The following is a 72,089-nucleotide window of genomic DNA, read 5'->3' on the forward strand; positions in this document are numbered from 1 at the left end:
AATCAAGAAACAAGAAACCTATTTAGAATAGGATTCAAGAAACAAGAATTGGAAATAATCTTCAAACTTGAGCTTCTTGGACTTTTCATTTTCTTGAATTTCAGTCTTGTGTTTCTTGTTTTTCTTGAATTTCTTGATATTATTCATCTTTCATCACTATGTGTACCGAATGTGGCAGAATTGCACCGTCGAATTCTAGAAGAAGCCCATTATTATCGGTATTCTATTCACCCATGTGCAACAAAGATGTATCATGATCTCAAGTTGATATATTGGTGGGACGGCATGAAGAGAGACATAGCAGAATTTGTAGCCCAATGTCCAAATTGCCAACAAGTAAAGATCGAACATCAAAAGTCAGGAGGATTATTGCAAGCAATAGAAATCCCTACTTGGAAGTAGGAAGTGATCAACATGGATTTTATTGTGGGATTACCCCGTTCCCGAGGCAAGTATGAATCTATATGGGTAATTGTGGACAGATTAACAAAAATAGCTCATTTTCTTCCAGTCAGGACCATATACTCGGCTGAAGATTATGCAAGGTTGTATATCAAGGAGATTGTACGACTCCATGGTATTCCACTATCCATCATCACAGATAGAGGAGCACAATTTATAGCCAAGTTCTGGAAGTCTTTTCAAGAGGGTCTAGGTACCCAAGTGAAGTTTAGTACGACATTTCATCCGCAGACCGATGGACAGGCGGAACGTACTATTCAGACTTTGGAAGATATGCTACGGGCATGTACACTAGATTTTGGTGGTAATTGGGATGATAACTTGCCTCTAATCGAATTTGCATATAACAATAGCTACCATTCCAGTATCCAAATGGCTCCATATGAAGCCTTATATGGAAAAAAGTGCAGGTCTTCAATTAGATGGTTTGAAATCGGAGAAGTACAATTAATAGGTCCTAAGTTGATCCAACAAGCAGTGGAAAAGGTCAAGGTGATCCAAGATCGATTGTTGACAGCCTAAAGTCGCCAAAAATCTTATGCGGCAATGCTCCGTAAGTGTATTGGAGATCCTACGAGGATTGTTCCGATTGATGATGTCCAAGTGACAGAAAAGCTAGCATATGAAGAAGTGCCTATTGCAATCTAAGACAGGCAAATACGGAGACTTCGAAATAAGGAAGTAGCTTCAGTCAAAGTGTTGTGGCGAAACAACAACCGAGAAGAAATGACGTGGGAAGCAGAGGAGAGTATGAAATCCAAGTACCCACGCTTATTTCAACCCCCAGGAGAGATTCAAGATGAAACACCAACATTATGAGGTATGTATGCTTACTTTTCATGTTTTTGGTCGTGTGTGGCCAATTTATAGTGCTATTGTGTTGTGGCCCTGTGAGGCAATGTTATTATGGGCTGTTGTGACAGGATGGTAGTGCCATATTATAGGGGAAACTCTGGCGAAATTTTCATAGAATTCCCAAGTGTTTAACATTCGAGGACGAATGTTCCAAAAGGGGGGAAGAATGTTACACCTCAGAACTTTGGGTTGCTGAGCAGTGAATGGACTAACATAAGTTAAGGTGTACATGATGTCCCTACAAGTAAGAAGGGATGCTTAATGATTCTAATTAAGATTCCAAAGAAGTTAGAGGCAAGGGAGAAAAGTTCGTCAAATGAAACTTCACTGCAGTTCTACGAAGGGGGGGTTCGACGGTCGTTCTTTGTACCGTCGGACGGGTCGACACTTCGACGATTGTGCCGTAGAATTGAGTTAGCGCAAAGACCATCCGACGGAGCAGATCGACGCTCCGTCGATCAGTTCGACGGACCGTTCTTCTCACCGTAGAATGAAAGGAAACGAAAGGTTTCTCACTGGAAATTTAACGACTTTGACGATCAGATCGACGCCTCGTCGATCCGATCGACGCTTCATCGATCGTACCGTATATCTCGGTCGGGACTGATTTCAACATTTTATAAAAGGACCCCTCTCTCATTATTTCATTTCATTTCCACTCTCCTCTCTTCAAGAAACTTCTAGAACACTCTCCAATATTCATCCACAAGAAATCAAAGGAAAACCATGACCAACTATACAAAATCTGTGAAAACAAGTGTATGAAACCTAGTAAAAGTTCATCTACACCAAGAAAAGTCAAGGGAAGTAAGTTAGGGTTTTGGTGCAAGAAGAGAAGCTTCACTCAAGTTTTGTTCATCCATCATCCAAGGTGCGTTTTGTGGTATTTACATGTTATTTAAGGTATTGAAAAGTTGAAACACTTGGATTATAGAAGGAGGTAGGAAATGGGTCATGAATGTGTGAATAGTGACATTGTTGGGTAAAGGTTTGGATTGAGTCATAATTATCGATATGTTGTGATTGTAAATATGTTATTAATGACATTTAGACCATGGAATAAGTATTATATATGAGAAAACGCGATAGTGAGCTATAACCATAATTGTGGAGAAATTGAAGGAAAATGGTGAATTGTGGGAAATGTAGATAAATGATGACTGTTGTTTGCGATATTGTGAATGTTGTTATGAACGTTTGAGAGTTGATATAGAATGTGGGAAAAGTAGTAGAAACAAAGGAAATGCTGCCCAATTTTCCCTAGAAATAGTAAAACATTCTTATAGCCGATTAACTAATGTTAATGCAAATTCTCTTGAAGGTAGAAACGTGGGCATCAACGGAGAACAAGCAAGTGATAGATTAGTTAAACGTAAAAGGTATGTGAGGCTAGTTCTTTCTTTCTAAGGCATGAATATTATGGTATGAATTTTCTCCTTCTTCAAGAATTTCCTATCTTCAAGAAAACTAAGAGCCCTTGTCCATGAATAGCCATATGAAATAAGAGATACACTATGAGTACGATAACGATGATGATAAGTTTGAGTCTAAAGAATCTAGAATCCATGATATGATGATCCTATAAAGCTAATGATGCTATCTATAACCCATTGATGTCGTTATTGTGTACACTCACCTTATATGCTAATTCCTTCAAGGTGAGGCAGAATGTCAATGAATGCTCCATAATGAAATCAGGGGATCACGACCTTACGTCACCCCGATAAAATATAGTTGTCCTTGAGTATTTATGCATGTATTATGATGAGCATACTATGATGAGCATATTATTATGAGCACATTATGATGATGATATAACACCGCGCCTATATGGCCGGGCAGTCACCGCTAAGGCGGACAGCGTATACACCATGGCCAGATGGCATGGGCACCACTAGTGGGCGGGATGAGATGGTACCCCGGACGCGGGAGGCCTGGACGCAGGCTAATGTTATTGATTATTACACCGTACCTATATGGTCGGGCAGCTTATATATATATTTATGCGTACATGAGATGTCGATGATTATGAAAGTAAGCCAGCATGCATTATTTCTTTTATGATTCACAATCAGTTACAGATTGCTCCTCATTGATGCCTCCTCATTTTATTGATGTTTCATTATCACTTATGCTTTACATACTCAGTACAATGTTCGTACTGACATCCGTTTTCTTTGGACGCTAAGCTCATGCCCACAGGTAGACAAGGAGGCGATCTAGACTCGTAGGAGCTATTAGCTTATTGAAGAGCACTCTATTTTCTTGAGGTGCCATTGATTATTCTTTTGGTATATATGTATATGTATGTTTTGGGCACAACGGGGTCCTGTCCCGTCCATATGTCTAGTACTCTAGTAGAGGCTCGTAGATGTGCAGTGTGGGTAGTATGGTCTCACAAGTTCCTCATTGTGTGTATATATATATATATATATATATATATATATATATATATATATATATGTATGTATGTATGTATATTATTTTGATAGCCGAAAGGCTCATGTATACAAAGTAAATATGTTTCAAATGATAATAGTTACCATGGTTATGAGCATAAGATGCATGAATGAGAGCAGATGAGTAATAGAATGAGTGGTGCTCGGTGGTTAGCCCCAGGTACCCGTCACGTCCCCTAGTCGGGTCGTGACAATATGACGGGGCCCTGTCCCGTCTTTGCTACAGCTTTTATTCCAGTAGAGGTTTGTAGACAGTTGTATGTAGTAGTCAGATGATGTAGCCTTGTTGGCTTCTATTCTTTTGTGTATAGTATATGTAGCATCCTAGCTGGCTTGCACTGGTCTTCCGCATGTGGTGTGTATATATATATGCAGTGTCACGACCCATCCCCGTGGGCCGCGAATGGTATCCTAACTGGATACCCAAACGTACCTACCTGACAGAATCGGCATACCAGACAGATAATTCACACTAGCTGTATACAGACTTAAGCCAATACAAATGCAGCGCGCGCTATAATATACACATATCCGAACATACTGAAATTACATATAAGCCGATGAGGCTAACATAACGGACAGAGTCGCAAAATCGTACACGCCTACCTGAACAGATGTAACCCGTAACCTACATACATATCTACAGGCCTCTAACAGACATACAAAATCATATGACGGGATAGGGCCCCGCCGTACCCAGAATTACCATACGTACAGAATATACAGATGTCAGAAGATATATACCGAAAGTACTTGCTCCGGATCAAATGAGCTCTTCAAAATAGCAGAATCTGAGCCCTAGACTGGCGGCGTGTCTCCAGGTGCGTCCGTACCTGCGGGCATGTAACGCAGCCCCCGAAGAACCGGGGGTCAGTACGAAAAATGTACCGAGTATGTAAAGCAGAAACATAACAAACATAATCATAGCATGGACCGGAAGCACAGAAATATAATGGACAGAACCATAAATCAGACGGACGGACAGAATTATGGTCCAGACGGACGGGCAGAATCCCAATCCATATGGACAAACAGAATCGTAATCTATACGGACAGACAGAATAATAATCCATACGGGCTGACATAATCAGAATCCATACGGGCAGACAGAATCAGAATCCAATCAGACAGACAGAATCAGAATCCAATCAGACAGACAGAATCATAATAGGGCACAGGAACGTGGTCGCCACTCCTGCCTTTGGCGCCACAACATATCATATTTCAGAAGATTTCATATCTTCGAACATCTCCGTCACATACCACATCATATCATAACCACGGTAACCCCGGGGACAGATCACACGCCGGGAAACCGGACACATCATACTTCGTAACATATACACGGTAACCGGGGACAGACATATACCACAGTACCCCGGAACCGGACACATCATACTTCGGAATTCATACATGGGACCCGGCCCCTGACAAGGGACTCGGCGGCCCATCCGCACGATATAAATCGGCCCGGGATCCGGTGAAAGGAGGCATTGAGACATCCACGAACGGATTAATGAGAAACTACACACATACAGATCGTTATACCGACTTAATCAAACTGAAGTATGCCAAACGGCGAGTCAAATCAGAGTAATCGGATAGCATTCATAATACGCGCCTATATCCTACTTGGGAAGGCACGGCAGATTATTACCAGAGTAAGACTTTCAGATGTCAAAATCATTTTGTAAGATTTATAGAAAAATATCGTTATATCATGATTAGAATGTTAATCCAGATGTTGTCTGAGAAAGGCGGACAAAAACAAAGTAGTTAAAGTTATACAGAAAGTATCGGGCCTTGTGGGCCCCCCTCGGACCAACCCGAGGAGGCGTACGTAAATTACAGATAGTAGACCTTATGAGGTCGTCCATAATGATTTGGAAGTATTCCGACTCCATTTAGAAAGGTTGCATACTTAAGGTTCACTTTGAAGACAAGTTATAAGGAAATGGATTCAATCTTACTGAAGGAATTGGAGCGGATTTCCATCTCGAATTCCGAGGAACGGAGTCGTATTTAAGGCTCGCGGCCGAGTCTATTATGTTCAGAACATGCCTAAGAATGAAGGGGTAGGCTTTACATACCTCAATTGCGCCTTACTCGCTTAGCTTCACTTCCAATTTCGTCTAGAATCTACAAATGGTCAAGTTTACCAATTGTCAATTCAAGCCTTTAAGATTCCATACTTAATCACATAATTGCCTACCGAAATTTCGACAGCATTTCCCCTATATATATGACATCCCCGAGACTTAGCTCGGCTTAATATATCAACACAGCAACCCAACAACAACATCAATAACAACAACAAGCATTACAAAACACATAATATGGCATAACTAGCCATCTTTCCGGCATAACGTAACATCTTTCATTCCGACTTTACATTTCCAAACCAATCTTACCATTTTCATATTTATCACTCATCAAGATCATTACAACATAATTCGGAGACATATCATATCGTTTTCACCAAATATACATAAAGTATACACGATATACAAGTTTCCTATCAAGGGCATAATTCGCCCACAACTTCCAATCTTTTAGCAAACATGTTCATGACATATTTCTATCTTCCAACTTCATCAATGAAAATCATAATTTACATCTTCCTACTTTCATTTCCACATTTACATAAACCACAATAAATTTGCATACTTTCCTAGCACAACTTAACAACTATTTTTCCATGACAACAAGAACCATTTTTCTTCCATTCACTTCACAATTACACAATTAACATGCTAAAGAAATTTAATTCATCTTCCACTACCAACACAATACCACACGGCCACATTCCATATTTCCAACTTTCGTCAAATTCATTCAACTTTCATTTCCAATATAAATTCCATCATAACCACCACTAGGATACAATACAAAATTCAACACATCTCCACTACACAATTATGCACCCACACGGCCATACACACACATTCACTACACACAAAATTTTCATGCTTTTGATTCATTCCCACACACTACAACATATATACATATATTCCATGGTATAAAAATGGAAAAATGCTTACCTTTCCTTCAAGTTCTTCACTTGCCACTAGAGTTGTCCTCTTGCCAAGATAATTGTACCAAGTTGTAGAGAATCTTGCACTTAGTAGTATTACACAACAGTTCCAATTTTTTTGGTTCAAGATTGAAGGGCTAGAATTTTTTTCTTTTCTTTCTTTTCTTTCTTTCTCTCTTACCCGAATTGCTCTTCTCCTTTTTCTCTCAATTTCTTTTGTTTTCTTGAACCTTCCATAAGATAAGATAACTTATAAATATTGTGGTCCCTTAATTATCACATGGAAAATAATTTTTCCCCATGGATTTGGGCCATTGTGCATGGCCGGTTGGGCTTCTTCCAATTGGGCCTCATTCTCTTATTATTTTTGAGCCCAATTGTTGGCTAACTAATTGTAATTCATGGAACAAATTTCCAAAATTCCAATTTTGCCCTTGGCCTCCTTTCGTAATTCCACACCAACGTATTCATAACCGACACATTCATACCTAATAAAGTCCAAATATGGCCCTATTCATTACAAGTCAAGTTATCTCAAAAAAAAAAATTGAATATGCAAAAATGCCGGATGTAACATGCAGATTGTGCGGAATTCTGATGTTTCCTTTTATGAGATTAGTTTGTGCCATTTATGGGCCTTTGACGTTCAGTATGACTCAGATAAGTAGTTAGGGGTGTTTGGTCGCTAGAGGTCAGACTCCCATCATGGCTCATCGGTTTGGGTCGTGACAAAAGTGGTATCAGAGCAGTTTCGTCCTAGGGTTGTCTACAGACCGTGTCTAGTAGAGTCTTGTTTATGGGTGTGTTGTGCACAACACTTATAAACAGGAGGCTACAGGACATTTAGGAGGATGTCATTCTTTCTCTCTTAGATTGTGCGATAGTGCCCTGTGTTAAGCGTTCACTTCTGATGAATTGTTCTAATTTCAGCGATGCCCCGCAAGAAAGCTACAGCCGCCCAGAAGGGCAAGAGAGCGGCCGGTGAGGCCACTAGCCGTACTCGACAGGCCACGAGGGCCCAAGATGAGATTCAGAGTGATACCCAACCTCCAACACCAGCCCCAGTTCCTCAGCCGGATGTAGAGGCCCGGGATGTACGGGATGTTGTACAGTCGTTGACCAGATTAGTAGCTGCCTAGGCACAGTGGGAGGGAGTTAGTGTTGACCCAGCAGATAGGGCTAGTAGTTCGAGGGTTAAGACCTTCCTTGGGTTAGGTCCTCCTGAGTTTTCTGTGGTAAAGCAAAATATGGACCCCCAGGATTTCATTGATAGTATGCAGAGGACCTTGAGGGTTATGCACGCGGATGAGGTTGAGTCGGTAGAGTTGGCTTCATATAGACTCCGGGATATTTCGATGCAGTGGTATCAGGCATGGGAGTTATGTAGGGGAGAAAATGCCCCTCCAGCAGTGTGGCGGGAGTTCTCAGATGCTTTTCTTCACCATTATTTGCCTCCAGAGGTTCGACGGGCCTGAGCAGACAGGTTCCTACGTATTGAGCACGGTAGTATGAATGTGCAAGAGTATTGTGTACACTTCGATTCCTTGGTTAGGTATGCCCCATCTATGGTGGCTGATATAGAGGATAGAGTTTATCGCTTCGTGGCTGGGTTAGGGCCACACTTGATAGATGAGTGCACGACTGCTACATTACAGCCAGTCATGGACATCTCTCGTATACAGGCCTATGCATAGAATTTGGAGGATCGTAAATGCCAGCGGCGGATAGAGCGCGAGCGTGAACGGAGCCGTGGTAAAAGGGCTAGATCTTTTGATATGGTTAGCGAGTTTAGGGGAAGACAGAGACAGCAGCATCCCATGTATTCTTATCAGCCGGCAGGGAGTGCACCCCCGACGTTCCCAGATCTGAGATTTGATCGGTCTTCTTATTCCGGAGTGGGCTAGAGTTCTAGAGCGTCAGGTTCTCAGTACCGAATAGTGTCAGGCCAAATGAGGCCCCATTTGCCGCGATGTACTCAGTGTGGTAAGTTACATACAGCCCAATATCAGTTGGGTTCAGATGTTTGCTATGCTTGTGGACAGCCAGGCCACGGGATGAGGGAGTGCCCGATGGGGGTTGGTTCATGTATGGTTCAGCCTACAAGGCCTGTAGTTGGCTCATCTTCTGCAGTAAGCCCTCCAAGGCAGGTTTTTCAGATGCCAGCAGGGCGAGGTAGGAGGAGGAGTGGAGCATCCTGCTCGAGCGGTCCTCAGCACTGCGTGTATGCATTGGCTGGTAGACAGGACCGCGAGACGTCTCCTGATGTTGTTATAGGTATATTATCAGTTTCCTCCCACGATGTTTATGCACTGATTGACCCAGGTTCCACTTTATCATATGTTACGCCCTTTGTTGCCGGCAAGTTTGGGATAGAGCCCAAGTTGATTAAACCTTTTGAGGTGTCTACGCCAGTTGCTGATCCCGTTATAGCTAGGCGAGTATACCGAGACTGTGTTGTTATAGTTTGTGACCGCCATACCATAGCAGATCTAATTGTGTTAGATATGATTAATTTTAACGTTATCATGGGCATGGACTGGTTAGCTTCTTGTTATGCTAATGTTGATTGTAGAGCAAAGGTGGTTCGATTCCAGTTTCCAGGTGAGCCAGTCCTAGAATGGAAGGGCAATGCTGTTTTGCCTAGAGGTAGGTTTATTTCCTACCTTAAGGTAGAGAAGATGATCAGAAAAGGGTATATTTTTCACCTAGTTCAAGTTCAAGATGTGCAGAAAAAGTCGCCGACTCTTCAGCCTGTTCCTATGGTTAATGAGTTTTCAGAAGTGTTTCCAGATGAGCTTCCAGGCATTTCCCTGAGGGAGATTGATTTTGCTATTGACCTATTGTCAAGCACTCAGCCAATATCTATCCCTCTTTATAGGATAGCACCTGCGGAGTTGAAAGAGTTGAAGGAACAGTTGAAAGATTTGCTCGAGAAGGGCTTTATCAGGCCTAGTACATCGCTGTAGGGAGCGCCGATACTATTTGTCAGAAAGAAGGATTGCTCTTTCCGAATGTGTATTGATTACAGGAAATTGAATAAGGTGATTGTAAAGAATAAGTATCTGCTCCCGAGGATCGATCACTTGTTCGATCAGTTGCAAGGTGCTAAATATTTCTCGAAGATAGACTTGAGATCAGGATATCACCAGGTCAGGGTCAAGGAAGAGGACATTCCGAAGATGGCATTCCGGACTAGATATGGCCACTATGAGTTTTGTGTTATGTCGTTCGGGCTAACTAATTCCCCAGCTGTATTCATGGATCTGATAAATCATGTATTCAGGCCCTTTCTGGATTTGTTCATGATTATGTTCATAGATGATATTCTGGTTTATTCGCCATCAGAGGCCGATCATGCATAACATCTGCGGATAGTGCTTGGAATTCTTCATGGTAAAAAGTGGTATGCCAAGTTTTCTAAGTGTGAGTTCTGGTTGAACTTTGTGGCTTTTCTGGGTCACATCATTTCAGAGAAAGGCATTAGAGTGGATGCCCAGAAGATTGAGGCTGAGAAGAATTGGCCAAGGCCCACGACACCAATAGATATACGTAGTTTCTTGGGATTGGCAAGTTATTATAGAAGGTTTGTAGAAGGATTTTCCTCTCTTTCAGCCCCATTGACAAAATTGACTCAGAAATCAGCAAAGTTCCAGTGGATAGATGCTTGTGAGCAGAGTTTTCAGACGTTGAAGGATAAGTTAACTTCAGCACAAGTTTTGACTCTTCTAGAGGGAGTAGATGGCTATGTGGTATATTGTGATGCTTCAGGTGTTCGATTGGGCTGTGTATTGATGTAGCACTGTACGGTTGTCGCTTATGCTTCTAGTCAGTTGAAGAAGAAAAAGAAGAATTATCCAACCCATGATCTTGAGTTAGCGGCAGTGATTCATGCCTTGAAGATATAGAGGCACTACTTATACAGTGTCCATGTTGATATCTATACTGATCATAACAGCCTCCAGTACATCTTTACGCAGAAGGATTTGAACTTGTGTCAGAGGCGATGGTTGGAGAGGTTAAAAGATTATGACGTGGATATTTTGTATCATCACGGGAAGGCTAATGTAGTTGCCCATGCCCTCAGTCATAAATCTATGGGTAGCTTGTCTCACGTGTCGCCAGAGAGAAGAGAAATGGTCTGTGAGGTTCATCGATTGGCTAGCCTTGGAGTTCGATTGCTAGATTCAGGTGATGCAGGAGTTACTGTTCAAGACACAGCGATATCATCCTTGGTAGTAGAGATAAAGAAGCGTCAGTATGTGGATCCTGTTCTAGTTCACTACCGAGATACATCCCCTCAGAAAGAAAAGACACCCTTTGTGATCAAAGGTGATGGAGTACTCAGGTATCGAGGTATATTGTGTGTCCCTAGCAGGACTCCGTCAGCAGGTTATGGGAGAGGCGCATTACTCCTGTTATTCTATTCATCCAGGCTCAACAAAGATGTATCATGATCTCAAGGACGTTTATTGGTGGGATGGTATGAAAAGAGATGTAGCAGAATTTGTCTCTCAGTGTCCAAATTGTCAACAGGTCAAGATAGAGCACTAGAAGCCTGGAGCTCTATTGCAGGCTATGGAGATTCTGACATGGAAGTGGGAGGTAATTTATATAGACTTCATTATAGGGTTGCCCCATAATCAGCGGAAGTGTGATTCGATATGGGTCATAGTTGATAGGCTTACAAAGTCAGCTCACTTTCTGCCTGTCAAAATTACTTATGCAGTCGAGGATTATGCAAAGCTTTACCTTAAGGAGATTGTACGACTTCATGGTGTTCCTTCAGCCATTATTTCAGATAGGGGAGCACAGTTCACAGCTAAATTCTGGAAATCTTTTCAGCAAGGATTAGGGACTCAGGTGAGTCTTAGTACGGCGTTTCACCCCTAGACAGATGGACAAGCAGAGTGTACTATACAGACCCTTGAGGATATTCTTAGAGCTTGTGTACTTGACTTTCAAGGAATTTGGGATGATTATTTGTCTCTTATCGAGTTTGCTTATAACAATAGTTACCATTCCAGTATTCAGATGGCTACTTATAAGGCCTTATATAGGCGGAGATGCAGATCGCCCATAAGGTGGTTCGATGTACGGGAGAATCAGTTACTAGGCCTAGACCTAATTCAGCAAGCAGTTGATAAGGTGAAAGTGATTAGAGAGAGATTGCTAATAGCTCAGAGCCGGTAGAAATCCTATGAGGATAATCGACGACGTAAGCTAGAGTTCGAGATAGGCGACTGGGTGTTTCTGAAAGTTTCGCCTATGAACGGAGTGATGAGGTTTGGTAAGAAGGGTAAGTTGAGCCCTCGATATATTGGGCCATATAAGATCATTCGTATAGTGGGTACAGTGCCATATGAGCTAGAATTGCCTTCTGAGTTAGAATCGGTACATTCAGTATTTCATGTATCAATGCTTCGGAAGTGTATCGGTGATCCTTCAAGAGAGATACCAGTGAATAACATCCAGGTGACCGAGCAGTTATCATACGAGGAAGTTCTAGTGGCTATATTGGACAGACAGTTCCGTCGGTTACGGACCAAGGATGTAGCTTCGGTTAAAGTCTTGTGGAGGAGTAAGAATGTTGAGGAAGTGACTTGGGAAGCAGAAGAGGCAATGACGACGGAGTACCCGCATTTGTTCCCAACAGTACAGGAGTTTTAGTTTGAGGCATTATCGCCCCCACGTAATATTTCATTTCAGTTATCATGATTGGTCGTGTGAGGCCATGGCATTTTGTGTTATAGTATATGGCCCTGTGTGGCATTATTTTAGGTTGTTGCGTGCAGGATGGATTGGTATAAGTACAAGGGAAACTCTGTCGAATTTGTTTTATAACCCAGGATTGTTCGAACATTCGAGGACGAATGTTCCTAAGGGGGAGAGAATGTTACACCCCTCGTGTTCGTAGGAGTAGAACCTATGGTTTTCTAGTCGGGTATGCCCTTGGAATAGAGACTCGATCCCGAGTTTGGAGTAAAAAGTGCCTTACCCTGTGTACGAGCGTACCAACAGATATTCTTGGAAATTTATAGAGTTAAAAGTTGAGTGAATTGAATCGACGCGATCTGAACTGAACCAGAAAAATCTGCAGAACACCAGTCATCGTCGATGGGTCGTCGACATGCTCAGCAGACTGTTGATGTGCGGCGTTGATAGGATTTCGCAGACTTGCATCTGCAGGCGCAGGTCGACGGGCTGTTGACCCGCTCGTCGAACCGGACGCTGTATCCTTTTTGGCTTCCAAGTATAAATAGGTGGTCCACGACCCTATTTCATATTTTCCTCCTTTCAAAATCAGAAAAACCCTAAGATATTCTCTCCCAATAGTTTACATCATATTAGTGAAGGTTTGACAAGACCCGGACCCCGTAAACCCGAGATGGTGAAAAAGAAGGTTGCTTCTAGGGTTTCTTCAAGTTGTGGAGTTTAGGGAGTTGAAGTTGAAGTGATTCTTGGGATCCTTAACCCCCAAGGTATGTACATGATTTCTACCTTTATATTGAAGTTGGTTATTAAGAGTTTAGTGATGTTGAGTGAAGAGAAGGTAATTGTGGAAGTGTTAAGTTGATGAAGGGCTATGTAGTGATACAGGGTAATTTTAAGAGATGATTGGGAATGGATTTGAATATATTTTGATATATATATATATATGTGTGTGTGTGTGTGTGTGTGTGTGTGTTTGTGTGTTGTCATTGTTGATGTGAGTATTGTAGTTGATGTGGGGTCGAATGAGGAGTTGGAGAGTTGTAAGCTCACAAAGGAAATTATTATCTATAGTTCGTTTAGCTTTATATTTTTTTGAGGATGGTTAGTAAGCAAAGTAAATAGCCTAATTAAGCCCTATGTTACCTTAATTGTAGGTTTACAAGTTCAAGAGGTAAAGGTTGGGCGATTGGAGATATTCCAAGGTATGTTAAGGTCATTCCTTTCTTCTTTTGGCATGTTCCTATGATATGATCCAACAAGCAAGTAAGCGAGTTTCCATATTACTCTACTCTTAGAAGTATTAGAAGTACTTCAGTCTTTGATGTTCATTTACCCCATTTATGAGTAATCCTTCTGTTCATGGGTCCAGTCTTATGTAGCCAGTTTTGTGCATACATTTTATTCATGCATTACATTCATTATATATTATGTATATTGACCCGTGACTAGAAGGCGTTATATGTGCACACATATCAACCGTTATATGCGCGAATATTAGATATATGTAAAGTATGAGAAGAAATATAGGCGTTATATACGCATTACTACTATGATGATAATATTGATTATGGCCATAGAGAAGCCAATATGATATGACGAGATGCCATAGAGGCTTACAGGCGTTATATACGCACATACATCAGGCGTCATATACAGACTTATATAGATGCACGATCATCATTGATAGGTATGAGCATGCATATTATGTGCCCATAGAGGCATTGTCAGTTACGCAGATTTATGCAGATTTAGGCAGATACTAGTTCATACAAGTTCATGCAGTTAGTCTTTTCAGTTATGAGTTCAGATCTTATCCTTGATTCTTATTTTCATATGTTGTTCTTCTGCCTTACATGCTCGGTACATTATCCGTATTGACTCCCCATTGCTCGGGGGGCTGCGTTCATGCCCGCAAGTACAGGGAAACAGACAGGTAGTCCAGCTCAGTAGGACCTCTAGATCTAGCAGTGGTCAGTACGCTCCATTTGATCCGGAGCTACAGTCAGTTTTTGTATGCCCTTTTTGGATGTGTATGCATATGGGTATTGTCACGACCCGACTAGGGGTCACGACCCGACTAGGGGCCACGACGGGTACCCGGGGCTAACCACTGAGCACCGCTCGTTCTACTACTCATCATACTTATTTAACACTCTTTTATCAAATTTATACTCAAATTGTGAGAAAATCTTTTTTTTTTCTTCAAAGCCAATCAGCCTGATGGTGTTGGATTTTATTAAAATAAATAAAGGTATTTACAGAACAAAAAGAAATAAAATGAAAAGAAATGAAAGAAAGATGAAAAAAGCTATACTACTCTATCCTAGGAAATGATAATTAAGTCTAAGCCTTGTTTGAACAGCCAAGTGAAACAATGAAAAACTGCAAACAAGAACACTCCTTCTTTGGATTGATGCCATTATCAGTCACCTCAAGTTCTCACCAGGTGCTATGGTATCTAATCTCTCTAAAAATCTTTCAAGAAGAAGTGTGGTATGAAGCTCTTCATGGTTGCTGTCCTTTGCTGTCCAATGTCTCTGATCAATCTTACACATGAAATCATGTTGAATGTTTGTAGCTAGACAAGGTAACTAAGGAGATCCTGTTAATAGGCTGAACATTTCTGTTAATATCACACACTAACAAGGATAACCTTAGTCATCCAACCAGGACTACAACAAACCTATGAGACTGTTATCATGAACCTTTACTGCCTTGTGTAACTGAATCTTGTGTCATCACTTGTTGGCATGTATATAGAGATCAGATGCATATGATCTATCTGGTTCTCTATTTATGTAGATTTTGCTTCTGAAATTAGGAATCATCATTTTGTCAGCATTGAGAATCTTCTTTGCACCTGCTGGCAACTCAACAAATGAATTGAAATGAACTGTACCTGCAAAATCAAAAACCAGGTTAGCTAAAAAATCAGCAAGTGCATTGCCTTCCCTAAGGATATGAGCAAACTGCACTTGTCCCTTATTCCTCCAGAAGTTAATTTTCTTAACTTCCATACTAATCTTCCATGGAGTCTCCCATATTCCTTGAATAATGTTTATCATAGACAGAGAATCTGATTCAATCATTACAAGCACCAGATCATTTTTAATACAGAACTCAATTCCATCCAATATAGCTACAGATTCTGCTGTGATGTTAGTTGTATCAGATATTCTTCTTGCCCCAGCATATATCAGGTTTCCAACCTCATCTCTAATGCAGAAAGCAGTTGAACTCAACCCTGGATTACCCCTAGATGCCCCATCTGAATTGCACTTGAACCAACCAGCATCAGGAAATTTCCATTGCACCATCTTATATCCTATTCTAGGCCTGTAATCCTCCAAATATTTCACCATGTGAGGCCAATCATGTGGAATATTTCTCAGCCAAGGATATAATGTCTTCACCAGTTGTTGCAGATTATAGTTGATCCCATTTATCACCTTTAGCTTATTCATCTTACCCCCATGCATGATAGTATTTCTTCTCTTCCATAATTACCAGCATATGAATATTAGTGCAGCCTGCATAACTAACTTGAATTTTGTAGGACCTTGCATATACCACCATTGCACTATTGTCTGATGAATCTGAATCCTTGGCACAATTATCCCCACAGCAACATTGTAATATTGCCAAATTTCTGCTATAAATTCACCTGTTAGGAATAGATGTTGAACTGTCTCCTCCTGATGAGGGTTCAGACAGCATCTACATCTAGATACAATGCTGATATTCATTCTCTTTAGAACATCATCCACTGGTATTTTGAACTTCCACAATCACCAAAGGAAGAATGATATTTTGAATGGAACTCCTTTGAACCACAACTAGGAGAAGTGAGCTGATGTTTGAGCCTTTTTCCTTAGCAAATTCCAAGCACTCCCTACAGTGAAATCTCCTGTAGTACTAGATATCCACCAGGCTTTATCTTTCTCCTCTGAATGCTCCACTATACTCAACTCTTGTAGGATATGATCACACACATTACTTGGCAGTTTTTTATGCAATTCCTGTACATCCCAGCCTTCTGCATTAAAAAAGTGTGATACTTCTTCAATGCTGGTGTCAATCTGAAAATCTGGTGGTATTACCTGTTTGAGTGAACCAAGTTTAGTCCAATTATCTTCCCATACATCACATTCTCCATTTCTAGGTTCCCACCATATCTGTTGATCCACCTGATCCCTTGCTTCTATCATTCTTTTCCACACTTGTGATCCACCTTTCCACTGCACTTCTATAGGCTTCTTCTTCTTACAATATTTATTCCACATAAAGGCTGACCATAATGTATTTGATGTTCTAAATTTCCACCATAATTTGGCAAAAAGGGCCTTAGACACATCATCTAGAGATCTGAATCCTAATCCTCTTTCTTCTTTTGGTAAACAAACCTTGTCCCAAGAGGACTAGTGCCTGCTTTTACCTTCTTCCTTAGTGCTCCAGGTAAAACCTTGCAAAGATTTTATGAAGCTCATTAACGGTATATATTTTGTTGGAACAACAGCTGACAACATGTATATTGGAAAACTCTGAAGCACACTATTGATAAGAACTGCTTTTCCACCAAAGGAGAGCAATTTTCCTTTCCAATTTTGCAGCTTGTTTTTCACCTTCTTGATAAGGTCATTGTAATATACATTTTTCCTCCTTGAATGAAATATAATACATCCTAACTAGTTTAATCGAAATTGATCCCTTTTAAAGCCTGTAATCTTGTTACACCTCGGAAATCTCCCCGTAAACGTACAGTGAAAAGTTGCAAGTTTGCACTTTGGCCCAGTTGGTCGTAAAGTGGAATACGGCCCATAAAGTAGTTTACGGACCGTAAACTGCTATCGTCCTCCAACCTTCCAAGATTTCAACTTTCTGCCAAATGTCAAAATGGCTAAATACGACCTAGAATACGCACCGTAAATCGAAATACGGCCCGTAAACTGTGACCGTAAACTACCATGACTCCAGCAAAACCTTTCTGGTTCTGTTATGCTTAAATACGGTCAGGAAGGACAGACCGTAAACCAGAATACGACCCGTAACGTGGGTTTAGGACCACTGTGCATCCCGACTACTATTCATAAAAATCAGATTTTTGTGATTAATATAAGGGACCCTTTTCATTCATTTTCATTTAATTTTCTCATCTATACCACTCAAGAACTCTCTAGAAAATTCTCCAAACACTTCAACCATAAGAATAACAAGGAAATCAATGATCAACAACATTAAATCCATGAAACAAAGTGTGTGAAACTCAAGTGAAGCTCATCCAAACCAAGAAGTTCCAAAAAAGGTGAAGTAGGGTTTTGGTGCAAAAGGAAGGATTCCACCCTAGGCTTGTTCCACCATCATCTAAGGTAAGTTTTACGACTCCATCATGTTGTTTAAGGTATTGGAAACCTAAGATGCTTGAATGGTAGGGAAACATAGAAGATGGGTCTTAAACTGGATGAATAGTGTCACAATTGAATGGTAGTTGAATGGAATCATAAATGTTGATGCGCTATGATTATTAATATGTTGAAAAGGATGCTTAGACCATGAAATAGGTATCATATAGGGGGAAATGCGATAATGAGTTATAAGTATAAATGTGGAGAAATTAGAGGGAAATGGTGGATTGTGGTTAGTGCATGTAAATGATGATTGTTGATTTCAATATTGCGAGTGTTTGGGAGTTAATATAGATTATGGGAAAAGTAGTATAAACAAAGGAAGTGCCGCACAATTTTCCTAGAAATAGTAGCGCGTCCTTATAGTCGATTAACTAACGTAAATGCGAACTCTCTTTTGAAGGTCAAAACGCGATATCGAAGGAGAACAAGCGAACGATAGCTTAGTTAAACGTCAAAGGTATGTGAGGCTAGTCCCTTCCTTCTAATGGCATGAATCCTATAGCGTAACTTATTTCTTATCCATGAGCCTATGTCTATAATTAGCTACACAAGGTAATGAGTTAAAGTATAGAAAGTCTGATGATGTTATTTATCGCTTACACTCACCTTAAATGCTAGTTCCTTCAAGGTGAGGCAGAATGTCCATGATTGTTCCATAATGCAATCGGGGGATCACGACCTTACGTCACCCCGATAGAGTATGGTTGATCTTGAGCCTTATGTATGTATTATGATAAGCTAAACATATTGTGATGAGCATAAAATGATATTACTATTACACCGCGCCTATTTAGCCGGGCAGTCATCGCCAAGGCGGGCAGCTATATGTGTCACGACCCAACCCCGTGGGCCGCGACTGGCACCCTAGCTGGGTACCCGTACATACCTACCTGACCGAATTTCGTATCGTACAAATTTTTTTTTTCAAACGGATATTACAGAAGTAGGCCGATGCAGATACGGCACGCGCGCAAGCATATATATATACCTGAACATGCAGACTTTTACAGATAAGCCGATAAGGCTAACATACAGACGAAACCCGTAACCCACACATCTATCTACAGGCCTCTACAGACATACAGAATCATATGACGGGACAGGGCCCCGTCGTACCCAGAATTTCCATACATGCAGAACATACGGAAAACAGAAGATATATACCAAAAGTGTGCTCCGGATCAAAGGAGCTCTTCAAAACAGTTGAATCAGAACCCTACGCTGGCGGCGTATCACCTGGTGCGTTTGTACCTGCGGGCATGTAGCGCAGCCCCCGAAGAACGGAGGTCAGTACGAAAAATGTACCGAGTATGTAAAGCAGAAACATAACAGATACAATCATAGTCCGAACCGGAGTCACAGAAATATAACGGACAGAACCATACATCAGACGGACGGACAGAGTCATGATGCAGACCGACATACAGAATCGTGATCCATACAGATAAACAGAATCATGGTTCAGACAGACAGACGGAATCATAATCCGGACAGATGAGCAGAATCAGTATCCATACAGACGTACAGAATCGGAACCCATACAGGCGTACAGAACCAGAATCCATACGGACATACAGACATAGTCGAAATTCAGGCGGACAGACAGAAGTATACCAGACAGAATTATGCATACAGAGTAGTGCAGAGTTATACTACATCATACAGAATCATACGGAGGCACGTGCTTATATAAACACTGATGGCGCATGCATACAGACATACAGATCCCGGCCCTGTCTGGGGGCGCGGTAAACAGAACCCGGCCCTCTTAGTACGGGACGCGGTGGACAGACAGAATCGGATCAGATCAGATCATATCAGATGCCATCCTGGCCGCCATCCCCATACACAGATCAATATATCATAATCATACAGATATAACAGATCCCGGCCCGCACACCGAGGGACGCGGTGAACAATGCAGAGGAATATGCACGATAACAGAACCTGGCCCGGGACGCAGTGAAGGAATGCATTGAGACAGCCACGAACAGATCCATGAGAAACCACATACATACAGACTCACATACAGACTCAATCAGACTGAAGGGTGCCAAACGGCGAGTCAAAATCAGAGTATACGGTTAGTATGCATAGTACGCGCCTATATCCTACTTGGGAAGGCACGACAGATTATTATCAGAATCAGATTCTCAGATGTTCAGAAATCATTTTGTAAGAATTTCATAAAAATAGTTGCATCATGATCAAAATAATAGTTCAGATGGTTTCTGAGAAAATCGGACAAAACGGAAGTATTTAAAGTATTACAGAAGATATCGGGCCTTGCGGGCCCGCCTCGGACCAACCCGAGGCAACATATGTAAATTATTGATAATAGACCTTATGAGGTCATCCATAATCGTTTGGAAGTGTTCCGACTCCGTTTAGGGAAATTTTGTACAAAAACTCACTTTAAAGGCAATTTGTAAGAAAATAGCTTCAATTGAATTGAAGGAATTGGAGCGGTTTTCCGTCTCAAATTCCGGGGAACGGAGTCGTACTTAAGGCTCGCGGCCGAGCCTATCACATCCAGAACATGCCTAGGAACAAAAGGGAAATGCTTCACATACCTCGATAGCGCCTTACGCTCGCTTGGCGTCGACTTCAATTTCGTCCAAAATCTAGAAATGGTCAAGTTTACCAATTAGCAATTTCAAGCCTTTAGAACTTGAACTTTAACTCATACTTTTCTACAAAAATTTGGGCAGCATCTCCCCTATACATACCACATCCCCGAGATTGACTCGGCTCCAAACATCAACAACCAACCAAACAACAATAACAACAACATCCATAAGCAATCAAAATGCGTTCTACAGAAATAATCTTCTTTCGGCATAGTTTAATAACTTTCATTCAAACTTCACATTGTCAAACTAGTATCCACATTTTCCATATCCACTAACTAATTCAAGATTGTTCAAATGCATTCCAATAGCCTTCCAAACAATATTCATGAATTCAAGTATTCCCGCCAATTCCATATTCTACCCAAAGTTTCTACCAATTGCAACGAAACTTCCAAATCACATTGTTTCTTTCCAAATTCGTTACCAACAATCGTAATTCACATTTAGGATCTTACTTCCACACTTATATAAAAATCATATAAAATTCACATAATTTCTCATAATTACATACAAGAAATCCCAACACCAATTCAAGTCATGAAGCCTTTATTTGCGACACAAAGGTCACAACGACACAACTAACAAACCAAATAAACTTGAATTCATTTCTCCCCCACACCCACATAGCTCACGGCCAAACACACCATTTACACACACACAAACTATGCACACACACACCATACTTCCATAATTCTCATCTAATTCTAATCATTATAACATATATACTTGTTCCATAACATGAAACATAGAATTCATACCTTTCCTTCAAATTCCAACTTTCCGCAAACGTGGTTCTTCCGCCAAACTAGTTATACCACGTTGAAGAGCGTCTTGAACTTGTTACTAATTCCAGAAGAACAAGATTTTTGGATTGAAGGCTAAAAATTTTTTTTGTTCTTGGTTTGGCCGAGAGGCCTCTTAGGCTTGAGCTCTCAAGTTTTCTTCTTGTTTCATGAATCTTCTAGAAAATGAACACTTGGCCCCTTTTTATTATAATTCTTGATCACATGATAAATCACATGACCAATTTATGGGATTGGGCCTTTAGTTGGCCGGCCACCCCAATTGGGCCTCTAATTTGTAAAAATTTTTTTTTTGGGCCAACCCGGTTGGTCACGAGTTGGGCCTAGCCCACTGACCTTTCGACCTTAAAACATCCATATCTCCTTGTACCGACGTCGCCTGGGAGCCCACGACCTACCGTTGGAAAGCTATTTCAAATATCTACAACTTTTATATCTGGGTATTTTCCCAAATTCCAGACTTATAATGCCGTTTTTGCCCCTCCAAGTCAGGTCATCCGAAAACGTTTTCTTAAAAATGTTCGTTTGGAGGGCTTCCACTTTGATTTGGCCCCAGGGCCCTTCACGAGTTGTGTTTAAATTTACATATACGATTCATACAACTTTTCACATGTCCCAAAAAAAATCTTGGCGTGGGGGCCCCACCTCACCTTACAAATAATTCGACGTTCGAAAATGCAGAATATAACATTCTCCCCCCCTTTAGAACATTCGTCCTCGAATGTTCAATTGACCTTAGGGGGTCTCGTGACACTTCGGGGAGGTTCCTCAACATTACGATTGCCATCAACATCTTTCACCTCTTATCACACTTCTCGGTTCCTTACAACGTCATCATAATCCCACGTCACATCAAACAAATTCATAACCAGAGCCAGACGCACAGAAGCATATTAAACAGATCCATAATCAGAGTCAGATGTACTGCACTATGTCGGACAGATTCGTAGTCGGAGTCAGACGTATAGAATTATATCAGACAGATCCATGATCAGGGTCGGACGTACAGAAATGTACCGGACAGCTTCGTATCAGAGTCAGACATATAGAGATGTGTCAGACAGATTCATAATCAGAGTTAATCGTACAGAGGTATATCAGATAGAAACGTATCCAGAGTCAGACGTACAGAGATATATCAGATGGAAACATAATCGGATTCAGAAGTACAGAGGCGTAATAGGCAGAACCTCATTCAAGTTAGAGGTGCAGAAGTATAACAGATAGAGTCTTGATTAGAATCAGACCACTCCTAATAAGGCTCCAGTGGTTTATGAAAATTTCTCTTATCGGCATTTTATTATTAATCCTGACAATTATGCCACAGGTTTTTTTTTTTTTTTTTTTTTTTTTTTTGTATCCTTCCCAGGGGGGTCACCCATCCCAGAATTGCTCTAGCCTTAGCACGCTTAACCTCGAAACTTTCATACATTTTGATGCGTTATGGCTAGTATAATTTCATCGACCGCCCCGCACGACCTTTGTCACATAATTTAGGGCAGATCGGGATCTCGGTAAATTTTCGGAAAATTCTCGTAGTGGGTCCCACCCCGGGCTAAACCGTATTATTATCATATCGCCCTTACGAATTCTCGGTGTCTATCGAGTTGGACATTACCTTACCCTTACTAATACCCAGAGGAAGGAAATCACATGACGTAATAAAGTACAGACTTATTCATACACACATCCTTCAAAAGAGATCACTAGCATACCTGGGTGTGCACTGGAAGACGCTCCTGGGTCCTGCCGGCCGGTCAAAGCAAATACGCGGTTCGAAGGACCGCTATAACCCGAAGATGCACTGCGACCTCTGCCACGACTCGCTGGTGCTGGTGCTGGTACTCCTCGCCCCGCGGGGCGTATGGCTGCCGAAGGGGAAGATGAGCCTGCAACGGACCCAGCAGGCTGAACTGAACCTGAACCGCCCTTATGCGGGCACTCTCTGACACGATGGTCTGGGCTCCCACAAAAATAACAAGCGCCCGTAGCGTGATAACACTCCCCCGGATAGGGTCTCCCACAGTAAGAACATGGGGGTATGGGCGGCCTCGACTGACCGGGACCTCTGCTCACCTGTGAGCCTGGAACTCTGGAGCTCTGTCCCGAGAACTGTGGGGGTGTACTGTAAGCTGGCTGGGACAAATACCTGTTACCCTGCCGCTGAGAAGGCTCGCTCTGAAATCCCCCTGAATATCCAGCCGATCTGGCTCTCTTAGGCCGGCCCCTGTCGTAACCCCTATCAGGCCGACGCTCCCTACGTCGGTCCTCCATGCCCTGGGCGTATGCCTGTACCCGGGCAACGTGCATCCCTGGCTGAGAAGCCATGGCTAAGCAACCGTCGATCAGATAAGGGTCTAGTCCCATCACATACCTGTGCACCTGTCGGCCATCTCGGCTACTATAGCGGGTGCATACCTAGCCAGTGAGTCGAACTCTAAGTTGTACTCTCGTACGCTCCTACCGTTCTGTCTCAAATGCAAGAATCGATCGACCCTGGCTCTCCGTAGCTCTGGAGGTAGAAAATGGTCAAGAAAGGCCTTAGTAAACTCGGCCCATACCGCTGGGGGAGCATCGTCACCCCTGGATAGCTGTCAGGACTCATACCAATTTGCCGCCACCTCATACAATCGATACGAAGCCAATTCCACAGACTCAATCGGCGAAGCCTTAATCAATCGTATTGTGCTCTCCATCTTTCTAATGAACTCCTGGGGGTCCTCCTCAGGTTTTGTCCCGGAGAATTCTGGAGGATTACATGTCAAGAACTCACGAGCCCTGGAGCTCTCATACTTGTCCGTACGACCACCCCCAAATCCATGCCTGCGAACCTGTTCCGCCATCAGTGTGGTCAATAGCTGAACCGCATCTCGCATGGCCCTGCCCTCCGCCCCTGCCTGTGGAGCTGGAGGCTCGGGCACTGGAACCTCGGGAGCTCGCGGTGGAGCCGTCTCCTGATCAGCAGCTTCTGCTGCTCCAATATCCTCCGGCAAGGGGGGTGTAACAGATCCAGATGATGGGGGCACATCCTCAAGTGCAGGCTGCACACTGGCCCTAGTAACTCTCTGGGCCCGGCTAGTCTCCCGTGCCTCAACCCCCGCCTTGCCCTTCTGGGCAGCTGTTGCCTTCTTCGGAGGCATCGCTGAAAACATAACAGATCGTTAGGAGAGGATCATCCTAATCATACAGCTTTATCGCACGATCTAAGAATCCAAAGAATGGTAACATCCTAGATGCCCTGTAGCCTCCTGTTTATAGAGGTGGTGCACAACACATCGATAAACAAGACTCTACTAGACACGACCTGTAGACATTCCGAGGACTAACCGCTTTGAAACCACTTTTGTCACGACCCAACCCCGTGGGCCGCGACTGGCACCCTAGCTGGGTACCCGTACATACCTACCTGACCGAATTTCGTATCGTACAGATTTTTTTTTTCAAACGGATATTACAGAAGTAGGCCGATGCAAATACGGCACGCGCGCAAGCATATATATATATACCTGAACATGCATACTTTTACAGATAAGCCGATAAGGCTAACATACAGACGAAACCCGTAACCCACACATCTATCTACAGGCCTCTACAGACATACAGAATCATATGACGGGACAGGGCCCCGTCGTACCCAGAATTTCCATACATGCAGAACATACGGAAAACAGAAGATATATACCAAAAGTGTGCTCCGGATCAAATGAGCTCTTCAAAACAGTTGAATCAGAACCCTACGCTGGCGGCGTATCACCTGGTGCGTCTGTACCTGCGGGCATGTAGCGCAGCCCCCGAAGAACGGGGGTCAGTACGAAAAATGTACCGAGTATGTAAAGCAGAAACATAACAGATACAATTATAGTCCGAACCGGAGTCACAGAAATATAACGGACAGAACCATACATCAGACGGACGGACAGAGTCATGATGCAGACCGACATACAGAATCGTGGTCCATACAGATAAGCAGAATCATGGTTCAGACAGACAGACGGAATCATAATCCGGACAGATGAGCAGAATCAGTATCCATACAGACGTACAGAATCGGAACCCATACAGGCGTACAGAACCAGAATCCATACGGACATACAGACATAGTCGAAATTCAGGCGGACAGACAGAAGTATACCAGACAGAATTATGCATGCAGAGTAGTGTAGAGTCATACTACATCATACAGAATCATACGGAGGCACGTGCTTATATAAACACTGATGGCGCATGCATACAGACATACAGATCCCGGCCCTCTTAGTACGGGACGCGGTGGACAGACAGAATCGGATCAGATCAGATCATATCAGATGCCATCCTGGCCGCCATCCCCATACACAGATCAATATATCATAATCATACAGATATAACAGATCCTGGCCCGCACACCGAGGGACGCGGTGAACAATGCAGAGAAATATGCACGATAACAGAACCTGGCCCGGGACGCAGTGAAGGAATGCATTGAGACAGCCACGAACAGATCCATGAGAAACCACATACATACAGACTCACATACAGACTCAATCAGACTGAAGGGTGCCAAACGGCGAGTCAAAATCAGAGTATACGGTTAGTATGCATGGTACGCGCCTATATCCTACTTGGGAAGGCACGACAGATTATTATCAGAATCAGATTCTCAGATGTTCAGAAATCATTTTGTAAGAATTTCATAAAAATAGTTGCATCATGATCAAAATAATAGTTCAGATGGTTTCTGAGAAAATCGGACAAAACGGAAGTATTTAAAGTATTACAGAAGATATCGGGCCTTGCGGGCCCGCCTCGGACCAACCCGAGGCAACATATGTAAATTATTGATAATAGACCTTATGAGGTCATCCATAATCGTTTGGAAGTGTTCCGACTCCGTTTAGGGAAATTTTGTACAAAAACTCACTTTAAAGACAATTTGTAAGAAAATACCTTCAATTGAATTAAAGGAATTGGAGCGGTTTTCCGTCTCGAATTCCGGGGAACGGAGTCGTACTTAAGGCTCGCGGCCGAGCCTATCACATCCAGAACATGCCTAGGAACAAAAGGGAAATGCTTCACATACCTCGATAGCGCCTTACGCTCGCTTGGCGTCGACTTCAATTTCGTCCAAAATCTAGAAATGGTCAAGTTTACCAATTAGCAATTTCAAGCCTTTAGAACTTGAACTTTAACTCATACTTTTCTACAAAAATTTGGGCAGCATCTCCCCTATACATACCACATCCCCGAGATTGACTCGGCTCCAAACATCAACAACCAACCAAACAACAATACCAACAACATCCATAAGCAATCAAAATGCGTTCTACATAAATAATCTTCTTTCGGCATAGTTTAATAACTTTCATTCAAACTTCACATTGTCAAACTAGTATCCACATTTTCCATATCCACTAACTAATTCAAGATTGTTCAAATGCATTCCAATAGCCTTCCAAACAATATTCACGAATTCAAGTATTCCCGCCAATTCCATATTCTACCCAAAGTTTCTACCAATTGCAACGAAACTTCCAAATCACATTGTTTCTTTCCAAATTCGTTACCAACAATCGTAATTCACATTTAGGATCTTACTTCCACACTTATATAAAAATCATATAAAATTCACATAATTTCTCATAATTACATACAAGAAATCCCAACACCAATTCAAGTCATGAAGCCTTTATTTGCGACACAAAGGTCACAACGACACAACTAACAAACCAAATAAACTTGAATTCATTTCTCCCCCACACCCACATAGCTCACGGCCAAACACACCATTTACACACACACAAACTATGCACACACACACCATACTTCCATAATTCTCATCTAATTCTAATCATTATAACATATATACTTGTTCCATAACATGAAACATAGAATTCATACCTTTCCTTCAAATTCCAACTTTCCGCAAACGTGGTTCTTCCGCCAAACTAGTTATACCACGTTGAAGAGCGTCTTGAACTTGTTACTAATTCCAGAAGAACAAGATTTTTGGATTGAAGGCTAAAATTTTTTTTTGTTCTTGGTATGGCCGAGAGGCCTCTTAGGCTTGAGCTCTCAAGTTTTCTTCTTGTTTCATGAATCTTCTAGAAAATGAACACTTGGCCCCTTTTTATTATAATTCTTGATCACATGATAAATCACATGACCAATTTATGGGCTTGGGCCTTTAGTTGGCCGGCCACCCCAATTGGGCCTCTAATTTGTAAATTTTTTTTTTTTGGGCCAACCCGGTTGGTCACGAGTTGGGCCTAGCCCACTGACCTTTCAACCTTAAAACATCCATATCTCCTTGTACCGACGTCGCCTGGGAGCCCACGACCTACCGTTGGAAAGCTATTTCAAATATCTACAACTTTTATATCTGGGTATTTTCCCAAATTCCAGACTTATAATGCCGTTTTTGCCCCTCCAAGTCAGGTCATCCGAAAACGTTTTCTTAAAAATGTTCGTTTGGAGGGCTTCCACTTTGATTTGGCCCCAGGGCCCTTCACAAGTTGTGTTTAAATTTACATATACGATTCATACAACGTTTCACATGTCCCAAAAAAAATCTTGGCGTGGGGCCCCCACCTCACCTTACAAATAATTCGACGTTCGAAAATGCAGAATATAACAATATGATACACCATGGCCAAATGGCATGGGCAGACACCACTAATGGGCGGCATGAGATGTTACCCCGGACGCGGGAGGCCTGGACGCAGGCTAAGGTTATCATTATCACACCGATCCGATACGGACGGGCAGTTTATACATGATGCATATATGATATGATGATGAGCATGAGTAAGACAGCATGATTTGTTTTCCTTATACTTGACAGTCAGATTCAGATGTTCTATGCTGATATCTTCTTTGCATCATTGTCTTATTTCGTGTTTATGCCTCTCATACTCAGTACAATATTCGTACTGACGTCCGTTTTCTTTGGACGACGTGTTCATGCCCACAGGTAGATAGGGGGGGAGAGCTCGATCCAGATCTGTAGTAGCTGTCAGCTGATTGGAAGCCCTCCATTGTCCCGGAGGTGCTTATGATTATTCTTTTGTGTATATATAGCCATGTATGTGTATTTTTGGGCAGGACGGGGTCTTGTCCCGTCCCTATGTTCAGTACTCCAGTAGAGGCTCGTAGATACGCAGTGCGGGTTAGATAGTCTCACGAGGTCGTCACTGTATATATATATATGTATTATTTTGATAGCCTAAAGGCACATGTATATGAAAGTATTTTAAGTTTTCATATGAAATATGATTCTCCTACGCTAAGAGTATAAAGATGATAAAAAGAGCATTAAATGAGTAAAACGAGCGACAGAACGAGCGGTGCTCGGCGGTTAGCCCCGGGTACCTATCGCGGCCCCTAGTTGGGTCGTGACAAAAGTGGTATCAGAGCAGTTCGGTCCTAGGAAGTGTCTACGACCCGTGTCTAGTAGAGTCTTGTTTATGGTGTGTTGCGCGCCACATCAATAAACAAGAGGCTATAAGGCATTTAGGAAAAATAACAATCTTTCTTTTATGGGATCGTGCGATATAGCCATGTGTAAGATTTTATCCCCCCTAATGGTGTGCTATGATTTCAGAATGCCGCCAAAGGGAAAGGCTCCATCCGCCCAGAAGGGCAAGACTACGGCAAAGAGGCGGGTAGAAAGAGAGCCTCCGACGAATATAGATTAAGGCGAATCGCATAACGAGACCCCATCTAATACTTCCTCTACCCCGCCTGATGTGGGAGAACAAGGAGGAGCCCCAGCTCTAATTCCTCCGCCGGTTGCTTCGGGTCAACAAATGACCGAGGCCATTCAGCTATTAACACAATTGGTTGCCGTGCAGGCACAACAACAAAATATGGGTTCAAGTGACTGGGCAGAAAGTACCAAGGCCCGTGATTTTATGAGCCAAAACCCTTCGGAGTTCTTCGGGTCAAAGCCGGAGGAAGACCCACAAGGTTTCATTGATAAAATGTTGAGGACATTGAAGATTGTCCATGCCACCGAAACCGAATCCGTGGAGTTGGCATCGTATAGACTCCGGGATGTGGCGGTGTTATGGTACAACAATTGGGTATTATCAAGAGGAGAGAACGCGCCTCCTCCGGTTTGGCAAGAGTTTGTAGATGCTTTTATTTGTCACTATTTGCCACCCGAAGTCCGCCAAGCTAGAGCGGACAGATTTTTAAATTTGAGGCAAGGGAATATGAGCGCCCGGGAATATAGCCTTCAATTTAATTCTTTGGCTAGATATGCCCCGGCTATTGTGGCCGACATGGGGGATCGGGTACATAGATTTGTAAGTGGCCTAGGGCCACATTTATTCAGAGATTGCTTGACGGCTTCCTTGCAAGACGGGATGGATATCTCCCGAATACAAGCTTATGCACAAAATTTGGAGGGGCGACAACAACAACAACAAAGAGGCGACCGTGATATTGATAGAAGGCAAGGCAAGAGGGCCAGATCCATGAGAGCTAGCAGTGATCATAAAGGGGGATCAAGGCATACATATTCTGGGTACTCAGGCCAGTTAGTGACGAGTGCACCTCCTCGATTCGCAGGTAGGAGATTTGATCGCTCTTTCCGTTCAGGACAGGGCTAGAGTTCGAGGGCTTCAAATTCCCAGTTCAGGGAAGATAATAGTCAGAGGAGACCCCCAGTGCCGCGATGCAACCAATGCGGCAGATTACATTTCAGACAGTGTCGTCAGGGTTCGGATGCTTGTTATACTTGTGGTCAGGTGGAGCATATGATGAGGGATTGCCCGTCGATGAGTGGCAGAGTTGGAGTTCAGCCTACAGGTTCAGCGGCTGGCTCTTCATCAGTACGCCCGGTAGGGTAGACTCCCCAGATGACAGCAGGCCGAGGCAGAGGCCGAGGGGCAGCATCTACTTCAGATGCCACTCAGCCCCGTGTATATGCTTTAGCTGGACGACAGGATCTCGAGTCCTATCCGGATGTAGTTACAGGTATATTGTCTATATTCTCCCGTGATGTTTATGGATTGATAGATCTGGGTTCTACATTCTCTTATATTACTCCATATGTTGCTGGTTGTATTGGGGTGAAACCCGAGTCAATTAGACCCTTTGAGGTACTCACTCCGGTTGGTGATCCCGTGATAGCAAGACAAGTGTACAAAAATTGTGTCATTGTGATATGTGATCGTCAGACCAAAGCTGACTTGATTGAGCTAAAAATGGTAGATTTCGATGTAATCATGGGTATGGATTGGTTGGTGTCGTGTTATGCAAATGTTGATTTCCGCACAAAAGTGGTTCGATTTCAATTTCTGGGAGAGCCCGTGCTTGAATGGAAAGGTAATGCAGCATCGCCAAAGGGTAGGTTTATCTCCTATCATAAGGCAAGGAAGATGATAGCCAAGGGTTACATTTATCACTTAGTTCGGGTTCATGACACAGAGGCAAAGCCACCAACTTTCCAGTCAGTTCCGGTAATGAATGAATTCCCAGATGTGTTCCCAGATGAACTTCCAGGACTTCCTCCAGAAAGGGAAATTTATTTCACCATTGATGTGTTGCCGGACACCGAGCCCATTCCTATTCCTTCTTACCGAATGGCCCCGGCAAAATTAAAAGAGCTAAAGGCGCAGTTGAATGACTTGCTTGAAAAGGGGTTTATTAGGCCTAGTTCATCACCGTGGGGAGCACCGGTCTTGTTTGTAAGAAAGAAAGACAGATCTCTACGAATGTGTATCGACTACAGGCAATTGAATAAAGTCATGATAAAGAACAAATATCTTCTTCAATTGATGACTTTCTCGATCAACTACAAGGTGCCAAGTGATTTTCCAAAATAGATTTGAGGTCGGGTTACCATCAAGTGAGAGTTAGAGAAGCAGATATTCCTAAAACAACCTTCAGAACGAGATATGGCCACTATGAATTTCAAGTGATGTCGTTCGGGTTGACTAACGCTCCGGCCGTGTTTATGAACTTGATGAACAATGTATTCCGGCCACTCTTGGATTCCTTCGTGATAGTGTTTATCGATGATATTCTGGTGTACTCTCGCACAGAATCAGAACATGCAGATCATTTGCGAATTGTTCTTGGCATTCTTCGAGCCCGTAAATTATATATGATATTTTCAAAGTGTGAGTTCTAGTTTAATTCCGTGACATTTCTGGGCCATGTTATTTCAAATGATGGCATTCGAGTTGACACTCAGAAAATTGAAGCGGTGAAGACTTGGCCAAGGCCTACGACACCTATAGAAGTCTGTAGTTTTCTGGGTTTGGCAGGTTATTATCGAAGATTCGTAGAGGGATTTTCATCTATTTCAGCCCCATTGACGAAGCTAACCCAGAAGTCAGCCAAATTTTAATGGGATGACGCTTGTGAACGTAGCTTCCAAGAGTTGAAGGACAGATTGACCTCAGCTCCGGTTTTAACACTTCCAAAAGGGTCAGATGGTTATGTTGTGTATTGTGACGCTTCCGGTGTCGGATTGGGATGCATATTGATGCAGCATGGTAAGGTTATTGCATATGCTTCGAGGCAATTGCAAAAACATGAGAAGAATTATCCAACTCCTGATCTCGAATTGGCTACAGTCATTCATGCCTTAAAGATGTGGAGACATTATTTGTATGGTGTGCACGTTGACATCTATACAAATCACAAAAGTCTTTAGTACATTTTCAAACAGAAGGAGTTGAATTTACGGCAGAGGCGGTGGTTAGAATTATTGAAGGATTATGATGTGAACATTTTGTACCACCCCGGGAAAGCAAATGTAGTAGCCGATGCGCTTAGCCGACGATCGATGGGTAGTCTATGTGAAATCTCTCCAGAAAGGAAAGAGATGGTTCAAGAACTTAGCCAACTAGCTAGTCTTGGGGTACGTGTAATAGATTCGGGTGATGCAGGGATTAGTATCAACAATCCCACAATTTCATCCTAGGACATGGAAGTGAAAGAACAGCAATATGAAGATCCTCAATTGTGTCGTTACAAAGACACGTCTCATGGAAAAGAAAAATCTCCATTTGAAGTTTCCACGGACGGAATTCTTAAGTACAGAGACAGATTATGTGTGCCGAATGTAGTAGAATTGCGCGGACGAATTCTTGAAGAAGCATATTGTTCTCGGTATTCTATTCATCCAGGTACAACTAAAATGTATCATGATCTCAAGATGATGTATTGGTGGGATGGCATGAAGAGAGACGTAGCCGAATTTGTAGCACAGTGTCCAAATTGCCAACAAGTAAAAGTTGAACATCAGAAGCCAGGAGGCTTATTGCAAGCAATAGAGATACCCACCTGGAAATGGGAAGTGATCAACATGGATTTCATCATGGGATTACCCCGTTCCCGTGGCAGGTACGACTCTACATGGGTGATTGTGGATAGATTGATGAAAGCAGCCCATTTTCTTCCAGTTAGGACCACGTACTCAGCAGAAGACTATGCGAGGTTGTATCTCAAGGAAATTGTGTGACTCCATGGAATTCCATTATCTATTATCACAGATAGAGGAACACAGTTTACAGCTAAGTTCTGGAAATCTTTTCAAGAAGGTTTGGGCACGCAAGTGAAGTTTAGCACGACATTTCATCCACAAACTGATGGGCAGGCCTAGCGTACCATTCAAACCTTAGAAGATATGCTACGGGCGTGTGTGTTGGATTTCGGTGGTAGCTGGGATGATCACTTACCCCTTATTGAGTTCGCATACAACAATAGCTACCATTCTAGTATCCAAATGGCTCCATATGAAGCTTTATATGGAAGGAAATGCAGATCTCCAATCGGATGGTTTGAAATAGGAGAATCACACTTAGTGGGCCCTAAATTGATCCAACAAGCAATAGAAAAAGTCAAGGTGATCCAAGATCGGTTGTTGACAGCTCAAAGTCACCAGAAGTCCTATGCGGACAACCGTCGACGAGACTTGAGATTCCAAATTAATGATTGGGTATTTTTGAAAGTGTCACCAATAAAAGGGGTGATGAGATTTGGTAAGAAAGGGAAGCTAAGTCCCAGATACATTGGACCCTACAAAATCATCCGCAAGGTGGGTCAGGTAGCCTATGAATTGGATCTACCTTCGGAGCTTGAATCAGTCCACCCAGTTTTCCACGTTTCGATGCTCCGCAAGTGTATAGGAAATCCCACGAAGATTGTTCCAATAGATGATGTGCAAGTAACAGAAAAGCTAACCTATGAAGAAGTGCCTATTGCTATCCTCGACAGGCAACCGCGAAAACTCCGAAACAAAGAGGTGGTTTCAGTTAAAATCTTGTGGCGAAACAATAACCGGGAAGAAATGACGTAGAAAGCGGAAGAGAGTATGAAGTTGAAGTATCCGCATTTATTTTGACCCCCAGGAGAGATTCAAGATGAAACGCCAACGATATGAGGTACGTATGCTTATTTTTCATATTTTTGGTCGCGTGTGGCCATAGATATGTCGATGTTGTGATGTAGCCCTATGAGGCGATGATATTATGGGATGTTGTGACAGGTTGGTAGTGCCAAATTACAGGGGAAACTTTGGCAAAATTTTTCTAGAATCCCCGATGACTTAACATTCGAGGACGAATGTTCCAAAAAGGGGGGAAGAGTGTTACACCTCAGAAATCTCCCCGTGAACGTACAGTGAAAAGTTGCAGGTTTGCACTTTGGCCCAGATGGTCGTAAAGTGGAATACGGCCCGTAAAGTATTTTACGAACCGTAAACTGCTCTCGTCCTCCAACCTTCCAAGATTTCAACTTTCTGCCAAATGTCTAAATGGCTAAATACGACCCAGAATACGGACCGTAAATCGAAATACGGCCCATAAACTGTGACCGTAAACTACCATGACTCTAGCAAACCTTTCTGGTTCTGTTATGCTTAAATACGGTCGCGAAGGACGGACCGTAAACCAGAATACAACCCGTAAAGTGGGTTTACGACCACTGTGCATCCCGACTACTATTCATAAAAATCAGATTTTTGTGATTAATATAAGGGACCCTTTTCATTCATTTTCATTTCATTTTCTTATCTACACCACTCAAGAACTCTCTAGAAAATTCTCCAAACACTTCAACCATAAGAATAACAAGGAAATCAATGATCAACAACATTAAATCCATGAAACAAAGTGTGTGAAACTCAAGTGAAGCTCATCCAAACCAAGAAGTTCCAAGAAAGGTGAAGTAGGGTTTTGGTGCAAAAGGAAGGATTCCACCATAGGCTTGTTCCACCATCATCTAAGGTAAGTTTTATGACTCCATCATGTTGTTTAAGGTATTGGAATGCTAAGATGCTTGAATGGTAGGAAAACATAGAAGATGGGTCTTAAAATGGATGAATAGTGTCACAATTGAATGGTAGTTGAATGGAATCATAAATGTTGATGCGCTATGATTATGAATATGTTGAAAAGGATGCTTAGACCATGAAATAGGTATCATATAGGGGGAAATGCGATAATGAGTTATAAGTATAAATGTGGAGAAATTAGAGGGAAATGGTGGATTGTGGTTAGTGCATGTAAATGATGATTGTTGATTTCAATATTGCGAGCGTTTGGGAGTTAATATAGAATATGGGAAAAGTAGTATAAACAAAGGAAGTGCCGCACAATTTTCCTAGAAATAGTAGCGCGTCCTTATACTCGATTAACTAACGTAAATGTGAATTCTCTTTTTAAGGTAGAAACGCGATATCGAAGGAGAACAAGCGAACAATAGCTTAGTTAAACGTCAAAGGTATGTGAGGCTAGTCCCTTCCTTCTAATGGCATGAATCCTATAGCGTAACTTATTTCTTATCCATGAGCCTATGTCTATAATTAGCTACACAAGGTAATGAGTTAAAGTATAGAAAGTCTAATGATGTTATTTATTGCTTACACTCACCTTATATGCTAGTTCCTTCAAGGTGCATGATTGTTCCATAATGCAATCGGGGGATCACGACCTTACGTCACCCCGATAGAGTATGGTTGATCTTGAGCCTTATGTATGTATTATGATAAGCTAAACATATTGTGATGAGCATAAAATGATATTACTATTACACAGCGCCTATTTGGCCGGGCAGTCATCGCCAAGGCGGGCAGCTATATGATACACCATGGCCAAATGGCATGGGCAGACACCACTAGTGGGCGGCATGAGATGTTACCCCGGACGCGGGAGGCCTGGACGCAGGCTAATGTTATCATTATCACACCGATCCGATACGGACGGGCAGTTTATACATAATGCATATATGATATGATGATGAGCATGAGTAAGACAGCATGATTTGTTTTCCTTATACTTGACAGTCAGATTCAGATGTTCTATGCTGATATCTTTTTTGCATCATTGTCTTATTTCGTGTTTATGCCTCTCATACTCAGTACAATATTCGTACTGACGTCCGTTTTCTTTAGACGCTGTGTTCATGCCCACAGGTAGATAGGGGGGGAGAGCTCGATCCAGATCCGTAGTAGCTGTCAGCTGATTGGAAGCCCTCCATTGTCCCGGAGGTGCTTATGATTATTCTTTTGTGTATATATAGCCATGTATGTGTATTTTTGGGCACGACGGGGTCTTGTCCCGTCCCTATGTTCAGTACTCTAGTAGAGGCTCGTAGATACGCAGTGCGGGTTAGATAGTCTCACGAGTCGCCACTGTATATATATATATATATATATATGTATTATTTTGATAGCCTAAAGGCACATGTATATGAAAGTATTTTAAGTTTTCTTATGAAATATGATTCTCCTACGCTAAGAGTATAAAGATGATAAAAAGAGCATTAAATGAGTAAAACGAGCGACAGAACGAGCGGTGCTCGGCGGTTAGCCCCGGGTACCCATCGCGGCCCCTAGTTGCGTCATGACAAATCTGCTCCACCTGCTGAGACAATGCACCAGAAATCTTGTGATGCATGTAAAAGGCACTCTTGCCTTTATTGAGCAGCTGACCTGAAATTGCCTCATACTCCTGCAGTATCTTCATAATTCTCTTCAATGACTCCCCTTCTGCAGATGCACATATTATAGTATCATCTGCATAAGCCAGATGATTGACATTTTGACTCCATTTAGGCATGCCATATCCCACATACTCAGCATTGTCAAATTCTGCATTTAGAGCTCTTGATAACACCTCTGCTGATAAGATGAAAATGCAGGTCAAAGTGGATCACCTTGTTTGACACCCCTGGTTGAATATAAAAATCCTTTGGCCTGACCAATGAACAGGATGGAATACCAATTATTTGCAATCAACCTCCAAATCATGTCAATGAATTGACTAGCAAATCTCATTCTGCTGAGTACCTTAATCAAATATGACCAAGATACTCTATCATAGGTTTTTTCCATGTCGAATTTGATCACTACATTTGCTGGTTTACCCCTTTTTCTGATGTCTATCACTATTTCTTGTGCCAATAGCACATTCTCAATAATGCTTCTCCCTTGAACAAAACCTGCTTGATTAATAGAAATCAACTGAGGTAGCACAGTCTCCAATCTATCATGAACCACTCTTGACATCACTTTGTTGATAAAGTTACTTAAACCTATAGGCCTTAAGTCTGAGTAACTTTGAACCAACTCCTTCTTTGGTAGTAAAACAAGATTTTGTGTGAGTGACTGACTTTGGAAGAGTATGACCCTGAAAGAAAGCCACCACCATCTTGTATATATCCAAGCTAATAATGTCCCAACATGTCTGATAGAAAATTCCAGGAAAACCATCAGGTCCACTAGCACTTGATCCACTAAGGTTGAAAATAGTTTTTTTGACTTCATCAACACTAGGCATTTGACAAAGAAGATCATTTCTGTTTTGGTCAATCAAAACAGGAATGAGTGACAACAAACTTTCATCTCTAATTAACTCTTATTATGAAAATTGTTGAGAGTAAAAGTGCACAGCCTCATCTGCCATTTGATCATCATCCTCAATCCATGAACCATCTGAGTTTTGAATTCTTTTGATCTGCAGTTTCTTCCTTCTTCCCTTTACTAGATTATGGAAAATCTAGTATTTTTGTCTCCATCTACAAACCAATCCAGGCCTGATTTTTGTCTCCAGTACTCTTCTTCATAATGCAAATATCTCTTAGTCTCAGCCTGAGCTTTCTGCAAAACCACTCTATTTACATGGCTTGGATATTGTTCAAACAACTGTTCCTTTAATCTCACTATTTCCTCCCTTATGATCAGCTGCTTGAATATATCACCAAACACTTCCCTGCTCCATTTGGATAACACTCCTTTCAGCTTTTTCATCTTGCTTTTGAAATTTATAAAAGGATCATCATGCTCCCAAGTGGACCAATTCAGCCTGACTGTATCCAGGAAAGTTGCATGTTCTATCCAGAATGATAGAAATTTAAAAGTCTGACCAGATTCTGATCCTTATCACTATAGGAACACAGAAGTGGAGCATGATCTGATCCAGTTCTTGCAAGATGTTCCACTTCAATATTTCCAAAGTTGTCCAAAAGCAGTGAATTCACCAACATCCTATCCAATCTCTAAAAAATACATGTTTCATCTGCTCTACCATTCCACCAAGTGAAGGGACTACCCTTAAAGTTTATCCTGAGGTTGAATAGGATTACCCCCTATCTTTTCTTAATCATTCAGAACCACATTGAAGTCTCCTCCTATTAACCAGGAACAAGATAAGGTATTGGAGAGATGATAGATATCCTCCCACAACTCTAGCCTTTCAGAAGCATTACATTTAGCATATACTAAAGTACTAATAAGGTGCTGATTCAACTCTTGTAAAAACAGCTTCAAAGTAATCTGCTGAGGGGAATCCATCAGACCTTCTACATCTATATTACCAGCCACAAAGTACCAGATTTTACCATTATAGTTGGCATTGGCTAAACACATGCCTAACCTCCTTCTATAATGGTTTATTGTCCTGATCTGTTGAAATGGTTCCATGAGAGGAATCAAAAAGAATTTGTGATATTTGTTTAACATTTGTACCCTATGAAAGGATTTTTGTGTCTTTACTGACCTAATGTTCCAAATGAATAACTTCAACATCATTTAACATTAGATTTAGTAGCATTCCTCTTTGGTACCACCTTGAGTGGAATTTGCTTATCAATAGCATTCTTCTTGCCTTACTTCTGACCCTTATTGTTAGACTTGCTATTAGGAGATATATCAGCCTGCTTGAGAATGTTTTCCTTATTTTGCTTAATATTCTCCTCCTTGTCTTCTTTAAGGAGATCTCTGAGATCCCCCTCTACTTCCAAGCCATCTATATTATGAGAGATCAGATCATGTAGTTCTTTGACTGGGGAAGACTTTTTACAAAATGCCACCTGTTGATGATCAGTATGTGAAATCACCACTGCCTTTTCTGAGGAAGAATGATCTGGTGGATCAGCATCTTGCTCCAAATACACCTGCTCCTTCATCTTGTCACTTGTGACATCCACTACTGTTGACACTATTGATTGCACATTTTCCTGCACTTTTCCTTCTCTTTTCTCAGGATTATGAATTATCACTGAGGGAAAACCCTCTGTAGCCTCTTTTACTCCATCTAATCCTGTATCATCAAAATCCACCTGTTCATCATGATCTGGATGAACATTTTGTTTTTGTACATCCTCTTTGTCTGGAATCTCTACTTGCCTTAAACTTGTTCCCTTTTCTGTTGTATTGGTGCCTTCTTCCACACTGTCCTTTTTACTAGAGTCTCCATCAGTTTTACCTTGTCCTCCATCTTCTTATTGGTTTTCTCCTGTATTCAATTCCTTTTCTGTTGTATTGGTGCCACCATGATATGAATCTTCCACACTGTCCTTTTGACTAGAGTCTCCATCAGTATTACTTTGTTCTCCATCTTCATATTGCCTTTCTCCTGTATTCAATTCCTTTGCCTCCACCTCATCAGCCCATGAGCTATAAACTTCTTTTTCCTGAATAATGCCTGGCCTAACTTCCTGGTCACATAGCTGACCTTGTGTGGAAACTTGAATAGTATCTGCATTATTCAGCCTAGTCTCCACCTGATTACTTTGACCATCCTTGTTGCCATTTACATTAGAGTTCTCCCCCTCAGCTTTGGATGTACTTGTACTTGGTATCTCACCTTCCTCCACAATGTTTAGCACATCAAATTTGTTTTGCACCATCACTTCTACTTCTGAATCACCATGATTCTTCGCCTCAGCATTCTCAACTTTGCTTTCATTCCCCTTATCAGAAGTGTTAGTTTTTGGGACATACTTCACCATATGACAATTTCTGCCATGATACCATCTACGTGCCTCCTGCTTGCCTTTATCCTTAACAGCTTGTGCCTCTTGATTTCCTGTATCCTTCACCCCTTTATCTGAGCCTGTAACCTCAACATCTATTGCTTTCTTCAATTCAGGATGAAGGATTCTACACTTATCTCTAGAATGGCCTTGAATCTTATATATATATATGCAGGTTGTGCAGAATTCTGATGTTTCCCTTTTATCAGATTAGTTTGTGCCATTTATGGGCCTTTGATGTTTTGTATGTCTCAAATAAGTATTTAGGGTTGTTTGGTCGCTAGATGTCAGACTCCCTTCACGGCTCATTAGTTTGGGTCGTAACACAGTGGTGTGAAATAGATATATAATGCGCAATAGGCGTTCGCCTTCTAACTATAGCGCGGAATGTGTGTAATAATATTGCATACATATATCTATGCACAATAGGTTCCTGCCCTTCCAACTTTAGCGCGGAAGGTGTGTAATAATATTGTATACATATATCTATACACAATAGGTGCCTTCCCTTCCAACTATTGCATGGAAAGTGTGTAATAGTATAGTATACATATATCTATGCACAATAGGTTCCTGCCCTTCCGACTATAGCGCGGAAGTTTTGTAATAATATAATAGACATATATATACATTCCTGAGAGACTATAGAGGAACATTATGAGTAGTTCAGAGTGATGTAAGGTCAGTAGCTTCTAGAATACATTATGTAACCATCCATGTCAACATGTAACGCCTTGGAAAACTGGAGATCGATTGTAGTAGGAATCTAGTATCATATTGGGAAATGAAGAACATGAACCTTGTAGTCATTAGTGTCACACCCCAAATCTAGGAAGCGTGGCCGGCACCCGGTGCCTTGCTTGCTCGAGCGTACCACTCTGTAACCCTCAACATGCCTAATAAGTTAACCAGGCCGGCAAAACCAATCTGTACATCTACAAGCAGCAGAACCCAAAATAATATATACAAGGGCTGATACGACCTCTATCCTGACATACTATACTCATAGGACTTGTCTACTAGCCTTTAAGGAGAATACAACTGTACTGTGGTGTGGACAAGGTCCTGGCCTACCCATGCAATCTGTAAACACATAAAGACTCCAACTCTGAACATGGAAACTCCAGATAAAATGGAGCTTGCCAATTCGCTAAACTTTGGAACACCTACTGAAGGGTTCTTTTGGCTATCTGTCAAAACCTGCAGGCATAAAATGCAGAGCCCTTGGCAAAAGGGACGTCAGTATGAATAATGTACCGATCATGTAAGGCAACACGACATAACTGAAAGTTGTAATATTAAAAGTAAGCTGAGGAGTCAAGGATAATTGTACATAACTTACCTTTCTGTTATTCTTATAACATGTACAGCACTATAAAAGTAGTCATCCTTATCTAGGCATGGCATGTACATAACAAAATTATAAAATATCCCTGAAGGTAAATGTAAATAGCCCCGAGGCCACCATAAAAATCTCTATCTATCAGAACACAAGGCCGATGAGGCCGCACACACTACTAACCACTGGACACATGTCTACAAGTATCTAAGAGTGTCATAAAATCGGGACAGGGCCCCGCCATGCCAAAATGCATATACATGTGTGAGACTAAAGTCAACCTGACTCTTTAAAGCAACTCCGGGAGGAATGGAGTGCAAAAGACCATGCTGAGCTGAGCAACCTACTGGAGGAGTCCGTCGAGCTGTCTATCTAGACCTGCAGCATGAAATGCAATGTCCCAAGCAATATGAAATCAGTACAGATAAATGTACCTAGTATGTGAGGCAGGAACGTGTAAGTAAAAGTAATAAAGTAAAGAGCAGTAGGGAAGAAAAAACCTGAAACTGTGAGTGCTACTAAGAACATGTGACATGCATAATCATCCCATATATATCTGTATACATAAGTATATCAAGCCACTCTCTAGGGCTAATCATCATAATAACATGCCCAACTTATCAGTGGTGTGAAATAGATATATAATGCGTAATAGGCACCCGCCTTTCCGACTTTAGCACGGAAGGTGTGTAATAATATAGTATACATATTTCTATGCACAATAGGTGCTTGCCCTTCCGACTATTGCAAGGAAGGTGTGTAATAGTAGAGTATACATATATCTATGCATAATAGGTGCCTGCCCTTCTGACAATAGCACGGAAGTTGTGTAATAATATAATATACATATATATACATGCATGAAAGACTATAGAGGAACAATATGAGTAGTTCGGAGTGACGTAAGGTCGGTAGTCTAAAAAATACATTACGTAGCCATCCACCTCTACATGTAACTCCTTGGAAAACTAGAGATCAATTATAGCATGAATCAAGTAACATATTGGGAAATGAAGAATGTGAACCTTTTAGTCATTAGTGTCACTCCCCAAATCTAGGAGGCGTGGCCGGTACCTGGTGCCTTACTTGCCCGAGCCTACCACTCTGCAACTCTCAACATGCCTAACAAGTAAAGTAGGCCGGCAAGGCCAATCTATACATCCGCAAGCAGCAAAACCCAAAATAATATATACAAAGGGCCAATAAGTCCTCTATATTGACAGACTATACCCATAGGACTTGTCTACGACCCTCTAAGGAGAATACAACTGTACCGTGGTCGGGACAGGGCCCCTGCCTACCCATGCTGTCTGTAAATATATAAAGACACCAACTCTAAATATGGCAACTCCGGATGAAATGGATCTTACCAACTCGCTGAACTCTGGGACACCTACTGAAGGGTTCTTCTGGCTATCTGTCGAAACATGCGGGCATAAAATATAGTGCCCCAGGCAAAAGGAACATCAGTAAGAATGATTTATAGATCATGTATGGCAACAGAATACCACTAAAAGTAATAATACTGAAAGTAAACTTAAAAATCAAGGATAATCTATACATAACTTACCTTTCTGTGATTCTTATAACATGTACAACACTATAAAAGCAGTCCCTCTTATCAAGGCGTGGTATGTACATGACTAAATTGTAAAATAGCCCTGGAGGCAAATGTAAAAGCCCCGAAGGCAAACTATATCTCTGTATAGCCCCAAAGGCAATGCACATAACTGTATAACCCTAAAGGCAAATACATAGCCTCGATGGCCGGTGTATATAATGATTAATGCAGCCCCGAAGATAAGAGTAACATAGCCCCGAAGGAACCTACTCTAATCTACGTATACTCTCTATCTCAACAGCCAATCACAATAATATATAGACAGAAATATACTCCAGAACAAGGGATACACAATGATATGCTATTAGTGATATACTACTGGTTGAATAGAGATTTTAGTTCTTCTTTTGATAAGCTTGTTCGGATCCTCTCCGAAACTAGAATCATGTCAAGAAAAAAAAGGGAATAACCTTTAAATACCTTGGTAAATAATCTACCCAACTACCACGATAAGCTCAACTCACCGCGCCTTAATCTACAACAATGAAAACGACGCTATTGTGACACTACAAATAATACTACTATCGCAATTCGAACGTTAACTTATTCTATAACAGAACGGGAAGCATCTCCCCTGTTTCTTCCACATACCTTGAGTTCATAATAGTCACAACAACAACCCAAACAACCAGCAACTCTATAATAAACTTGCAATCAAAAACAATGATACAGCGAGCGGCAAGCTCGATTCAGGACTAATAAAGGTTTACCTTCAAATCCTTCCTTCTTTCAAATACATATCAAAAATAACAACAGAAACATACTCAGGTTATCTCCTCAACTTCCAGCCATAAAATACTACAAGAACAACCTCAAAATAGTTAAATAAGCAAAACAACAGAACTATGACTTTCGACTTTTATTTCACGGGGTTTTCAACCGTACAAGTTAGCTATGACTTCTAAAAGCTCAAATAGATGAAGGAGAGACATATTCTTACCCTAACCAATAAGGAAAAATAAAAATCTGAGGTTACTTCACCTTGAAGAGTTCTCCATTTCAACCACAAGAGCAAAAGAAACAATCTACAAGCTCCACGAGATCCCCGATGTTCGATTCACGTTAATTCTCGTTGATTTTACTTTAGGGTGACAATAGAAACCTTGAGAGAGTATTTAAAGGTGTTTAGGATCAGAAACATATGAAAAATGAGATAAGAAACCCTTTCCACCGATTTATACATCATTTATACTTTCCACCACCTCAAGTAGGTCCCAAGGGGCTGCCTATGCAGTCCCACAAAAACGTGAATATCTCTCTACTCCGACGTCGTATCGATGAACAGTTTAATGCGTTGGAAATTAGACTCGTAGACCTTAAATTTGGTGGGTGGATAACCCTGTAACTCCAAGTATATCGAGAAAAAATCTCAGTGACATCGGACCAAAATTTAAGTAAAATTATGAACATAACTTGCGAAACTTTTGCCGACTTTTATTTTACAACTTTTTTTACTTCGAAAATTAATACCCGAATTTTATATGATTCAAATACCTCATAAAATGACCTTCTTAGCATATTAATCACTCCTAGTAGTACCTCAAAAGTATGGGCTATAACATAGGCTTGTACCTCCAATGTATGGTCCGTAACTCACTCCATAAGTTGGAAGTTTCGTAGAAATTCACTCGCTTCGATTCGTTTAACCTATAAACCTTTCTAAACTTTCTTATCACTTGTTAAACACGGTTTAAAAATTTATAACCTTAAAGATAAGTTTGTTCTCTGAGCTTACGTCTATTAATTTATGACGAACATAATGTACAAAAGTACAAGGTATAACATCCTGCCCCCCTTAGAAACATTCCTCCTCGAATGTTAAACTCTTAGAGACTTACAAAAATTTTGATAAATCCTCCTCTATGAACTGAACTATGCCAACCTGCCATGCAGCCAGCGAACACACTATATGCATGCCACATCGGGCTATAAACAATCAACAACATCTCATTAGCCTCACATGCCCATTAGTGTCAATGAAAATGCCATAAACTGTATCTAAGTAATTCTACTCCTAAAAATGTTGTAACGCTTCAATTCTAGATTTCATTTCCTACTGTACTTCCCATATATTCTCTTCGACATTCTTACTTCTCCACCATACTTTTACGAAAGTCACTTTCCTCGTCCTCAACTCGCGGACCTGCCGATCAAAGATAGTAACTGGGACTTTCTCATAGGATAAGTCCTCTGTAATCTTTACATTATGTACTTCTGGAATATAGACATTTAAAATACTGGGGGTGTCACGACCCAACCCCGTAGGCCGTGACTAGTGCCCGATCTGGGCACCCAAAACCATCTATCAAATGCATTCAAGTATATAGCAGAAGCCGACAAGGCTGTATTTACAAATTAAGATAATCCCCAGAAAAATTTCGGCAGAGTCTCCTTTGTTTTTCGGACTATCCAGAATAACCCTGTACACAGCAAACACCAACAAAGGCCACATAGGGCTAACAAAGCAACGTATAAACATATGCGGACCGGCCGCCTCGGCGTATGGGATCGCCCAAACACGACATATACACACATCCATACAGAAAGACCCTAACCCACAGACATGTCCAAAGACCTCTAAACAGACCGACAGAATCATATGGCGGGACAGGGCCCCGCCGTACCCAAATAGTCAGATCTACAGAAATATATACATAGCAAAAGGGTAAATGTACCAAAAGTGGACTCCGGATCAAAAGGGAGTACTCCGAAATAGCAGAAAGTGGAGCCTACAGTGGAGGATCACCTATGTCTGTACCTGCGGGCATGAAACGCAGCCCCCGAAGAAAGGGGGTCAGTACGAAAGATGTACTGAGTATGTAAAGCATAGAGTACAGAAATATGAGCCACAACTGAAAATAAACAGGATACAAAAGGGGGAATACTGAACAGTATATCAGAATCTATATCAAAATCATGTATACATAATGCAAACAAAATCATGCAAAGCTCAGGAACGTGGTCACCACTCCGACATTGGTGCCACACACAGCATAACACCAGAAGGTTCAAATCTCCGTACATCCCCGAGCACACATATCACCATAACATATCACCAGCCATATCACAGCACAACACCAAACGGAACCCGGCCCTATGACGAGGTCTCGGGAACCGTAACACAGCATACGGCCGAATTTATCATAGTACGCACGAATCATAACCGGCCCGGGAACCGGTGAACGAAGTCATAATAAGGGCACGAGCGGAGTCGTGAGCAAACAATGCAATTTATAGGTCGAAACATCTTTTGAAACTTGATAACATCATATGCTAATTCATTAGTCAACTAGTTCGAATAGTTAGTCAATACGGGGTTCGTTTCAGAAAATATTTCAAACATAGTATTTATGGTTCAAAATATAATCTAGAATACTGTGGCAGTCAAAACATTATTTTATGATAGCCAAACTCATAAACAAAAGTGTTTTGCTGACATTATACAAAAACGAGAATAATAGAGCAACAAGGAAGTCTCGATGCTAGCGGGCCACCGTGGGTCAAGTCGAAGTGACGGACATGAACCACGAACATTTAGGGTCTATGGAATCATGAATGGAAGATCCGAAGCGATTTGATTACATTTGCATAATTTTCGGACATCTAATTACTTTGCAAGCAAAAGAAGGACTTTAAGCTTCAATTCAATTGAATGAATAGTGCTCGATTTCTAATTCGGATTTCAAGGAACAGAATTGCCCCCGGGGCTCCGATATCAACCTAGGATACTTAAGACATGCCAAAAGAAGGAGTGGGTAGCCTTACATACCTTATATACGTCTTACGCTCGCCCAAAACTCAAGTCCCGTTTCGCTCAGAATCTGCAAATAGTCAAAGTTACCATTTAGGGATTTCAAGGCTTAAGAATTCACTTAATTTCATTTTTGTCTACCGAAATTTCGGCAGCACTTCCCCTATATATATAACACCCCCGAGACTTAGCTCGGCTCAATATACATCAACACAACAACCCACAATATCACAAACATCACAAGTCATAACAAAAATCACTCTAACGTCAATATTCTCTCTTTCTACATAAATCAACAACTTTCATCCAAACTTCACAACATCAAACTAACATCCACATTATCACATTCATTTACTCATTCAAAGTTATTCTAACACATTCCAATAATATTCCAAGCGATATACATGAATTCAAGTATGCCGCCAATTTCCATATTCTATCCAAAACTTCAACAAATGCGACAGACTACCAACTCGCATTATTTTCATCCAAATTCATTAACAACGACCATAATTCACATTTAGAATCTCACTTCTATAATTATATAAAAATCATATAGAATTCACATAATTTCTCATAATTACATACAAGAAATTTCAATGCCAATTCAATTCATTAAACCTTCATTTGCATCACAAGAAGTCACCACAATACAACTAATCAATCCAAACAAACTTGAATCCACTTCTCCTCCTCCCATTATGCGAAAACGCGGGACATAACATTCTCCCCCCTTAAGAACATTCGTCCCCGAATGTTAAATTACTCTTATAAAGTCTTATGAGCATAACGGGGGAGTCCCTCTCATATAAGTAGTACACATGATTCATACATCGATTAATACAACAAGTTCAAAAGGTTTAGATTACCTGTGGGGGTAGGAAACAAGTGGGGATATTTCCTCCTCATCTCCTCCTCCGACTCCCAGGTCATCTCTTCTCGGTTGTTGTTGCGCCATAGTGCGCATTCTCCTTACCTGTCGATCCAGAATAGTTATAGGCTGCTCTTCATAAGACAATTGCTCCGTCACTTGAATATCATCTATTGGGTATATTCTGGAAGGATCACCAATACATTTTCGCAGCATGGACACATGAAATACCGGGTGTACGGCCTCCAAATCGGATGGTAAGTCTAGCTCATAGGCGACCTCTCCTATCTTCCGAATGATCTGATACGGCCCAATATACCGCGGGCTTAACTTACCCTTCTTACCGAATCTCATAACACCCTTCATAGGCGACACCTTCAGAAATACCCAGTCGTCAATCGGGAACTCTAACGGTCGACGTCGTCTGTCTGCATATGCTTTCTGTCGACTCTGAGCAACCAATAATCGCTCCCGAATAAGTTTTACTTTATCCACTGCTTCCTGGATCACATCTGGTCCAATTAATCTAGTTTCGCCCACATCGAACCAACTAATAGGAGATCTGCATTTTCTGCCATAAAGAGCTTCGTACGGTGCCATCTGAATGCTGGAGTGATAACTGTTATTATAAGCAAATTGAATAAGCGGCAAACGATCATCCCAGCTACCCCTGAAATCAATAACGCAGGCCCGCAACATATCTTCCAGCGTCTAAATAGTGCGCTCGGCCTGCCCGTCGGACTGCGGGTGAAAAGCTGTACTAAGGCTCACCTGAGTCCCTAATCCCTCCTGAAATGACCTCCAGAATTTTGCCGTAAACTGGGCACCTCGGTCAGTAATAATTTCATTTTTGTCTACCGAAATTTCGGCAGCACTTCCCCTATATATATAGCACCCCCGAGACTTAGCTCGGCTCAATATACATCAACACAACAACCCACAATATCACAAACATCACAAGTCATAACAAAAATCACTCTAACGTCAATATTCTCTCTTTCTACATAAATCAACAACTTTCATCCAAACTTCACAACATCAAACTAACATCCACATTATCACATTCATTTACTCATTCAAAGTTATTCTAACACATTCCAATAATATTCCAAGCGATATACATGAATTCAAGTACGCCGCCAATTTCCATATTCTATCCAAAACTTCAACAAATGCGACAGACTACCAACTCGCATTATTTTCATCCAAATTCATTAACAACGACCATAATTCACATTTAGAATCTCACTTCTATAATTATATAAAAATCATATAGAATTCACATAATTTCTCATAATTACATACAAGAAATTTCAATGCCAATTCAATTCATTAAACCTTCATTTGCATCACAAGAAGTCACCACAATACAACTAATCAATCCAAACAAACTTGAATCCACTTCTCCTCCTCCCTATGTGGTACACGGCCAACACCTTCCACCCACACACACACGACCATGCACAACACAACACAATCCCATATTTTTCATGAAACTTCAATCACTATTACATATATACCTATTTCATAACATCAAAACATAGAAATCTTACCTTTCTCTTAAGGTTCCGATTTGCCGCAAATGTGATTCTTCCGCCAAACTAATTGTATCACGTCGGAGAGCGTCTTGAACTTACTATAATACAAGAAGGACAAGATTTTTGGATTAAGATCAAAGCTAGAATTTTTTTTCTTTCTTTCTTATGTTGGCCGAAACCCTCTCTCTTGGGTGTTCTTCAATTTATGATTTGTTTCTTTTTCTTGAATGTTCTAAGGCTAGCAATATATAGTACTCTCTTTATTAAGTTGTCACATGCTAATCACATGACAACTTGTTATGGGTTTGGGCCAAAGACATGGCCGGCCACCCTTAACATTTTGGGCCTCATTTCTCTTAAATTTTTGTTGAGCCCAAATCATTAAAACTCTCGTTTTAAAAATTCCCAAAACTAATTTCCGAAATCCCAATTTTGCCCCTTGGACTTCCTCCATATCTTCACACTAATATTTTCATAAACAACATAGACATATTAACTAAAATCAAAAACATGGCCTTATAACATACAAGTCTTAATTATTTCCACGAATTCCCATTATGTGAAAACGCGGGACATAATAGGGGGGACGGACTCTAACTCTGAAAGTAACTCTAACTCATAGTCTGAACGACTTTGTATGGCTAAATATGCATTGGCTAAGCTTGGCTTTCTTGTCGAATCTCATACCGCCTTTAATAGGCAAAACTTTTAAGGATACCGAATCATCAGCACTGAACTCTAAGTCCTGCTATCACATCTCTAAATATGACTTGTGATGACTTTAGGCTGTTAATAATCTCCCCCTATTGAGTTTTACGTTCTCTACAGCTTACTGAACCAAATCAGGTTAAATTTACTCTGATTTGCCTAATTCGAATCACTCAACAAGGGATCTTTACTTGGTGTCACATGGAGCCATTCTAATACTGAAATGATACCTGTTACTTGGGCACCTCCATACACCGTGTAGTCGTATTATTTCTCTTAATGTATAACTTCACATCATCCTTGACTGACTGTATAAGTCAGTCTATCTGGTAAGAAGTGGCTGACTTCATGAGTCCACTAATGATCACCCAACTAGAGTCATACTTACGATTTGGACGGGGTAAACCTCTTGTTATAATTTGATGTCGTAATCTCGCTATATCTGGAACATATAACTAGCCTCGGTATCTCAAGACCCCTCTCTTCTAACTTTAAAGACAGTCAGCTCAGTCTGCTGAACTTTCTCTTTAGACTGAAATAGAATAGGATCCTCGTACTGTCGCTCCTTCACCTCTGCTACTAAGAACGATACTGATCTATTCTGAATGGTAGCTTCATTATTATCTGAGCCCAATAGTTGGAATCCAAACTAGCTAGTTGATATAGCTCTAAGGTTAACTCTCTTTTCTCAGCTCCCAAGTATGCTAACTGCTCATAGATCTGCAACCAAGGGTATCGGCTACAACATTAGCCTTTCCTAGATGGCATAGAATCTTTACATCGTAATATTTCAATAATGCTATGTTCTTGCTCTTCTACCTTTCTCATTTGATACTCTACAACTTATAGATTAGCTTTCTGAATTGCCCCACCCTCGAGGAGAGGCACGCTCAATTATATCATCTTGGCTCATCTTTACTTACATCTCAATCCCAAGGACTGTTACATTCTTATGAAGGCTTGTGCATCTTTGTGCCCTGACTTCAACTACTTCTGATTGAAGATGTCTGGAGGTTCTTATAATCCATAATGATGTCAACCTGTATGGCATTTCTTAATTACGTACGTAACCGTTGCCAACTTTAGTTCATGGGTCGATAGTTCTTTTCATCATTTCTCGACTATCTATAGGTATAACAATCTTCTTTCCTTATTCATCCTTACACATGCATCACGAGGATTTACAGAACTTAGCTTATCTCAGTTCTCTAAATCCTGGAACTTCTTGTAACATAATCTCGAGTAGTATTCTTAGTTCTTGTTCTCTATTCAATATACATAGTTGGCGATGAGTTAGTGGCATACTTTCTTATTGGGTATATACGAACTCGAGATTGACATCGTAGGCTGACTCTTTTTGTACTTTACCTTAAATCTCTAAACTTGAAACAAATACTTCCTTTTCGTCTCTTAACTGACACCTCTTATCAATTATACGTATTGAAAGAATTTTAAACTAGGTTGCGAGCCCATTGTCATATATCCCTATAGGATCTTCGGTGCTTTTTCGAACTGCATGCATTCATCTTCAATAGCTTTCACTTCCAACTTATTCTGATAGTGTTGATTTCGAATACAACCTTTATACATCTGTCTTGAATTCTAGGCTTAGTGACTCTTGTAATTTTTTGAAATGCTTTATACTACATTCTACCTGTCATTGCTTCTGTCTAATTTACTTTCTGCAAATTGCAATCATACACTCGCGAAATTGAAACTTCATGCACTTGGACTATTTTGTGGTGCGTAGTGTATCATCTAACGACTCATCTACAATTTCTAGACTAACCATAACTAGGCCTGGCATAAGTAAATTACTAGTTGTCGAAATCAATTCCTCTTTCATATCTTAGTTTTGAGTAACTCCTCTTTGGGCTTAGGTCCTCTTGTCTTTATTTACACCTCATACTAGTCTTCTGAGTCTCGAATGTTCAATTACCGTCAATTAGCATTTCTAGTCGGGGTTGCTACTGTCTTCTCCTTATCACTTATAGTTATTTATCATTCAATTTGATTTGTTTCTGTCGATAAGCCCCAATTGCATCATAGGAATTCGAAAAAAGGGTTTTTTCGTATACTTATAGTAACTATGGTCACTTCTTTTTTGATTTTGATAGTTTCTGCGATTACATGGATTATATCTATTTACACAAATACCTCGATGATTTCCGCTCGTTAATACATAGAGTCCAATAAGCATATCTTGCGTTGGTACGGAAATGGGATCCCCAATAGCCGGAGACAAAATGGCACACCCTAATTCCGCTAGGGTGTGATGGGCACCCGACCCTTACCTAGGGCCGAGCGAACCCTCAGACTCTTGCTGCACATAAAATCATGTCAAACTTTTCAAATGAAATGAGATGAAATACATCGTAAATTTTTTTTTCCAGAAATATTCTTTCACGTAGCTTCCAAGCATAACGAATCAATAATCATACAAAATTCAGTACATAACACAGACCGACATTTTGGCTGACGGAGCCGCTTACAGACTGACAACCAATACCCACGACGCTGTCTGCAAAGTCTCTAACGTAATCCAGAAAGCATAACATACCAACTCTGACTCGGCAGCACTCCAGGAACAAATGGAGCTTGCCATCTGCACTGAAACATCTTCTATACTGTCTTCAACTCACCTGGGAGTACCTGCGCGGCATGAAACGCAGCCCCCCGAAAAGAGGGGGTCAGTACGAAATATGTACTGAGTATGTAAAGCATACAACACAGAAAGCAAAGTCACAACTGAAATACGATATATAGAAAGCGAGCACAATAGCCAGCATACTAAGGAGTCGTATCCGGCGTACAACAGGCAAAAAAAGTTCCGGAGAAATCAACACGGCAATCGGGATGACAAAATGTTTGCTTTCTTTTGGAAAACATCTTTGTTTCACACACATAGAAGAATCAACGCACAATTTCCGCGGCCATAAGTCCAGCGGTCACAATCACACATACCGCGGTCAAGTATCCAGCGGTTTTCTATCACAAGTTCGACATACCGCGGTCAAGGGTCCAGCGGTCTATGTCGGCATAATCACAAGTGCGGCAGACGCGGTCAAGGGTCCAGCAGTCAATGCCACACGTCCGGCATGACGCGGTTAAGGGTCCAGCAGTCAATGCCACACGTCCGGCATGACGCGGTCAAGGGTCCAGCAGTCAATGTCGGGCACGCCGCGGTCGAGGGTCCAGCGGCCAATATCACATATGCGCATATTCACATAACCGGCCCGGGACTCGGTAACACAGAAGATAACCAGACAAAATGCCAAATTATCACTTTCCAAACATAATCACACATGCCAGGATCATGCATCACACAGGACTCAGGTATACCAAAATCGTATATCAGAAAATAAAGAAAATAAGTAGTTTGTCCAGAATCTCAGGGTAAGATTTTTAAAAACGCTTTAGATGTCAAAAACATTTTATAATGCTCATGAAGGTGGTCATAACACCTATCATATAGTGAACAGCATAATAACCAGGAGTTACCTGCGAACTCCGGACAAGAGTACATTGGCTAAAGCCGTACATCACATGTCAGGATTTCGGTCCCCACAATTGGGTCAATAATCATTAAAATCCGTCTCGGGATAGATAAAATATCTCCCGTTTAGTAGTCGGAACAATAACCATGAGTTCCCTTGACTTACCGTACGGGAATAAGACAAACAGAACAATAAGAGAGGCATCGGGGATAGCGGGCCCACCTCGGGCCAAGTCGAGGCGGCGGACGAGAATCACGCCTATTAGACTCTACGGAGTCATCCAGGAAAGTTTTAGAACGATCGGGTTACATTTGTAAACGTTTTGGAAGTCCAACCACTTTTCTAGTAAAATGCACCTTTTATAATTCAATTCTATTGAATGAATAGTAACAAAAACTAATCTCGGGTTACGATGAGCAGGATGGTCCCCGAGGCCGAAATCTCAACCTAGTAGACCTAGGGCATGCCAAAGAAGGAAAGAATAAGCTTTACATACCTTTCGCGCTACTCACGCTTGTCCAAACTCAATCTCCATTTCGCCCAAAACCTACAAATGGTCATTTTTACCAATTGTTAACTATAAGGCTTTTGGTATTCAATATTTAACTCATCACTTGTCTACAAAAATTTGGGCAGCATTTCCCCTATAAACTCGTCTATCCGAATTTCCAATTGCTCTCCTGTTGACACAGAAATACCAACAATAACATATGGACACAACCATATCTTCAATTCTTTTATTTCAACAAGAACAACAACATATCAAAACAGCCCCCAACTATAACATAACGATGCCCGAAATTCTAACGAACACTTGCAATACACCAAGCAGCCCATATGCACTTCTTATACCTTATTTCATGCAATATTTGCAGAAAATTTCAGGGAAATACAACAGCAGCCACTCGACACCACATCATCTACTCATGTGCAATAAAACCACATTATTATCTCTATAATCCTTACAACAACCCACAACAATTTAACTCCAACTCTAACCATTAAATTCCTTCACTCTCCTCACATATCCATGATTACAACAACCAAAATATTAATTCAAATCAGTCCATCAATTTCAATTAAAACAGCCCCTCACCCATAAATTTCAACAAAACAACAAACGAGTTTATAATGTTGTTTTCTCCGTTCTAATTCGTTAAAACTCTAAATAAACACTTTAATACCATAAAAGGAATTTTATAAATACCTTATCAGAAGCTCCACCACGAAAATTTCATCCCCCAAGACCAATATTTATCTCAAATTGAAGGCAACGCAACGTACAACGTTTTTCTCTTCATGAGCTTCGGGATTCGGAGCTCGGATTTTGATCAAAATGGCTTCCTTAGCCTAGGAGCTCTCTCTCTCTCTCTCTCTCTCTCTCTCTCTCTAATGTTTTTGGAGGATATTAGCTGAAAATGATCAGCCCTCAAGTGAATTTGCCATATATATTAACGTTAATGGGCCTCATGGGCCGAAACATTAGTGTTTGGGTCGGGTCCAAACTTGCTGCCATGCCAGCCCATATTGCATCGTCCATATTTCCTTATCCATATATCATTTTGACGATCGGTTTGTTGCGTTGGAAACTAGACTCGATGAACTTCATTTTAGGCTTTTGAAACACCCTAAAAATCCTCATATACTAGGAGATATTCCCCCAACAATATGGGCTAAAAATCTGGTCCGAGATTTTACTGAAGTTGTTCCGATTCATTTTGTTTAGATTCGTTTATCTTCTAATCCTCTTCCAACTCTCATGTAACCTCTTATACATACATATACATACCCATATACATACATAACAATCCATACACGTCTCGAAGGGTCCGGAGAATCACCATAACTTTAAACGTAACTGGAGAACTTACGAAGCTTCGACGAAACTCCAATCTCAAAAATATATTCATATCTTTTATCCATCTTCTATATCATTACTAATAATCTCAAATACTTTAAAAGGGCACTCACATTACCTCATATACGCTCATAACGCGATTTCAATTCCTTTAGGTTACGATGTCACCTCGGGATACTTAAGGCAACCATATATATAACGATATTTTTACTAACTCGATTAACTTTCCTTGAACTTTCTTAACTCATTCTTTCTTGTCTTAAATAAAATAGCACAGACTCTTACGGGGTGTAACACAAAAGATTCATATGAGAAAACATAAGCAAACGGGCCTCTACTTGAGCCTCCAAGGATAAAGGTACATGAACAACCATTTGATCTCCATCAAAATCAGCATTGAATCCCTTGGAAACTAATGGATGTAAACAAATAGCGCGTCCCTCCACTAAAACAGGCTGGAATGCCTGTATGCCTAATCTATGCAGAGTGGGTGCTCTATTCAGCAATACAGGATGTCCCTGCATAACTTCTTGAAGGATTTCCCATACAATCGGCTTGTCATATATTCCATACATCACACTAGATAGATATCATATTCATGGAATACGATTCACTTTCAAGATTCCTTGGTGGTGAAATGGTAGACACACGAGACTCAAAATCCCGTGCTAAAGAGCGTGGAGGTTCGAGTCCTCTTCAAGGCATAATATTGAGAATGCTCATTGAGGGCCGGGTACGGTATATGTATGATTATTTCACCGAGTTCCTCACTAGAGGGACGGGTACGGTATATATATGATTATTTCACCGAGTCCCTCACTAGAGGGCCGGGTACGGAATATATATGATTATTTCACCGAGTCCCTCACTAGAGGGCCGGGTACGGTATATATACGATGATTTCACCGAGTCCCTCACTCGAGGGCCGGGTACGGTATGTATATGATGATTTCACCGAGTCCCATAATGGGTCGGGTACGGTATATTATATATATATATATATATATATATATGCATGACTCATTTCATAAGGTACAGATGCTTTGGTATTCCTTGATTATCATATTTGTCTCCTGTCATCTTTTACTTAGTCATGATCTCCATTACTGTACTTCATGCTTTACATACTCAGTATATTTTCATGCCAGCAGGTACAGACACTCAGTTTGGTGATACCCGGGCTTAGGACTTCTGCCCAGCTGCTTGGAGAGCTCCATTGTTCCGGAGCTTGAGATATTTTGGTTACAGATTCTCTTGACATAGATTCTTCTATATTCTTAGAGGTCTGTAGACATATGTGGGTTGTGTATATACGATTTGGTCAGCTATATCACCTCAGAAAATTTTCCGTTGATGCACAGTGAATAGACTAATGAAGAGCACGAGTATACAGTATTTCAATAAGTAAGGAATGATATTTGATGACCATAGTTAAGATTTCAAAGATGTTCGAGATAGGGGAAGAAAGTTTGCCAACAGAAGGCGAGGCATACGATAGGTATCGAAAAGGAATTTTGAGTAACAAGTTAACGAGGATTTAATAATTCTTGGGAGAAGAGTTATAACGTCCGTTAGATTGTTAATGAGGTGATAAACAAGTGCTAAGAAGGTTCCATAAGGATTGGGGATCAAACGAGTCGACGAGAACGAACTTCGGACAACTGGGGATTATACGGCCAAACATACTGGCCGTATAAAACATAAGGGTCGTATGTTCAACCATATAATCAGCCCAGAATATCACCCTTCTCTGGACCAAATCTACGGCCAGACATACGGTCAGTATAAATTATACGGACCGTATGTTGGTCCGTAGAAACTGGTCGGGACAGATTTGGTGTATTAATAAGGGACCAAGTTTCATTTTATTTCATTTCCCTTTCACACCCCTTCTCTCTAAAACATTTCTCTACACTTCTCCCATAAGAATTCAAGAGATATTAGTGATCAACAACATCAACTAAGTGAATCAAGTGTAAGAAACTCACTAAAGTTCATCCAAGGCAAGGAATTCAAGTGAAGGTGAAACTAGGGTTTTGCTCAAGTGAGGTGTTTTCATCCAAGGTTCATCCCTACACCATATAAGGTAAGATATATGGTATTTCCATGTTATTTAAGGTATTTTAAAGTTGAAACACTTGGATTGTAGAAGGATATAGAAAAATGGGTCATGAATGTGGTAATAGTGCCAATTTGAGTAATAGCTTGAATTGAGTCATGATTCTTGATTTGTTATGATATGGTTGTGTTATAAATGATGTTAAGAACATAGGGTAGGCATTGTGAAATAATGAACCTAATCGTGTGTTATGACCATGGATATGGATGATTGGAAGTAAATTGAGAAATATGGATAATGTGGATGAATAAAGACTATTGTTATGATATTGTGAATGTATTATTAACGTTTCGGAGTTGATATATGATATGGTAGAAGTCATATAAATAAATGAGATTCTGCCCAATGTTCTCTATTGTTAGTCGTGTATGCTAGCTATCGATTTTCTAATGATAGTATAACTTTAATGAAGGCAGAAACGTGAGCATTGAAGGAGAACGTGCAAGTGATAAAATAGTTGAACGGAAAGGTATGTAAGGCTAACCCTTCTTTTATAAGGCATGGTTCTTTGGCCAAATATCTATTCTTCTATAATCCTATGTTGTCCATCAAATGATTCTATCTTCAAAAGCTTATAAGCTCGTGATTCTCGATATGTTACGATTGTACTAGATTCCTCATATGATGAATAATCCTTTAAGGATAGATGTAATGAATGACGATAGTGGTGATGATAATAATGGTGACGACGATAATAGTAATGATGCTAAAGATGCTTATGAGCTATTATGTATATGTGTCTATGTATGACTATTATGAACCCCGATCTTATATGGCCGGGTAAAATATATATTTATGTAACGCGCGCGCACCTCTGCAGTTGGGTACAGATAACCCTGAAGTCTTGGTAGGGCCAGGTATGTGTAACCCTGAATCCTTGGTTGGCCAGGTATGTATGATAACCGAGCCTAGCCATGGTCGGGTACGTGAAACACTGAACCTTCGTGGTCGGGTATGCTATGTAAGTGCAATGTATATGATATGGATATGTATATGATATAGATATGAGTATGAATACGAATATGATACGAATATGAATAGGAATATGTATATGAATACGATTATGGATACGAAATGTAAATGAGTACGGATATGAGTATAGATACGGATATGGATGTATGTACACAAATACACGTTAGAAATGGAAAGTCCCCGTGAGAAGCAAGTAAGTGCTTATGACGATGATACGAATATCTCTCACCCTACGCTATTTCTTTGTTTTATATTATGCTTTCATAATGATATTGATCATGCTTTACATACTCAGTACATTCTTCGTACTGACGTCCTTTTGTTTGTGGACACTGTGTCATGCCCGTAGGTGGCCAGGGAGACAAACTTGATCCATATCTATATTTCTCAGGGACTACATAGCAGAGCTCCACTTCATTCGGAGCTATAGCTTTTGGGTATTGATTCTTTTGTGTACATATTTATGGGCATAGCGGGGTCCTGTCCCGCCTATATGATATGACATACTCTCCTTAGAGGCTCGTAGACATGTGTATATAGTTAGATGTGTTTTGCCTTGTCGGCCTATATTTTTGATATCATTTTGTTAGCCTCGTCGGCTTATGTACATTAATTTGGGCATAGTCGCAAATGATGATATAAATGTATTGATTGTCCAACGGGATTAGTATGATTGATGAATAGAAAGTATGATTTGATATGTGTCTCACCTAGATGTAAATGAAAAGGTTATTTTAAGAGGTGCCCGGGTGGGCTAGCACCGAGTGCCCGTCGCGGCCCTCCGGTTGGGTCGTGATAAAAGTGGTATCAGAGCAGTTCTATCCTAGGGTGTGTCTACGAGCCATGTCCAGTAGATTCTTGGTTATTGGTGTGTTGCGCGCCACACTTATAAACAAGAGACTGCGGATATTTTAGGAATGATTGACCTTCTTTCTTCATAACATCGTGCGATAGAGCTATGATATAAGAACTTCCTTCTCCTTAACCGTGTGTTATGTATTTCAGAGATGCCTGTAAAGAGAAAGGCTACGGCAGCCCAAAAGAGCAAGACAGTGGCAGAATATGGCTCAATCTCAGTCCTCCCATACAGTGCCTATTTCTGAGGAGCGTGAGGGAGCCTCAGCCCCAGCTCCAGCACCTCCGGCTCCTCCACCGGATACTTCAGGCCAAGATGTAAAAAAGGCCATTTATTTAATTACACAATTGGTTGCTGCTCAGACTCAGCGGCAAAGTACAGGGCAAGGTGATAGGGCTGTTAGTGCAAGTTCCCGTGATTTCATTAGCTTGAACCCTTTGAAATTCTTTTGATCAAAGCCGGATGAGGACCCTCAGAATTTTATTGATGGAATGTTGAGGACGCTTCGCTTGATAAATGCTTTGAACACCAAATCAGTGGAGTTAGCATCCTATAGATTGAGGGATGTTGCGGTCCATTGGTACACAGTTTGGATGGTTTCACGGGGAGCCAATGCACCTCCCCCGGTATGGCAAGAATTTGTAGATGCTTTTCTCCGACATTATTTGCCTCCAGAGGTTCGACGAGCTAGAGCCGATAAGTTCTTGAATTTGAGGCAAGGAAGCATGAGTGCTTTAGAGTATAGTCTTCACTTCAATTTATTGGCTAGGTATGCTTCGGCCATGGTAGCGGATATGGGTGACCGAGTGCATCGGTTTGTGAAAGGCCTAGGGACACATTTGATGGATAGGTGCTTGACTGCGTCCCTTCAGGAATATATGGATATTTCACGCATTCACGCCCCTGTTCAAAACCTATAAGAAAGCCTACAACAACAAAAGAGTGAGCGTGAGCATGATAGGGGACATAGCAAGAGGGCCAGATCTTCGGGTCCGATGAGTGAGTATAGAGGAGGCACAAACAGCTGTTTTCGAGGCATTCAGGCCATTCTATGACTAGTGCGCCTCCACGATTTTCAGGCCAGAGATTTGATAGATCTACTCATTCCGGGCCGAGTCAGAGTTTTTCGAGATCTCAGTTCAGAGGTGATTCGGGTCAGGCGAGGCCACCCGTACCACGATGTTCCCAGTGTGGGAAGTTACATTGGGGTCAGTGTCGATTGGGCTCAGAGGTTTGCTATTCATGTGGTCGACCAGGACATATTATGCGTGATTGCCCCTCAGTTGGTGGTAGAGGTAGGACCCAGCCTTCAGGGTCGGTAGCCGGATCTTCATCATCAGTACGCCCCATGGGGCTAGGTTCACATGCGCCAGTCGGCCATGGTAGAGGCAGGCGGAGAGTCCTAAGTTCTAGCGGTCCTCAGCACCGTATTTATGCTTTGGCTGGACGCAAAAATCTTGAGTCTTCTCCTGATGTGGTCACAGGTATATTATCAGTATTTTCTCATTGTCATATGTTACTCCGTATATTGCGGGTCGATTTAGAGTCGAACCGGAGTCGATCAAACCTTTTGAGGTGTCTACACCCGTTGGTGAATCGGTAATAGCTAGCCGAGTATATAGACACTGTATAGTTGTGGTTTGTGATTGTCGTACTGTGATTGACTTGCATGAGTTAAAAATGGTAGACTTTGATGTTATTATGGGCATGGATTGGTTGGCTTCTTGCTATGCCAATGTCGATTGTAGAATGAAAATGGTTCGCTTCCAATTTCCGTGAGAACCAGATTTAAAATGGAAAGGGAATACCGCGTCACCAAAAGGTAGTTTTATTTCCTATCTAAAGGCAAGGAAAATTATCACGAAAGGATGCATTTTTCATCTACTTCGGGTTCAAGATGTAGAAGCTGAATCGCCAACTCTTCAGTCAGTTCCCGTAGTAAATGAATTTCCGGACGTATTCCCGGAAGAGCTTCCAGGCCTCCCTCCTGAAGGGGAGATTGATTTTGCTATTGATGTGTTGCCAGACACTAAGCCTATATCTATTCCCCCTTATAGAATGGCTCCCGCAGAATTGGAAGAGTTGAAGGAGCAATTGAAAGACTTGCTTGAGAAAGGCTTTATTAGGCCTAGTTCATCCCCGTGGGGAGCACCCGTATTGTTTGTCCGAAAGAAAGATGGCTCCTTGCGAATGTTCATTGACTATCGACAATTAAATAACGTGACAATTAAGAATAAATATCCTCTTCCGAGGATCGATGACTTGTTTGATCAATTACAAGGTGCAAAATGGTTTTCGAAGATAGATTTGAGGTTCGGGTATCATCAAGTGAGTGTTAGGGAGAAAGATATCCCTAAGACCGCCTTCAGAACAAGATATGACCATTTTGAGTTTCGGGTGATGTCATTTGGACTAACTAATGCACCGGCAGTATTTATGGATTTGATGAACAATGTGTTCAGGTCATTCCTAGATCTATTTGTGATTGTATTTATCGATGACATCTTGGTGTATTCTAGATCCGAGGCAGAACACGCGGATCATTTGCGTACTGTCCTTAGAGTTCTTCAAACTCGAGAGCTATTCGCCAAATTTTCTAAGTGTGAGTTTTGGTTAAACTCAGTGACATTTTTGGGGCACATTGTTGCAGCCGATGGTATTCGGGTAGATAGCCAAAAGATTGAGGCTGTGAAGACTTGGGCAAGGCCCACAACTCCTACGGAGGTTCGTAGCTTTCTGGGTTTAGCAGGTTATTATAGGAGATTTGTTGAAGGTTTTTCTTCTATTTCTGCACCACTCACAAAGCTGACCCAAAAATCAGCAAAGTTTCAATGGACAGATGCTTGTGAACGTAGTTTCCAAGAGCTAAAATATAGGTTGACTTCTGCCCCAGTCCTGACACTTCCAGAGGGATTGGAAGGATATGTTGTTTATTGCGATGCTTCAGGCATTGGGCTAGGCTGTGTGTTGATGCAACATGATAAGGTGATTGCGTATGCTTCAAGGCAATTAAGAAAACATGAGAAAAATTATCCAACCCATGATTTAGAATTGGCTACAGTGATTCATGCATTAAAGATGTGGAGACATTATTTATATGGTGTCCATGTGGATATTTACACAGATTATAAGAGTCTTCAGTATATCTTCAAGCCGAAAGAGTTGAATTTGCGGCAACGACGATGGTTGGAATTACTAAAAGATTATGATGTTGATATGTTATATCTCCCTGGAAAGGCAAATGTTGTGGTTGATGCTCTTAGCCGTAGATCCATGGGAAGTTTGTGTGATGTACGACCAGAGAAAAGAGAAATGGCTTGTGAGCTCCAGCAGTTAGCTAGCCTAGGAGTTCAAGTAGTGGACTCAGGTAGCAGGGGAACTACCATTCAGAATTCAGCAGTCTCGTCACTAGTAGTGGAAGTGAAGGAGCGACAATATGAAGATCACATGCTAATGCATTACAGAGATACACTCCCTCAGAAGGAGAAGTCATCATTTGAGATTACAGGAGACGGAGTTCTCCGATGCCGAGGTAGATTATGTGTTCCTGATATGGCAGATTTACGCCACCAAATCTTGAGAGAAGCCCATTGCTCCAGTTATTCTATCCACCCCGGAGCAACGAAAATGTACCATGATCTTTAATCTATATATTGGTGGAATGGGATGAAGAAAGATGTAGCGGAATTCGTAGCTCAATGTTCAACCTGTCAACAAGTGAAAATCGAGCACCAAAAGCCGGGTGGATTGTTGCAAGCTAGAGAAATTCCAACTTGGAAATGGGAAGTAATTAACATGTATTTCATTACAGCCTTACCCCGTTCTCGATGTAAGTATGACTCTATATGGGTGATTGTGGATAGACTCACGAAGTCAGCTCATTTCCTACCAGTCAGAACGACATATGTGGAAGAAGATTATGCAAAGCTTTATGTTAAAGAGATAGTGCGACTCCATGGTGTCCTAGCATCTATTATCTCAGATAGAGGAACTCAATTTACAGCTAATTTTTTGAAGTCCTTCCAAGAGGGTTTAGGGACTCAAGTGAGCCTTAGCACGGCATTTCACCCGCAGACTGATGGACAAGCTGAACGTACCATTCAAACTCTTGAGGATATGTTACGGGCATGTATGATAGATTTTGGAGGTAATTGGGATGATCACTTACCCCTTATTGAATTTGCTTATAACAATAGTTATCATTCTAGCATCCAAATGGCACCGTATGAGGCTTTATATGGGCGAAAGTGTAGATCCCCAATTGGGAGGTTTGAGGTAGGAGAGACTAAATTGATAGGGCCAGACTTGGTCCAGCAAGCCATAGATAAAGTCAAGCTCATACAAGATTAGTTATTAGCAACCCAAAGTCGTCAAAAGTCCTATGCGGATAATCGTCGAAGGGACTTAGAGTTCCAAGTGAAAGATTGGGTATTCTTGAAAGTGTCACCAATGAAGGGTATAATGAGATTTGGGAAAAAGGGGAAGCTCAGTCCCTGATACATTTGGCCTTATGAGATTGTGCGCAAAGTAGGCAAAGTGGCCTATGAGTTAGATCTACCACCTGATTTAGAGTCAATTCACCCAGTTTTCCACGTCTCGATGCTTCGTAAATGTGTTGGAGATCCTACCAGGATCGTTCCAGTGAGTGATGTTCAAGTGACAGAAAAGTTGACTTATGAAGAGGTACCCATTGCCATATTAGATAGGCAAGTACGGAGGCTTAAAAACAAAGAGATGACCTCAGTTAAGGTTTTATGGAGAAACAATAAACGAGAAGAAATGACATAGGAAGCGGAAGAAATTATAAGTGTTATATCCCATATTTTTATACGTCGAGTTATTCGCAAGCTAATCGACTTACGTTAAGACGGGATTATTTTTGGATATGGAATAGGAACTTTTAATTCTGAATTTTAATTAGTACACAAATAGTTTATAAATTTTATTTAGTATAGAAATATTATTGGAGATTAGGGACTAATTAATTATGATTAGATTATTAAGTAAGGATTAATGATTAATTAAAATTAATTATTTTAATTATTATTTGTGGGCCCCACCCGAAATAAAAAAACTAATATATAATTAAGAAATCAATTGGTGAGTCACAAGGGAGGGGGGGGCACGTGTCCATTAGAAGACAACCATATATAAAGCATGGATAGTGAACAAATTTGGTAGTTCCCTTTCATTTCATAAAAATCAACTTAGAAAAAAAAGGAAAGGTATTTCCATGGCTGCCAAGCTCTCGGCCAGCCATGATGGTTGATAAAAAATAATTTTGTTACTTATTTTGATCAAGTTCCAAGTGATTTACAAGTTCAAGGAGGTGATAGCAACGTTGGATATTGAATTGAGGAAGAAGCAATTGTGAAATTGGAACAATTAAGTGCAGAAATTCCTCCGAGAAAATTTAGGTAAGATTCTCCTATTTTGTGGTATAATTGTATTAATGGTGTTGTAAGGGAAGGATTAAAATTTAATTGGGTGAAATTGGAAGTAAGAAATTGCATGAAATTGTTGTTATATGAAATTGTGGGTTGAAAGGATTAAAAAGTATGATTTATGTTCATATGTTGTTATTCGTGTTCTAGTCGTGTTGTTGTTGATGTGGATTCTAAATTTGGAAGAAAGGAGTGTATAACGTATCGTATACAAAGCGTGTGTTGGGTTGTTCGGTGTAAAATCTTGAAACGTTAACGATTTGGATTGGAAAAGGATTAAGAGGGGTTATTGGATTGTTAGAGTTGTTTATGGGCTGAATTGTAAGGGTTTTATATGCATATCTCTATTACTGTCATTGTTGGTATTTCTGTGGAAACAGGAGATTAATTGGAAGTTCGGGTTAGGCAAGTATATAGGGAAAATACAGCCCGATTTCCGTTAAGTTCTTAACTAATGAAAATCCTAGTTAAGAAAGCATAAATTAAAGAATGAATCCAGTAAGTGATTGGTTACAGATTTATAAGCTAGGAAGTATAGTTTACTAACGGTAGCGTTACTTTCATATTAAATAGGCTAAAGGTGTTATATCCCGCATTTTTGTGCATTCGGATAATTCAAGACAAATTGCGGGAGGTTAAGTGCAAGCATACACTTCAACCTTGATTAGTACACAAGATGTTTGTAAGAATTATGGACGCAAAAATATGGGGGAAGATGAAGGGCAAATTTGGAAATTGAAAAAATAATTTTGTTCATGAATTGTAGAAAAAAAAATGGGTGGACTTGAGTTTGGGCCAAGTTGGCCATCCAAATTGGTGTGGGCTTAAGCCCACATAAAAGGTTAATGAACAATATTAAAAGAAGACCAAGTCTTCTAATTGTCCACATAACATTCTAGACATTTCAAGACTTGGAAAAAAAAAAAGAAGGAGAAAGCTCTAGGCCATTTTCGGCCAAGCTCAAGACCAAGGAAAACAATCCCTTCAAAAATCATTTTCTACCAATTTAATGGTCCTTAGCAAGTTGGAGTGCTCATTGGAACAAGAAAAATTCATATTCTTGCAAGTTGGAAGTTTTAGCCAAGTGAAGAAATTGGAGGAAGGTAAGAATTGCATTCTTTTTATGGAAAACTTATATTGTTATGATGATTAGAATTTAATGAAAATTATAGAAGTGTTGGGTGTGGTGTGCAAGCCGTGTGTGTGTGTGTGTGTGTGTGTGTTGAGGCCGTGGGGTGCTATATGGTGAAGGGGAGATGAGTTGATTTTATTTGGTATGTTAGTTGTGTTGTTGTGACCTTGTGATGCAAATGGAAGAGTTCTAGTTCAAGTAGCATGAAAAATTTGTTGTTGAGTTGTTGTCGGAAAGTATGTGATTCTATTATAAATTATGTAATTGAGGAAATGACGTTGTTAAGGTGCAATTGTGACGATTGTTGATGAAATTAGAAGATGGAAACATGTTATGAATTAGTATGTTAAAGATTAGAAGTTTTGGATGAATTATGCCTTTGGTGGAAAGTTTGTATATTTTGTATATCTTGTGAATATATTGTAGAAATGATATGAAATGCTTCCGAATCATATTGTAATGATCTTGATTAGTAATGAATATGAGCATGTTGGTATTGATTTGAAAATGTGAAGTTGGAATGAAAGCTATTGCATTATGTTGGAAAGAAGACTAGTTGTGACATATTGTGATTTGTAGTGATTGTTGTTGTTGTTGGGTTGTTGTTGAATTATTTTGGCCGAGTTGAATTCTCGGGGTGTCGTATTTATAGGGGAGGTGCTGCCGAAATTTCGGTAGACAAGTACTAATTCAAGATTGGATGCCAAAAGTCTTATAGTAACATTTGGTAGATGTGACCATTTGTAGGTTTCGGACGAAACGGGATTTGAGGTTTGGCGAGCGTAAAAGGCAAGAAAGGTATGTAAAGCTCCACCTTTCCTTCTCTTGGCATGTCCTAGATGTATTAGGTTTGAATTTGGACCTCGGGGACTACTCTACTCTTCGGAACCTGCGTCTAAACTTGCCCTTGTTCCATTCAGTGGAATTGAACTAATTCTGTTGCAAATGGTTAGAAAAGTTGTCTAAATACCTAGAACTTGTGTAAATAAAATCCGATTACCTTAAAACCCTCATAAGCGACTCCATAAAGTTTATTACACATAATTTGTGCCCGCCACCTCGGTTGACCCGAGGTGGGCCCACTATTTCCGAATCCACTTCTATTGTGCTATTGAATTGTTTCCAAACGATATCTAAAGCAAACGCTTGGCAGCTCTTCTAATTCCTAAACGACAACTGTTTGAAATATTCCATTATGTCCTATGAAATGTTTTGATATGTACCACGAATCCGGAAGTTCTGTTCTGACATAATCCACCGTGACATCCGAAAGGTATGTACTACGATTATCGTCCGACGTCTTTCTAATGATCTGTTGTTTGGGTTCTTCGATTGAGTCTGTGTACATGTTTTTATACTTTACCCTGCATTTGGTTTCTCACTACTCTGCTCGTGGATGCCTCAATGCTTCTTTCACTGAGCCCGGGCCAGGATTTGTTATCAAGCGTATTCCACTGCATTGTTCGTCGTGCCTCGATGTGAGGGGGCAGGTATGACATGTACATGGGTCCGGAGTATGATGTGCCATGTACATCTATGTTCTGATGTTGGTGAGATTATATGATATTATATGATATGGCCATCTGATATGTTATGATATGTTACGGAGCTATTCCCTACTCTGAAGTATGATGTGTTGTGGCGCCAGTGACGGGGTGGCGCCACGTTCTGTTCACCGAGTCCCGTATTGGGGCCGGATTTGGCATATGTTTCTGCATACACTATTTATGTTTTGTAAGTATGAATTTTGATATTCTGGACTTTGCACTCATTTTCTGTACTTTCTGTTCCGGTTATGATTTTGTTTACGGTACTTCATGATTTACATACTCAGTACATATTCCGTACTGACCCCCTTTCTTCGGGGGCTGCGTTTTCATGCCGCGTAGGTACAGATACCCACTTCAGAGATCCGCCCGCTTAGGATATCTGCTCTGCTGTTTTGGAGTGCTCCTTTGTCCGGAGCCATATTTTGGTATAGACTTTTCTATCACATATGTATATGTTTATTCAGGGGTATGACGGGGCCCTGTCCCGTCTTATGTTTCTGTTAGTATTGTTTGTAGAGGTTTGTAGACACATACGTGGGTTGTGTATATATGTTCTGAGAATATGTATTTTGGGACGGCCTTATCGGCTTTCGTGCGCTACATCTGCTTATGTACGATAGCTGGTGACTCCGTTTGGCTTTTATATATGTGTATCTAATTTATATGTTGGTTTTGGGTTATTGGGTACGTAAGGTGTCCTGCTCGGACACGAGTCGCGGCCTACGGGGTTGGGTCGTGACAAAAGGGGCGAAGAAGCGAACGTGATTACGATTAACCTTTAACAGGTATGTAAAGCTAACCCTTTCTTACTTTGTGGCATGATCTTTATGAAACAAATAGACGACGTATATATATATGATTCCAAAGAAGCTCCTATTCTTAGAGCCACTAGGATGGCTAATGTTCTTGATTTCCGGAAGCTATTTCATTATGTCTTGATATGTGTCTATGATTCCAGAAGTTCTACTTTGATATAATCCATAGTGACATTCAAAGGGCACTTGATATGGCTATTGCCTTGATTTTCAAATGATGGTTCATTTTGATTATTCTATTGAGTCTCAGATATGATTTAATTTGCATATGGTTGCTCACTACTCTGCTCGTGCATGCCTCAATATATCTTTCACTGAGTCCCGAGCCAGGATACGTTTTCGTGCACAGTTTCACTGCATTGTTCACCGAGTCCCTCACTAGAGGGCCGGGATATGATACATACATATATATATATATATATATATATATATATATATATATATATATATATATATATATATATATATATATATATATATATATAATGGTGTTATGATGTGATGTCGTTATGATGTGATGGTGTTATGATGTGTATGGCGCCAAGGATGGTATGTGGCGACCTTATTCACCGAGTCCCATAATGGGCCGGGTATGATACATGATTTATGTTTCAAAAGGCAAGTGTTTTGGTATCCTGGATGTTATACTTGTCTTATGTACCCCCTATTTCAGTTATCATCCCTTTACTGTATTTCATGCTTTATATACTCAGTACATATTCCGTACTGACCCCCTTTCTTTGGGGGGCTGCGTTTCATGCCCGCAGGTACAGACGCTCGATTCGGTGATCCCCCAGCTTAGGATTTCCATTCAGCTGTCTTGGAGAGCTCCATTGTTCCGGAGGCTAGATTTTTGGAAAATATATATATATATATATATATATATATATATATATATATATATATATATATATATATATATATATATATATATATATGTGTGTGTGTGTTTGTCCAGGGGTACGACGAGGCCCTGTCTCGTCTTATTTCACTGTTGATATTCTTAGAGGTCTGTAGACATATGTGTGGGTTGTATATAGATTATGATCAGTTGTGTCTATATAGTTGTTGTGGATGTTTCTGTTAGATGTAGCAGCCTTGCCGGCTTGCATATGTTATCGATATATAGTGGCAGCTTTGTCGGCTTGCGTATTATAATGATATATAATGGCAGCCTCGTCGGCTTGCGTATTTATTACGTTATGATTGATTGGGAACCTTTGGGTTTATGTCGATTCTCATGTTGTCTATAGTGTCAGTCTGATTATGTCTAACAGGTACATATGGGTGTCCAGCTCGGGCACTAGTCATAGCCCACGGGGCTGGGTCGTGACAAAAGTGGTATCAGCGCAGTTCATCCTCGGAGTGTCTACAGACCGTGTCTAGTAGAGTCTTGTTTATCGTTGTGTTGTGCACCACATCTATAAACAGGAAGCTACAGGACATTTAGGATGTCATCCTTCTTTCTGTCTTAGATCGTGCGATAGAGCTAGAACCTAGGAAAGATTGTTTCTGACCTTTTTTCTTGTAGGTAGGTGCAGAATTGCGACAGATGAAGAGGCTAGCTTCAGATAGTGGGGGTTCTAAGAAGGCCCCTAGAGTAAATTCAGGACCCCAGGCTCCAGGACCGAGTAGGAGGAGCCTCAGTTATTCTATCGAGACTGACCCATCGGAGGACCCAGCGACAATTCCTCCAGAGTTTTTTATATCTAGGGAGGCGATCTCCGAGGCCGTACCAGTTGTGCCTATGGCAGAACACCACGTTAGACCGGCTACCCTGGTAAGTGTTACAGATTACTCCAGCCCCCTATCCTGGTCCTCGGTAAACCAGGAGTTGCCCGGTTATCTACATTCCTCGGATTCAAATGAGGAAGACGATGAAGGCCAGACGAGTAGATGGCGGGCAGATGATGACGAGGAGCACACTTTACCTTATAGATCCCCAGATCAGATTAGAGACCGATCGACTACAGGTTTATGGGACTTATTTGAAAATTCCTATATACGTGCATTTGCTATAGATTATTACCTAATAGTGGCGAGCGGAAATCAAGGGGGCCGACAACCAAGTATTCTACGAGTAACAGTGACCAGGGTGTTCCCATCACCGTGGGAATTTTGAAATCTAGGATGGAAAATAGTTGTACATATAGGTGAAAGTTGGATATCAAGGTTACATAATGAGAATTTGTATATACGGAATGGCAAACTAGCCATCATTATGGTAAGTTATGGTAAGTATAGTAAGAAAATGGGTTGAATGTATATATATTGTAGATAAGCTCAGTTATAATGGGTGCACAGAAGAAGCAAGGTGTTATATCCCGCATTTTGTGCGTTCGGATAATTCACGATAATCGCGGGAAGTTAACAAGCAAGGCCATATTTTTATTTTGTTTGGCATACAAGTTGCTTATGAAAATCTTGAAGTGAAAATTTTAAGAAAGGCTAGGGGCACAAAAGGTAAATTTGTAATATAACCCATGGAAATGTGGGGGAAGACGAAGGGCAAATTTGGAATTTGGAAAAATAATTTTTCATGAATTGTTGAACAAAACAAAAATGTGGGCTTGAGTATTAGGCCATGTTGGCCGTCCAAATGATGGTGGGCTTAATCCCACATGAGAGTTTAATGAACAAGCTTAAAAGATGACTAAGTCATCTTTATTCTCATATTATCTCATAGAAATTTCAAGAACTCTCAAGAACAAAAGAGAGGGAGAAAAACTTAAGGGCCATTCGGCCAAGTGCAAAACCAACAAGAACCTTGGCAAAAAATTTCCTCAAAAATTACTTTCTACCAATTGAAGGGTTCCTAGCAAGGTGGAGTGGTCCTTGGAGCAAGAAAAACCCATATTCTTGCAAGTTACAAGTCTTAGCTAAGTGAGAAATCAAGGAAGAAGGTAAGAATTCATTCTTCTTTTTTATGTTATGGATGTTTGTGTATGTTGTATTATCTAGAAATGAATGAAATTTGTGATATTTGGTGGGTTAAGGGTTGGCCGTGTATATGTGGTAGAGTGGTCGTGTGGTTGTGGTGAAACATAGGAGAGAATGAGTCAATTTTATTTAGTGTTTTGGTTGTTGTTGTTGTGGATTTTATGTTGCTAACAAAAGCTTAATGAGCTTAGTGAAGTTGTAGTAGTTGGAGACTTGTTTTAGCAGTTCATGTGAATTGAATATAATGTTCTTCCATGTATGGAAGATAAGGTTGTTGGTATGATGTTGTTAGTGTGTAAATTGTTGGGTTGTTGTGATTAAATTTGAAAGAAGGGATTAGGTTGTTATTGTTCTTGTATAGTTGGAAGGTGTCGGGTGAAGTAGTATGTCGATTGAGTCATTTGAATGTTATGCGAATTGAATTGAATATGAATGAAATGTCATTGAATTGTATGACGAAGATTGCTAATGGTAGAATGTATCTTGGGTTGTTTGTTGAAATTGTTAGTATGATTATTAGCATTGTTGTTTATAGTTTGGCCGGGTTGAATTCCCGGATTGTTGTTGACTAAAATTGGCCAAGTTAAATTCTTGGGGATGGTGTATTTACAGGGGAAGTGCTGCCGAAATTTCGGTAGACAAAATGTTAGTTTAGGATGAGATTCTTGGATATCCAAAGCTAATGTTGTATTCATTAACATTGTTATAGATTTTGGGAAGGCCAAGAATTAAGTCGGATTGACTAAGGAAGCGAACAAGGTATGTAAGGCTCGTCCTTTTCTTTCAAGGCATGATTCCGACGTTAAGATTTCATATCCATTTCCATATCTCCTTGATCCCGAAAGTTAGATGTTATGAGTTCGATGCTATAAATTCGTAATTAATTCTATACCTCCCTTGTCTTCAAAAGCTAAAGTCTAGGGTCCCAAGATATGATATCCTTCCTAATAGCCCGAAATGGTTTCCAAAATGTCTATATCTTTCCAAGGCAAAGGTGTATGAATTTGTAAACTTCTATGACTACGATGATGAATGTGCTTTTATAATGCTAACGATGAAGTCAAAGAAAGGAATTGTCTAGAATGATTATGACAAGAATGATGGTATGTTTAAAAGTCTTAAGTTAAGGATTTAATATGAATATAAGAATAATGAATTAGTTCTTGAGTCAGATTCTATTCCTTGTTACGACTCTATTTTCTAAAGACTCCAAAGTATATGAATTAATGTTTTATGAGACTTATGATCTTATTTTATGTTTTCTCTTAATGCTATTCTTTATTGATAGTCTCGCCTTATGATACTAGTCCCTTCAAGGTGAGACACGACGATCCTGATTATTCCATAGTGTAATCGGAGGTTACCGACCTTACGTCACTCCGATAAAGTTATAACTTTTGATTGGGCTCTTATGCATGCTTAAGTTGTGACAGTTACACCGTGCCTAGATGGCCGGGCATGTCACC

At 40.8% G+C, this 72,089-nt stretch overlaps 1 protein-coding gene and 1 pseudogene across 1 annotated transcript; both read right to left on the bottom strand.

The window, feature by feature from the left end:
* Positions 1-16,358: 16,358 nt before the first annotated feature.
* On the bottom strand, positions 16,359-36,865 carry LOC132607832 (uncharacterized). Its single transcript, XM_060321908.1, has 4 exons — positions 36,559-36,865; positions 36,178-36,475; positions 16,958-17,181; positions 16,359-16,810 (listed from the first exon to the last, which is right to left on the bottom strand). Exons 1-4 carry the CDS (start codon positions 36,863-36,865, stop codon positions 16,359-16,361), a joined length of 1,281 nt encoding a protein of 426 aa, XP_060177891.1.
* A 14,569-nt stretch (positions 36,866-51,434) lies between these two features.
* LOC132607833 (DNA-directed RNA polymerase subunit beta'-like) lies at positions 51,435-59,986 on the bottom strand (annotated as a pseudogene).
* Positions 59,987-72,089: the final 12,103 nt, after the last annotated feature.

The sequence above is a fragment of the Lycium barbarum genome, chromosome 8 (genome assembly GCF_019175385.1).
Source record: "Lycium barbarum isolate Lr01 chromosome 8, ASM1917538v2, whole genome shotgun sequence".
Classification (NCBI taxonomy): domain Eukaryota; kingdom Viridiplantae; phylum Streptophyta; class Magnoliopsida; order Solanales; family Solanaceae; genus Lycium; species Lycium barbarum.

What these genes read in the sequence shown, in the direction of transcription:
- LOC132607832 (XM_060321908.1), bottom strand. Translation starts at nt 36,865, where the DNA reads ATGTCAAGAGTGGTTCATGATAGATTGGAGACTGTGCTACCTCAGTTG. An exon ending in GCAACTAGGGGCCGCGATGG is followed by an intron (nt 17,182 to 36,177) that starts GTACCCGGGGCT and finishes ATTTCATTCAAG; the next exon opens with GAGGAAAAATGTATATTACA. An exon ending in CTGGAGCACTAAGGAAGAAG is followed by an intron (nt 16,811 to 16,957) that starts GTAAAAGCAGGC and finishes CATTATGGTCAG; the next exon opens with CCTTTATGTGGAATAAATAT.